Source organism: Miniopterus schreibersii, assembly GCF_964146895.1.
Source record: "Miniopterus schreibersii genome assembly, chromosome: 7".
Lineage (NCBI taxonomy): Eukaryota > Metazoa > Chordata > Mammalia > Chiroptera > Miniopteridae > Miniopterus > Miniopterus schreibersii.
In genome coordinates, this window is record NC_138108.1 from 34,674,810 (window position 1) to 34,746,898 (window position 72,089).

The 72,089-nt window shown below is 37.2% G+C and overlaps 1 protein-coding gene across 10 annotated transcripts; it reads right to left on the reverse strand.

The window, feature by feature from the left end:
* Window positions 1-7,165: 7,165 nt before the first annotated feature.
* DNAJC10 (DnaJ heat shock protein family (Hsp40) member C10) lies at window positions 7,166-44,330 on the reverse strand (the record flags this gene model as incomplete). Of its 10 annotated transcripts, none has more annotated exons than XM_081142766.1 (23): window positions 43,977-44,330; window positions 42,068-42,416; window positions 40,531-40,693; window positions 39,165-39,215; window positions 33,431-33,513; window positions 33,063-33,194; window positions 32,184-32,277; window positions 31,000-31,077; window positions 29,164-29,207; window positions 28,002-28,139; window positions 24,735-24,824; window positions 23,651-23,764; window positions 23,073-23,187; window positions 19,619-19,746; window positions 19,217-19,333; window positions 18,079-18,180; window positions 16,657-16,812; window positions 15,488-15,621; window positions 14,220-14,273; window positions 13,802-13,949; window positions 13,070-13,189; window positions 10,960-11,064; window positions 7,166-9,847 (listed from the first exon to the last, which is right to left on the reverse strand). In XM_081142766.1, the coding sequence occupies exons 2-23, from the start codon at window positions 42,269-42,271 to the stop codon at window positions 9,836-9,838; spliced, it is 2,382 nt and encodes a 793-aa protein (XP_080998892.1). In that variant the 5' UTR covers window positions 42,272-42,416; window positions 43,977-44,330. The 10 variants fall into 10 exon arrangements, with proteins under 10 accessions (XP_080998892.1, XP_080998893.1, XP_080998891.1 ...); XM_081142767.1 differs by having other exon boundaries at window positions 43,933-44,293; XM_081142765.1 differs by having other exon boundaries at window positions 43,301-44,092.
* Between the last annotated feature and the right edge of the window lie 27,759 nt (window positions 44,331-72,089).

Genomic DNA, 72,089 nt, shown 5'->3' on the forward strand with positions numbered 1-72,089 from the left:
CATCTTGGTCTTTGGCTTAGTTTAGAGCAAATCCCAGACATTATCATCATTTTGTAAACACCATTAGCACACCTACACACAATTCCCCCTCTCAAAACAATACTTGATTAATATCAAATATTCAGTTAATATTCTAAGTGATCCCAGATGTTTCATAAATATTTTTGCTGTTTGTTCAAATAAAAATCCAAATAAAGTCCACACATTGCCTTTGGCTGATATGAGTCAAACAGCCTTTCTCTTTTTTTAAAAAACATTATATATATATAAAAATTGATTTCAGAGAAAGAGAGAGAGAGAAAGAGAGAGAAACATGAATGGTGAGAGAGTCATTGATCGGCTGCCTCCTGCACGCCCCTTGCTGGGGATTGAGCCCGCAACCCGGGCATGTGCCCTGACTGGGAACCGAACCAGGATCTCCTGGATCCTAGGTTGATGCTCAACCGCTGAGCCACATCCAGCCAGGCTGCTTTATGATTTCTTAATAGCAATCCATATACACAGGTTATCTAGGAACCATTTTCTTTTCCTTTTTTTTAAAATTGATTTCAGAGAGAGGAGAGAGAGAGAATCATTAATGATGAGAGAGAATCATTGATCGGCTGCCTCCTGCATGCCCCCTACTGGGGATTGAACCCACAACCCCGGGCATGTGCCCTGATTGGGAATGGAACTGTGACCTCCTGGCTCATGGGTTGACTCTCAACCACTGAGCCACACCAGCTGGGCAAGGAACCATTTTCATGAGTGGAAATAATTCATGAGAAATCGAGCCTCAATATATATGTGTATGTTTACATGTCTACAGTAGTATATGTGCCTATATGACTTTCTTGAATTTATTCTTTCATATTATTCACATTAAAAAAAATATATATATATTTTAATTCTCACCTAAGGATATTTTTCCCATTGCTTTTCAGAGAGAGTGGGAGGGGGAGAGAGAGAGAGAGAGAGAGAGACATTGATGTGAGAGAGAGACATTGATTGGTTACCTCCCACATGCACCCTGACCGGAGGCCAGGGATCAAAACTGCAACCAAGGTATGTGCCCTTGGCGGGAATTGAACCCGTTACCCTTCAGTCTGAGGGCCAACGCTCTAACCACTGAGCCAAAACAGCTAGGGCTCATTCATACATTTGAAAATTTCTTTCTTATTTGCTGTACAGTAGATTTTAAACTTTTGGATTTATAATCAAAATACAGTGTTAGTTTCTTCACAATTTCTTGTAGTCAAATGTATGTAATGGACATTCACGATCATTTTAGTGATAAAGGCAAATTAATCTGTGAATTCTCATTCACTACTGAGGTAGAAACAGTGTTTTCTAAATTAATGAAACACCTTCTATGTCTCTGCTTATTCTTTACTGCCATCTATTGGTGCAAGATGTTATTTCTGATAAAAATTCTTTAGGGAAGTCTATCATAGCCACTTTTTATAAAAAAATTATGAAGCCATAAAAATTCTTTTGGAAAGTTCCTTTCAAAGAAATAGGTGCTTTCTTAATAGGTAAAGCTACCTTAAATGTACAATAAAAATTACTAACTTCTAAAATAAGTTTACATATTATCTACTATAATACCCCCTAAACATTATGAGTTGCTAATTAAACTTCTAGACCATCAGCTACAACTTTTAAAGCATAAAATAATTATAACTTTTAGCCAACAATTCTTATCATAATTGAATTACTGGCAAATTAATTTAATTTTATTATTATTTTTTGCCTTATTTTTTAAATCCTCACCCGAGGATATTTTTTCCCATTGCTTTTCAGAGAGAGTGGAAGGGAGAGAGAGAATCATTGATGTGAGAGAGACACACCGATTGGCTGCCTCCCCCATGCACCCCGATCTGGCCAGGGATGGAGCCTGCAACCAAGGTACTTGGCCGGAACTGAACCTGGGCCCTTCAGCCTGTGGGCTGATGCTCTAACCACTGAGCGAAACCGCTAGGGCCAAATCAATTTGACACAAATTTAACAATATAGTACAATATTTCTGGCTTAATTAGTCTCTGTTTCATTTATCACCACTGATGCTTGTTATTCCCTTCCTTCTACTGACTGGGCTTCATTTGCCCTTTTTTATCTTGTTTCTTGAGGTATATAGTTAGGTTGTTTATTTGAGGTCTTTTTTTTTCTCCTTGATGTAGGCTTTTTAACGTTATAAGCTTCCATTTTAGAACTGTTTTTGCTGCATTCCATAAGTTCTGGTACATTTCCATTTTTGTCTCATTGTTTTTTATTTGCCTTTTTATTTCTTCTTTGATCTATTGACTGTTCAGTAGCATGCTGTCGATCCCGTTTTCTAGTTTTCTTCTTGTAACTGATTTCCAATTTCATACCATCATGCTCAGGAAAGATGCTTGATAGGTTCAAACTTATTAAACTTATTAACACTTGTTTTGTGAACTAACATATGATCTAGTTCAGAAAACCTTCCCTGTGCCCTTGAGAAGAATGTGTATTCTGCTTCTGGATGGAATATTTCGTAGGTGTCGGTTAAGTCCACGTGACCGAGGATGTACTTTAAATGCAATGTTTCCTTACTGACTTTCTAAGCAGTCTGCCCACTGATGAAAGTGGGGTTGACGTACCTTACTGTTACTGCGCTGCTGTGTCTTTAAGTTTGTTAGGATTGGCTTTATACATTCAGGTGCTCCAACATTGGGTGTATAAATATTTATAAATGTTATGTCCTCTTGTAGAATTGACCCCTTTGTCACTTACTAGTTTTTGTCTGATGTAAGTGTAGCTATCCCAGCTTTCTTTTGGTTTCCACTGGCGAGAATATCTTTCTCTCCTTTCACTCTGAGCCTGTTTGTCCTTAAAGCCGATGTGGTTTTTTTGTAGGCAGCATATAGTTTAGTTATTATTATTATTATTGCTATTCCGTGTCTTTTAAGTGGAGAAGTCAATTCATTTACATTTAGGTTAATTATCGACACATAAGGTATTATTAATACAAACTCTGTTTTCTGGTGGTTTTATAGTTCCCTTGCTCTTTCCTTCCTCTCCTGCGGCTTTCCTTTTGTGTATTGATAATTTTCTGTAGTGATAGGGTTTGACTCCCTGCTCTTTACCTTTGTGAATATACTATAGGTTTTTGCTTTGGGGTTACCCTGAGGCTTATATAAACATATTTCAGATATAACAAGTCTATTTTATGCTGATAACTATTTAACTCTAGTCACCTACAAAAATTTTCCTTTACTCCCCTTTTATGTATTTGATAACACACTTTACATCATTTTGTCTTGTGTAACCTATTAAAAATTATTGTAGTTATTTTTACTACTTTTGTCTTTTTTAACTTTCATACTAGATTTACAAATGATTAACCATTTAATTATGTTGTAAAGCATAATTACATGTTGCAAGCATTACATTAGAGTATTCTGAATCTACACTATATATTGTGGATGTAAGAAGCGTCCAAATCTGTAAAGAATTTTTGTAAGATTTTATTTGAGCCAAAATAATGACATTGACAGGAAGCAGTATCTGAAATGCTGTGAGAACGACCCTTTTGCATTTTTTATACATTTAAAATTAAGGAAGGAACATAGGAAGATTACATGATGGTAGGAGAAAGCAAGGCAGGTATTGGATTCCGGGATACTCAACAAGCTTATGTGATCTCTTGAGGGTGGTTACATTTGTAACAAAGGCCTGTTATCCTAGATGCACAAGAACAAAGGGCAGGGCTAGCTTAAGGCAAAGATAAACCTTATACTAAAAAATGTATATGCCTGGGGCATGGCTGCCCACCAAGACCTGCTTAAAGATTTATTGTCAGATCTCCGTGAGGTTACTTTCTGTAGTATCCTTGTTTCATTCACAATATTAACCTTTACCAGTAATATTTATACTTTCATGTTTTCTTGTTACTAATTAACACCCTTTTGTTTCAACTTAAAGAAGTCCCTTAACATTTCTTGTAAGGCTTGTCGAATGGTCATGAATTTTAGCTTTTGCTTGTCTGGAAAATGTTGTCTCCTTCAATTCTGAAGTATTTTTGGTGCAGTTTTTCCTTTCAGTACCTGAAATGTATCATACCTGTTCCCTTCAGCTGAAAATCTACGTACAGTCTTAGGGGGTTCCCTTGTACATAACAAACAACTTGTTCTTTCTCTTGATGCATTTAAGATTCTCCCCTTGTCTTTACCTTTATCTTCCTTTTCATTGAATTCATTGGGTGACATTGGTTAACAAAATTATGCAGGTTTCAGGTGCACAATTCTACAGTGCATCGCCTGTATACTGTATTGTGTTCAGCACCCCTAGTCAAGTCTTCATCCATCACTATGTATCCCCCCATACCCTGCTCCACCTACTCCCCCCAACCCTCTGCAGTTACCACACTGTTGTCCAGAAACAGTTTTTTTTCTTAAATTCCCCCCCCCCCCCCCCGTCACCCTGCTCTCTTAGTCTGTTTTGCTTGTTAGTTCATTTTGTTCATTAAGATTCCACATATGACAGAAATCGTATTTGTCTTTCCTTGTCTTTAACTTTTGACAATTTAATTATGTCATGTTTACATAGAACCTAGTCAGTATTCAATTAAAAAAAGTTATTTTGAAATATAAAAATAAAAATGTCATGTTGTGTCTCTTGAGATGCATCTTGTTTGGAACTCCATGAGCTTCCTGGGTCTAGATGTCTGTTTCTTTTCCCAGGTTAGAGAATTTTACAGCCATTATTTTTTTCAAATAAGTTCATGCCCCTCTCTCTTCTCTTTCTGGGACCTGTAGAATGCAAATATGGTCTGCTGGATGATGTCCCAGAAGCCCTCCCCTTCCCATTCCTGTCTTCTTGCCGCTCTGATGTAATGAGTTCCATCGCCCTGAGTTGGGTAATTTTTCCCCGCTTCATCTAGCCTATTGTTGACCCCTCTACCGACTTTTCAGTTCAGTCATTGCGTTCTTCAGCCCCATGTTCAGGACATTCTTGTATTTTCTGCCTTTGTGAGAGATTTTCACCTTTTCATGCCTTGAGACCTGGTCTCAGTGAGCACATCTACGACCGTATTTTGAACTCTGTCAGGTAAATCATTTCTCTCCATTTCAAGAAGGCCTTTTTCTGAGTCTTTTTTAAAAATTTGGAACATATTCCTGTTTAATCACTTTCCTTGACTGTTGGTTTCTGTGGATTAGATAAAACAGGCACTTCCCTGTCCTGAAGGAGTGGTGTAAATGAACTTCATTGTTCAACCCTACCCTAGTTCTCGGCTCTCTCAGAACTTAGTGATGGTCCAAGCAGCCGTCTTGGTCCTAACTGGCTCCCAGTAGTTGAGGATGTGCCAAGACCCGTCCATGTCCCAAAGCGGAGGGCCTGTCAGCACCTAGCTGCAAGCTGACTGGAAGTCATGCCCTCAGGAGGTTTTAAATATACACAGTGGGAGATGGGTTTCTGTCTGCTCTTTCTCTGCTGAGCCCTGGGGGTTGGGGGTAACCAGCTAAATCTTATTTGCTACAGTCCTGTGGGAGCAGCAAATGTAAATACCACTTGGTCACCAGATGATCAAAGGATGTCCCATGTGGCAGCCACAAAACCTGGGGTGCCAGATGTGTGCAAAACCTTTCCGGGGAAGTATAACCACCTAGAGTGAGGCAGAGGGCCAACACACAGTGCTGTCCTCTGTGTTCTCTGGGAAGGACTGTAGTCAGCTCCTAGGTATGTTCAAGTTCAAGCCAGCCCCTCAGGGTGAAGCACTGAAAGCTGCACACAGGCCTACCCGCCGAGACTGGGTACACGTCAGCACACTGCCTCTGCCGGGCTGGGAGCTCAGCCGGGGAGTCCACGCAAGCCTGGTGAGGATTGTTCTTAGCTTGCCAGATAGCCTGTGGGTCTCATGGACACATGTCCTGCTGCCTTTCAAAGCGGGATGTTTTGGGGGCCTGCCTCTTGGGTCGAAGTCTTAAAAGGTGGGGCACCAGATGTGAGATCCAAACCATTTGCTCTGAGAAGTTGGAAGTCACGAGTTTTATTCCAGCTGTGTCACTGTTACCAGTGGTGGGGTTTAATGCCACATGTGTCTCAGCCTCTCCTACCCATTTCACTGTGGGCTTTTTTCTTGTTCACCCACAGTGTAGGTCACTCAGCTAGTGTCTGGATTTCTTTCAGGGAATTGCTCTGTATGTAGCCACAGATAGTGTGTGTTCACGAGAGATGAGTTCAGGAACCTCTTACGTTGCCATCCTGTACTAGAACCTATTCATTCTTTAAACTTTTTACCTCCTCAAATAAAATGTCTAGAATACCAGTTGTTTAATAAAGAGTTCTCTATCAGTAGTTAATTAACACAGCATAATTTTAAAAAAATGTTTTTTATTGATTTTTAGAGAGAGAGGGAGAGGGGGATAGAGAGATAAAAACATCATTGATTAGTTGCCTCCTGCACAACCCCTACTGAGGATCGAGCCCGACACCCGGGCATGAGCCCTGATGGTGATCTCTTGGTTCCTGGATTGATGCTCAACCACTGAGCCACACTGGCCAGGCCAGCACAGACCTTTTGAGTGATTACTAAGTATCAGAAGAGCAAGCTACTAAATAATACTGCCCTGGATTCATTATTGATATGTCGCAGTTTGTAATAAGCCTCAACCATAATTTTGGTTAGTCACCTCTCACAAAATATATCTGTCAAGAGGATTGGGCAACAGGATGAGTGCAAATCCACTGTTAAACATTTAAAAAAAAGACTCAAGCCAGCAAATCCCTAACAATTTTACATATAATCAATACATTTAGACTTAGCTTGGTAGTTGACCTCAAATTTTGTCATTACTCATTTTGAAATAAGCAGAAATATTTCCTTTTCATCTTTAGAACCAATTTTATCCTTTATGTATTAACAGAAAATTTAAAATGCACTTGGTTAATTAACCTTCGTATTATTTCACTGAATATATATGATTTAAGACCTTTACCTGAGTTTGTTGGTAGACATAAGGATTAAGACCAAACTATTATACAAAAATTATGTTAAAATTGTTTAAAAATACTACTTCCTCATTAAAAACTTTCTCATACTAACTAGCTTTGTAAATGTGTCCCACAGGAAACAATGTAATGATTCTTCTCTGATTAATGTACTGTAAAGAAAATTTCTGCTTTGAATAGTCAGAAAACAACCAATTTAAAGAAAACTTTTGCAATAAAAAGTCATTATACAATAATTATTTAATTTTATTTTTCCTTATCTTAATCACATACTTTAAGTAAAAAAGATATGAAAGATGTTAAAAGCTGGGAAACTGAGATAGGCAAGCATCATTAATACCAAAACAGAAATTCCAAATGGTTCCACTGTCACAATTTAAACGCATCTCCTTTTCAGATCCAGCCGCCTGGCAGAATGCACGCCGTTGTGCTGGAAATGGTGGTTACCCGAGGCCACTGCACACAAAAACGGTGCTGCTGAGAGAAATGGCACTTTAGAGGTGCTCTGTTGCACTAATGTGGCCATTACCTTCAATTCTGTCAGCTGTTCTTTAAATACCCAGTGACACTGATATGACTGTAGAAAACAGCCTCCTGATATATTATTACTAATAAAATACAGATTACTTCACATGGCTCCCAGGCAGCACTGGCTTTAGAGCTGATTCCACAGGTACATACTTAGGCCAAGTTACAGGATATATAGTATTTCTTATTTTATTTACTGCCTAAGATGTTTTTCAATGAAGTCTGAAATTATACTGACAGGCAGGAGTACACAGGTACCTGTAAACTTAGCTATGGATTCAGTGTCAGAACTGTGAATTACACACACTAGTACTCTCCCCAGTGTCCAGCACACCAGTATAACTGGTAGAGTAACTCGGTAAATATTTACCAGACTTCTTCAGGCATTCCATTTTGGGATTCTTATAGAAACAAACCAATTTAAAGAATTTTCTGGGCTTTGAAAATTTAGTAAATGAAAGGCACTTGCCATTACTGATCATAATTCAAAAAGGTGGTGTTAACTTAAGGCTAGAAGTAATTATTCTGTATGTGCCTACATGTGTAAAATGAAATCTAAGATACGGAGTTATGTAATACACTAAAAACAACATGGGAGAGCCTATAAAGAATAGGGTTACACTTGAAAATAAAAACTTACTTTTTCTATAAATTGGAGCTATAAAGTATTTATGAGGAAATATTGGGGAAGGAGGTAAAATGATAATTTAAAAAAACAAAGCTCTTCCAATATAATAAAGCAGAATCCTAACAGGTTTTTGGGAAAACAAGATTTTTTTTTAATTCACTGATCTATCTTTTGCTCAATTAGGATTTTTACCACACCATACACCCTGGATTATAACTTTTTAAAAAAAATTCTCACCTGAGGATATTTTTTCCATTGCTTTTTCAGCAAGAGTGGGGGGGGGGGGAGAAAAAGAGAGAGAGAGACAGAGAAACACCGATGTGAGAGAGACACATCAATTGGTTGCCTCCCACACACTCCCTGACTGGGCCCGGGGATTGAGCCTGCAACCGAGGTATGTGCCCTTCACCAGAACAGAACCCGGGACCCTTCAGTCTGCAGGCAAACGCTTTATCCACTGAGCCAAACCGGCCAGGGCAACTAACAATGTTTTGTTAAAATGCAAGGAAAAGATTTTTAGATTCTTTGAGTCTGAACAACTGAGAAATTAAAAGATCTCATTCTTAGATTTATACACTTAATTTACTTACAAAAATAACTTGTTATTGTGCCAATATTTATCTGAACATGGCAGCCTCCAACAGTAAACTAATAACTGGAATGACTACATTATCATTATAAGCTACAGTGAAACAAAACTCAAAGTTATTTTTCCTGTTTGAATAATGAAGAGAATAGACAAGAGGGAAAAACAACTACTTTGAAGAAAAACAGGCAAATGTAAATAAAAAATACATATCAAAAGAGCCCACCCAGAAGACAGAAACATAAATATTAGAAAGATGCTTCAAAAGTTAATTACTATCATAGGGAAAACTTTTATGAAAAATATTTAGAAAATAAATTAACACATATCTTTAAAATATAGAACTCTAAATGATATATTTGGGATACTCTACAGTGCCCTGTTAAGTGCTGTACATATTTTTTTCCTCAGGTATTTCTGGATGCTGTAGAAATCTATAGAATTTGTTTACTTACTGTTACAAAAAACTTTCTTAACTGTGAAAATTAAAATCAATTCTTCAACCCGTAAGAAAGGAAAGAATGAAGAATCTTTTCATTGTAATATATCATGAAAATAGGGTATCTGTTTATTTTGCCACATGGTATTTTTAAAATGAAATATATGATTAGAGAATCAATTTTGGAGAATTTTTAGAACAGGTGACTGAAAACCAAGTTCTCTCTGGTCAGGGGAGCCACAACACTTTAAGTGATAAAGTTCACTTTGTACTACTTAGACATGTACGTATATACCAGCAGAGCAGGCTCATGTTCGAGCCAGTCAGCCCAAGCATCGTTTCCATTTCCAGCAGTCTGCAATCTATGGCTCACGGATTGAATGTGGCTTGTGATCTACTTGTGGATGGCCCTCAGCTAAGAATTGTTTTGACATTTTTCAAAGGGTTGTAAACAAAACAAAACAAGCATATATGACAAAGAACTGCATATGGTCTACAAAACCTAAATTTTTACAACGTGGCCCATTATAGACAAAGCTTGCAGCCCTTCATTCATACCAATATAGAGAATTTAGTGCAATTACAAGTCCAATATAATGTTCACTTATTCCCACCATGAATGTAGTAACAGTCTAAAAAGATGTCTTCTGATGTCATTTGTCAGAATTTCTTTTCAACTTTTTCTTCATCTTCAATATCATTAAAGTTCATCCTTCAGTAACATAAAAGTAATTGAAAGAGAAAAAACCCAAGTTTACAATAGTAAAAACAAGGTAAAATAATATAAACTAACCACAATTTTACCCTCTCAAAAATAATTACTCTGTATTCTTATTTAATGGGTCCACCACATAAAAAATGAAACTTGCCTACCTAGCGATGTTAGAGAAAAGGGTATCACATAGTTCTTACCTGCCCACAACAGATACTATCAATTACAGTTTTACACATTCAAAGTCATACTTTGATGTGCTCTTTAACTTAATTTTAGGAACGATATTCTGATTTATGAGTAAAAGTGTTTTCTATTTCAAATGTTTAACTTAAAAGTTGCAATTAAAAAAAATAAAAATATCTTGAGAAAACATAGCTAAACAAACTATCAGGAAAACATTTTTTTGTTTGTCTATTTACTGAAACCAAGAAAATAAAGATTCATAACTATCTCTTCCCTATCTTTTAGATTTGGATAAAACAGAATTCTTGAAACAGGCTGTAAGACTTTCTATACTGGGGTGTGGTGTTCTAATGATTCTACAGAGCCAGATGTCTCTAGAACTCTCCAGAGGCTGTGCTGTTTTTCTGTCCTTTCATCTTAGAGGAAAAGAATCCAAGAAACCTCATATGTGATTGTATTAAATTCCATCCAGAAAGCCCTCTAGCACTCATGGACTCATGATTTAAAGATGAAAAAAACCAAGAGTTTCCAAAGGAGAGCAGGAAAAAGGTTATAACTGCTTGCTAGGTTAAAAATTCAAGGAGATGCCAAGATGCACATGGGTTCCAGTACATCCTGACTATCCCAAGAACAAAAGAATATTTACTATCCACATGTGTCAGGAGGCTCCAGTATAATTATTTATATTTGAACAAAAGTTAAATAACTTATGGCCAGTCATTACTTCTTGTTAAATGGTTTTACTTGTCCAAATTCCTAAGCATTTCAGAGTTTACAGGCTACATTCTGATTCTCATATTTCCCAAAGAATTTCCAACTACTTACTGTTTTTTGAAGCTTCATTTTACCTGTTTATTGACACGTATAAAGTGTAGGAAGAATAACTAGATAATGTTTACAAACTCGGCTCTAGATTCAGTTCTTACCTTATTTCTCATTCCATGTTTTTGGAGATTTTCCAATTTTTCATATATTAAGGTTGAAATCTCTTTTGCATCTCTGGAATCTATTTGCTCTCCCCAAATATTTCTCTAAAATTAAAAACACTTTTAAGTATGTAATCAAAACATGACATTTCCATCTAAGAAACTTGATTAAAATACTACAAAAGCACAGTTAACCCATTATTTACCTGAAATAAATACAAATGATACTGTTATAAGAACATGTAAATTAATCAACCCCCTGGGAAAAACGCACTGCTAACACCAAATGCCAACTAAATTGTATAAGAAAAGATATGCCCAGAGGACTGAAATAATTCTAATACAATCTCTGGCACAGACAAAACCATGATCAACTATGACAATGGAAAGCAATGTTTATCCCCTGGCTCTCCTCTGCCCACAGCAGGGAGGTGGCTGAAAAGCAGGGGAAGGGACAGGTCCATATACCCAACTCTGCTCACCTGGGATCTAGAGCCATCTGTCTCATTCCTCCTGGAGGGAACCCCACATTTGTATGTTAGTATTTTGTTTCTTTGTATAACTGCCTACCTGGGATTGCATTTCTGTTTAGTCCCATCATATTCTGCCTTGGCCTCACTGGACCTGGACTTCTGGGTGCCACCCGTCTTTCAGTTTGGACAGGGCTTTCCTAGGTCCTAATCTGTCCTCTGAACTCCTCTGAGCACATGGTAACATCAGCTTTTCAAAGAGCTCCCTCTATGGCCTGATCATATCTGTGACTGCTCATTTTATTGATATTTCCCCAACATCATTTCATATGAAAAGACCCCTATTTATGTCACCCATTTCTCAGCTGTTCTGAAAACTGGGAAGTAGAGCTAGTGATTCCAAAGGAATGAAGATTCAGGCTCAGGTATAAGCTCCTTTCCCCTCAAATTATGCTTAACCTATGCTGTTTGTAAGATAGAGTTAGCCTCTTGGACTACTCAAAATCCTTTACTGGTAAATCTAGGTGTTTGGCAATTCCAGATTTCTGAAATTCACCATTTAATTTCTTTATTTAGTTCTATTAGAAAATGTATTATAATTACCAATAAATAAGAGCTTAATCTGATATTCTTTGTCAAAAAGTACATATTAAAATATTTGAAATTATTTCATATTTTATCAGAAAACATGAATATTGTACAAGGCAAATATTTTATCACAGTACTATTGTAAAAAATGTCATTCTTTACTTGGGAAGATAGCAAAAGTCATAAGTACTTTCAGTGAGGAATTATACTGGCTGACAAATATGCTCTTTTTAAAAAAAATTTTGATTTTTTTTAGAGAGAGGAGGGGGAAAGGAAAAGGGGAGACACACACAAACATCTACTTGTTGTTCTACGTATTGATGCATTCACTGGTTGATTCTTGTATGTGCCCTGGCTAGAGATGGAACCTGAAAACTTGGAGTACTGAGATGATGCTCTAACCAACTGAGCTACCCGACCAGGACCAGACATATGATTTTGTATTAATAATCATAGAAGTTATCACCTGAATTTGAATTTCAAGACCCATTGGTAGATGTCTAGTTTCTTGTTGGAAAAAAAAAATATCACTGACCCAAAAAAGGAATTATAACTGAATCAAGGGACCCTAACTTTTATCTTGTAGTCTAAACCATTCATTAATAAATATTCCCCAAGAAAAATACTCAGATGCTAAGGCTCTTTCAAAAGTATTACAATAGTATACTATCCTTTCCTGGAAAAAAGAATTAATTATAAAGGTAATATATGTTAACTCTATAAAAGTAGGAAATATAAAACTTCACAGAAAGTAAATAATTACCTCGAATTTTATCACCCACAGAAAATCACTATTAGTATTTTGGTATGTCCCTTGAGTAACTTTCCTATTCATGAGTAAAAATTTTAAGGCAATGAAGATATCAACTTTGAGACAAAAAAACTTAAAAATCTCGTCATGTATATGTAAAGAGGACCTGTTTAAGTAAAATGCAATAAAATAATGACAAAGAGAGAAGAAACTAGAAAAAAGCATTATTCAGACTAAAAAAAAAATCTTTTGAGCCTGGCCTGCTAAAGGAAAGGAACACAGAGGAAAAACCGGTACATACCTTTGCTCCTTTGTAGGGATAAAATCTAACAGTTGGATAGGCTCTGATACCAGCTTTCTGGCATGTTTGAGCATTGGCCTGACAGTCCATTTTTCCAGCTTTCACTTTTCCTTTTATCATCTGGAAAAAAGACAAAAATGGTTTACCATTCTCTTTGGCATAAAGTATTTTGGCAACCACAAAGCAATGTAATACCAAACGTTTCAAATCTTTATAAACCTAAGGATTTGTTATTGAGATGCTTTACTTCTTCCTGGTACCCAGGCCTTGTCTGCCACAGCACAAACATCTCAGATTCTGTCTCCTCCCGTCTTTCTCTGGTCTCACGTGCCGAGGCAGCACTCATCTTGTGGAAGGCTGACTTCTCCAGCTACACACTCCAGTTCCCTCCCCGTCAAAACTCTTACTCTATTCAGTGTACACACACATATACGATCAAAAACGGATTCCTTCCTTAACTGCAGGGGAAGGAAATAGGGAACAAGCAGGACAAGTGAGGCTTCTGCCTGCTGCGGTTAGGTAGATGATGATGTCATCCAAGGCAGAGATGTTAGCTAAACTTTTAAATAAAGGGTGACATCTACTGCAAAGATTATAGTCATATAAAAATGAAACAGTTTTTAAAATTCAGAGGAAACTTTTAAGAAAAAAAAATTATATTTAAAATGTTTTAGCTAATTATGAAAACATGCATATGACTACAACTTATTTAAGTAGATAGACAAGACCTACCCTAGCCAAGAGCTCAAACTCTGGAGCAAAATTTTGGCAAGGTCCACACCAAGGAGCATAGAAGTCAACCACCCAATGGTTTTTCCCTTGTAAAACTTTTTCATTGAAGGTCTGAGGTGTTAGATCTATGGACGCTTGAGGCAAAAATCTGTGGCAAGGAATCAAAATTATTTTTCGTTACATAAAACCAAAGCAAACTTCTAAAATATAACACTGCAAAACTCTTTAAGTTAAAAATGACTTCAAAGAATGACAGTGTAATAAACTATAACCTTATCTTGGTAAATTATAATTCTTTACTACATGCTTAAAATGCTAGAATTTTAAACAACTTACAGTAAATTTAATTACAGACATAAGAGGAAGGTAAATAGCATTAAATCAATTGTATACAATGACATATATTTTAATTACTCACCCTAGACCCCAGAGTCTTAGGGAATAGGCATCCCTATTCCAACCATTGTAACTACTGGAAAGAAAAAAAAGTCAGTTGTAAACAGTGTTTTCCATTATTGGATATGTTCAGAACACAATCTCACTGTGCCATTTAAAAGGTAAGTTTAGTCCAGTAACTTTATCTAGCATCTCTCTTCTCAGATACACCTAGCTACAAGCACTACTCGCATGGTTTCCTAAGTATGTTTTTCACTACTCTTAATGTCTTTTTGTGCTCCACGCAGACTTGAATGTTTAGCTGCTTGCTGGACAGCTACAGACTGATGGGAATGACAAAATTCAAAATGTCTATGGCTTTAGTTTCTAAACCTTTACTCTAGTTATTACTGTCTATAATATTCCTTCCCACTTTTAAGGGCCACATCAAAAGCCACCTCACAAATGCAGTATTTCATGCTGCTTCTCATAGTTGTGATCCCTTTCTTCTTTGAGATTCATGGTTCATTTTTACTTTTTTTTTAAAATCCTAACGAAGGATATTTTTTCCATTGCTTTTCAGAGAGAGTGGAAGGGGGGGGAGAGAGAGAGAACCATTGATGTGAGAGAGATACATCGATTGGTTGCCTCCTGCACGTGCCCCGACTGGGGCCAGGGATCAAGTCTGCAACTGAGGTACGTGCCCTTGACTGAAACTGAGCCCGAGACTCTTCAGTCTGCAGGGCGATGCTCTAACCACTGAGCAAAAGCAGCTCGGGCGATTTTTACTTCTTAAGTAATATTCATTATATTCTGCCTTGCTTTTTCCAGCTTTCTACCTGAAAAACCATCTGATGGTGTGGAAACATGGGCACTAAAACAGACCTGGGTTCAAACTTCAACCTCAAACCTTAGCAGCTGTTATTTAAGTTAATCTAAGGTCTCTGAATCAGTTTACTTATCTGTAATAGTGTAGGAAGGGTAATAATTTTTGTTTTTCAGGGTATGTGTGAGGACCAGTGGAAATAATGTGAGCAAAGATCTAGTACAGTACCTGAAACTAAACAGGGTCTTAATAAATATTAGTTCTTTTCTCTCCTTATTTCTTCTTTACTAGACGGTTAGCTTCATGAACTATGGAACTGTTCAATTCTCTTTGCATCTTCTGAAGTCCTCATTAGCACTTAATCATAGTGAGCTCCCAAAAAATATTAGTTGGGTTAACTTTCATTTAGTTAGGATGACTTTTAAATTTTAACTGTATAAATAAATGATTATAATAAATACCTTCTAATTTTAGATGATACTTACTGATATTGATCAGCTTGATTTGATTTTGGGGGGAAAAATCTTATCTCAGGGTATCTTTGAACATTTTCTTGAGCACAAAAAGAATGAAACTGTTGGCAGTCTATGCTGCCCACATTGATCAGTCCAGTTAATGCCTATAAAAGAAAAAAAAAAGGAGACAAATATATCAAAACGATTAGAATAAAATTAACTCCATAACTACTTTACATATATATGCAATAGAGAAACTGTCACTATGAGACGATCATTATACTATTTATCAGTGATTTTGATCAAATAAAAATAAGGGCTTAAAAATAGAACATTTATAGGAATAAACTGGAAATCTAATTTTATAGTTAAGAACTTATAGTTATTGCGTATTAAATGATTTCATTCGCCCATTACATAGGGAAGGTAATTTATTTCTAAAATTTAAAGTGTTAGAAACCAAGAACTAATGAGGTCTTGACAATATTTTAGAGTTTCTTTTTCAATTGGAGACATAGGTTGTGGGTAGCACACTGACTCATACCTAAATTTAAAAATTTTAATGAAAAGAGCACAAAATTGTATTATCTCAAATGTTAAGATACCAGAAATCACTTTAACTCTTAGGTTTGTTCATTTATCTTAGAAATAAATATAAAATAGTTACAGCATTTTCCATTCTGGTATTTAAGTAATTTCTTTTTAATTTTTCATGATTTATGTAATACTAAGTCTATTTGTATGAAAATTTAAGAATCCAAATGTGTTGCAGATCAAGACTATTCTGTTTATTTTTTTACTTTTAAGTCCTACAATATTGTGAAGAAACTGTATATTTGAGCTCTAAAAATAAAAAGTAGATACATTTTATTAGAAAATAAAGGAGAAATTTGGTCAAATATGTATACAGTAACAAAAAAGGGTAGATGACTCTATACCATTCACATACCAGACAGAAACTGAGCTGAAATTTAAGTGAAATCAGAATTGTTAAGTTATAATCTAGAGGTGGGCTTACTCATCTGTTTCAAAATCATTGTTAAATAAACATTCTTAGTAAATGTTAAGATTTAAAATGGGCGGCTAGATGTGGGGCAGAGAGAATCAATGGGGGAAAAAAGGGGGACATCTGTAATACTTTCAACAATAAAGATTAAAAAATAAAATAAAATAAAATAACATAAACTATTTTACTATACCCGGGCCATTCTTCTCCATTCTGGCATTAAAACTTGACATGGATGACACCACGGAGAATAGAAATCAACCATCCAGACTTCATCATGTTTTCTTTGTTTAACTAGTTCATTGAAAGTGGTGGGTGACAGGGAGATCACTGAAGGATGCATAAGATCCTAAAGACAACACAGCTTTCATTAAAAGATATAGAAAAAAAAGAGTTGTTCATATATTCTTGGCAAATTGTTGGTATCTATTATTTAGAAAAAATTTTTTTTGAATATTAAAAAGATACTTAAGGGTTTTTAAAGAGAATCTATAGTGAGTTATTTTAGAAAGGAAGGAATGATCCCTAATTTACTTATGAAGTTTGAATTTTCACTATCAGTCTTCTTAAATCAAGGTATATTTTGTTCCTATTTCTATGTATTATTAAAATAAAGAGACAACTTTATTTAAGATTATGAGTAGATAAGGCAAGATTTCCAGGAGCTGCCCAGATATTTGCATAAGCCATATAGTTCTGTTCTGGAACCAGTGATTGGTTTGGAAAGGGCCTTTAATTAATAATAGAAAGCCTACTAATCTATCTTCCTGACATTCTGACTGGAGGTACTGCAGAACCTCTCTACAGATCCTGGCTCCAAATGTTGTTTTAACAAAGCTTCAGTCTATCATGATTGGGTAATATTAATGAAGATGTTAACTTCACTGGGGCAAACAAAACCAAAACAACACAAAACCAAAACAACTATTCTGGAGGAGGAGGGAGGGAACAGTAGGACAGAAAGTAGAATGGGCACTACAGAAATAATAAGCTAAAATTTTTCATTCTTAGGAAGCCCCTGTTAACTCTTTCAGTCAATTAAGACTATTAGTGAAAAAAAGGAGATGCTATAGATATATGGCACTTCTGTGCTAATAACACAGGTGTGGCATAGCTGCCCAGGTTTGAAAGGCCCTCCAGTGGGGGCTGGGTTAAGCTACCCTGACCCACCCACACACTTCCTGGGTAATAGTGAGCTTACCCCTGTCTCATCTATATGGGACCTAAAAGAAGTAAGCTGTGGTGGTTCTATCCAAGAAAACATGGACAGGGGGTGGCAAACCTTTATGTGAAAGTATAATTTCATGTATTTAATAAACAGTTGTGCCTACTAAGTACAAGGCACTGAGCTAGGTAATAAACAAAACACGGACTTATTCTTAGAGTTTATAGTAAGTATATAATATGAGTAAAGCATTAGAAAAACTGTAAGAAATTCATTTTCTTGTTAGAAAATAATGTTTTAGCATGAGAAGAATAAATCCTGTTATTAAACATGATTAAATATTTATATAAAGTGTACACATACACAGAAGGATTTATAGCCATGAACTTAAAATAACTTAGATTACTTCTATAATTTATAATACTATTGAGTTAAATTAATTTAAATAACCTCTATGAATTCCAAGATCTGTTCGGCAGAGTGATGTCCTTCATATTCGTGGACGTTGGACTGGTTGAACACCACTGTTGTTGGATAAGCCTGAATGTTATACTGTTCAGAATGAGAAAACAAATTAAACATGATTTTATATATTTAACCTATTTGTTTCAAATTTATAACCAGCTTCCCTTTATTTAAGTAACAACAAGGTTTAAAAATCCATCACTAAATTGCTGGTGACTAAAAATTTTTGGCCAGGACAAATTTTGCAAAGGAAATGGATTCACAGTTGTAGTGACAAATACCTAACCCTTATTTATAGGTACTCCATTAGACATAAAATCCATAGACATGAAATGCAGAGAAGAGAGCATGAGAAATTATAAGCTTGGTCCCTTTTTACTCTCCCAAACTAAGATGCATGAGGCTGTAAAGAGCAGGCTAATCTCTAGCTTAAGTCTTTTTTTGAAACTATGATAAATATTCCAATTTGTCTAGAAGTAGAAGAAAATAAAGAAAATAGAATAGCAAGAATAAAGAAATACATTAATAATTAATGTGGACACAACCATATTTTAGGTTTAAGAATGATGAATCATGCCCTAAGAATGTGGTCATTATTTATTCTTTATATTCAAGATACCTTTTATGGTACAAAATACAATTTCCTCCTCAGAATTAACATGAACACTAGCTCAGGAAGCATTTCTCTAAAGTTTTAATTTTTACTTATTCTTTTAAAAGTTATAAAGAGATCTGCGGATTTGTTGTAGCTGAATTTTGCACCTTTAAAGTTGACAAGCACTTATTAGTAAATTGGAATCTTTGACTAGGGTTCAAAAATAATTTTAGAGCTCTGGATGGTGTGGCTCAGTGGCTGAGCATCAACGCATGCACCAAGAGGTCACTGGTTTGATTCCCCATCAGGACACATGCCCAGGTTGGAGGCTCAATCCCCAGTAGGGGGCATGCAGGAGACAGCTGATCGACGTTGACTCTCTCCCATTGATGTTTCTATCTCTCCCTCTCCGTCCCCCCCCTCTAAAATAAATAAAAACATGCTTTTTAAAATGTAGATGTCCATTTGAAAAGTTATTTTATTTTAATATTAGATTAATGAGAATACATTTTTAATATTTTGCCTTACCATGTTACAGAGTCCCTCATGAACTGTACAATCTAGTGTACCAAACTTAAGCTGACCATAAAGATGCTTTGATGCTTTTCGTAATTCTGGCAATAAAGCTCGACATGGTGGACACCACTACAAAAGAAAAAATATGCATAAGCACTGAGCCAAGTAAAATGAAAAAACAAAAACCCACATCATTTTTTTAACAAGCAGTATGCTAAGTAAGAAAAACACACTTAGTTGTGAATCTTATGCTTATATATGTACTTAATCCTTAGAGGGAAGCACATCAGTGCTCTCTTAGATGTACTATGTGGCCAAAACTGTACCCATGCTTCAAGGTTACTTAGAAAATCTCTTCACTGTAACAAGAGAAAATCTGACAATATTGAATTCTGACAGATGAAAATAACTTACAGGGGCAAAAAAATCAACAAGCCATGGTTCTTTGTCATTGGCAGGAAAATTCTGAGGTCCCAGTGTGGTGACATGAGAATGAACACTTTCTTTGGCAAAGGCAAGTATATCATATACAATCTTCTTTCCTTTGAAATTAAGAGAAAAGTTAAAACCCACATTCTGCCTTTTATCCATAAAAACACTTCAAAGTTTTTATACTTAAAATGTTAAAGAAAGATAAACATATGAACAAATGGATTTTGGTGAGGTTTTAATGTTCTGTAAGCTATATGTACACAGGTTCACTCTGCTGGGAGCACCCAGTTAAAATGTCAAGATCTCTTTGAAAGTGTCTGTTTATCCTCAGAGGCAGAATTTTAATGTCCTCGCAGTGTTCTTAGAGTTCTTTATGCTTACCTGAGCTATTACTATGGCCTAACTCCTAAATCTGTTACTTTAACCTAGACTTCTATTATGAATGCAAAAACCTGTACTGCCAGCTAGCTACTGAAAAACTAACCTGGATGTCATACAAACATTTCAAACATAATACTATGTCCAAATTGAAGTTCTTTCCCCCCAAACTTGCTTCTTCTCTCCTACCCTACCTAGGCAATGGCGGAACATCATCTAGGTGCCTAAAGATTGCCCAGAGGGATTCTTGCCTTCTTTCTTTGGCCCTGTATCACAACTCCATCCCTTTTATCTCTTGCCATCTCCAACCCCAACTTAGGCTACTGCATAAGCTGTTTGGCCTACTGCAATAACCAAGCTGGTCTTTCTGCTTTTTCTTATCTAGTCCATTTACTACATTGCTTCTATAAAAAACATTAACCTAGTCATGCTGTCCCCTCGCCTGAAGACCCTTGGCGATTTGCCGCTGCCTAAAATTCACGTACTTCTCGGCTTGGCAAATAAGAGCTTTCTCAACCAGCATGCTCCCTTTTCCCATGTGCCCTTTGGCTTACTCACTCAATAGTCAATACTAAGTCAAGCACCTATTATGGGTCAGGCCCTGCTTTAAATGCTGCAGGGCATGCATCATAAGACACAGGCTTCTCTTTCAGGAGCTCACAGTCCAGTGGGAGAGTTCCACACATACTTGGATGGAGTGAAGACACCACTCTCTCCCGCTCTCTTCCTCCCCCTCCAGCTGCTGCTGCTGGGGTTCTTTAAAGAATCTTCTCTTTGTCCCTTGAAAGTGATCCTTAGGGCTCTGATCTTGTCTGTTTACCCAGACAAGCTCATCCTCTCAAGGTTGAATTCACTAATGCGACGATTATGTACCTTTTTAGCTGCGACATTCAGCTGTGGAGGGGGTGTACTCCCCACCCACTCCTCCTCTGGGAATGACACAGTCACTCACTCAACCAAGCTACTGAGGCAGAAACTTGGGCCCCCTCTTCCTACTCTCTCGCAGGTAAACAATCATCACGTTATACTGATTTTGTATTCTTGGCATTTGAAAAAACCTGCCTACTTCTTTCATCCACACCGCCACTGTTTAGATAAGCAGCCATCTTCTCCGACATGAATGTGTTGGGCTTCTATCTGCTCCCTCTTCCTCCAGTCTTGCCTCTATCCAGTCTCAGCACCCAGTCACCTTTCTCAAATGTAAAACTAGCTAAATTATATCTCTGCTTAAATCCAGGAATGCCTCTGTTGCTCTGTCCTCAGTACAGAGTCCACATTCTTTTACCTGTCAGAGGAAACACATAGTTTGAATCCCTGGTACACTCTCTAGCCTCAAGTCTCATTCTTTTCCAACACTCAACATTCTAACTATCCTGAAATTCTTGCTTTCTAAGAATAAGTGAGGCTCTCCTAGAGTCCATGAATACAATTGCTGGTTCCTTTGCTTGGAATGTGTTTGCTACCTCTTTATTTAGGTAACTGTTACTTACACTTTAGGTCTCAATGAAGAGATCGCTTTCTTTAACCTCAGAAAATTATTCCTCCTAACTGTTCCTCCTAAGTGTAACCTATGCTTATCTCTTGTGGTAGCCAGTCTCTAAACCAACCCCCCAGTAATCTCTACCTCATGTACTCTTACCATTGTACTAGGGTTGGTGTGGGATCAGATTATGAAAGATATTGTTGCTTATATGTACGTGTGTGTGTCTCTCTCTAAGCCTTCATTCTGAGAGAAGCCGGCTGCCATGCTGTGAGCAGCCCTATAGAGAAACCCATGTAGTAAGAAACTGAGGACTTCTGACTATTGTGAAAACTTGGTCATTTCTAACATGTTAAGTAGGTAGTATTTAGTGAGCTGGAAGCCTAGGCTTTGGAGTTAGACATATCTGGATACAAAACCTACACGACCCGGTTGCTGGTGGTTGTCCTGGGCTCACAAGCTACTTAGCCTCTTTCGGAGTCTCAGTGCTTGCCTGTGGGCTGCTGTGAGGATAACACAGAAATGCAGAAGTGCACAAAGCCTTGAGGGAAACGTTTGCCGTAGAGAAAGTACAGAATGAACAGTCATCATTACCAGGATTACCTGCCATACGAGCCTCTGTTCACATAGATCCTATGGCCTAAGAGACTCACTTTTTGTACTTCTATGTTTGCTTTGGGAAACTGAGCATTCAGCTCCTGACTGATACTTTGCAAGTCTCTTTATTTGACTTTATTAATTTATATGTAATGGCCACTACACTGGTTTTCATATTTGCTTATAGATCCCCTTCCTCTTATCTGCACTGAATGATATTTTAAGCATCTTCAGAGCAAAGTTGTATCTTACAACTTTGCATTCCTAACACCTAAAACAAAGCTTGTCACATAAAGGGCACGTCACTATCTGTTATCTGATTAATTGTGTGACAGTTGGTAGTCTGCTTGCCTTTTGCTGTATTTCACCTTTTCAGGACAGGAACTATGAAGGATCCCAAACCCTAGGAACTGGAATATTGCCACATGAATGCAAAGCTGCGGTCCCAAACAAACTGAAATGTATAAATGCGATCATAAATTCAAGAAAGATGACAATGGAGATGTCTGGTGGTCTAGTGGAGGAAACAATCTGAAGGAATGCCTGAAAATTACTCATACGGCCAAGATACTATATTTGGCAAACTGGAATGAAAAATGCAGATGTTACTTTGTGAACAAGCAAGACCCTCAAACTCCTCCCTAGCCTAACATGTCACCACAGTTCTTGCTGAAACACTGATCAAGAGTAGAGTATAAACTAACCATACACAGTTAAAAATGTCTTTCCCTGCAAGAAACAAATTTACTAATAAATGAGAGCAAAATTATTAAAAATTAGTCATGCCTTGTTTTATTGTGCTTTGCTTTATTGAGCATCACAGATGTTGCATTTTTTACAAATAGAAGGCAAGACCCTCCACTAGCAAAAAGATATGACTCACTTTATTGTGGTGGTCTGGAACTGAACCCACAGTATCTCCAAGCTATGCCTGTACTATCTGAAAATTAAGATAATTTTTATAATTTTTTCCCTTCTTACCATGATGAATTTCATACTCTTTGGTTCCTTGTCCTTTAAAAACTGCTAGACATGGCTGAGAGACATAGAGATTGCTACAGATGTCTGGTGCAGAGGAACAGTCAAACTTGCCAACCTAAAGCAGAAAGAGAAGGTTCAATATGATGAAAATGAAATCTTACCCATTCAATTAAATATTCATAAAGAGAATCCCAAACTGACACTGCTCTAACAACAATTTCTAAACAGAAGTTAATGGTCTATAAATATAACAGACAGAAATAATTAATTTACATTTAACACTAACACTAAAACTCAATATAGTAAAAAAAAGCAGAGTTCAAAAGCCTGAGAAGATATTTCCAAGATAATATAAAGTTGTTTAAGAAAGCCACCCTTCTAAAAATGTAGAGAATATTTATATAATCTTGGAGTGGGGGAGAAAGAAACCTTTTCATGTGAGGCCCTAGAAGCAGATAATAAAGGAAAAGGCTGACATTTTCATACATTGTGGAAGAAAACCAGTAATTTAAAATATAACTATGTATTAATAAGAAAGCACACTAGCAGAAAGCTGGGCAGGATACATTTTTTCTTACTTGAATATGTTCATTTTTTAGTAGACCCTTTAGTTTCTTCAACTCAGGATCATTTGAATTTCCATTTTTTCCAAAATGAAAAAATAAGAGCCACCGGTGATGAGCCAAACGATCCTTAAAAGTGATGGAAAAAGTTGAAAAGAAATGTTAAAGATAGGAAATTCTAAGAGTTCTAATCTTCCTTTTTTATTCTCTTATAGTTAATTTTAATAATCCTACCCATTACTTCAAAATAATGTCAAAAAATTGGAGACATCCATATTCTTATTCTGTAGTTCATTTGGAATAATACTATGTAAATCAATTATGTAAAATTACAGAAGGGTAAGAATCACATTATAAAATGTTATAGTAAACAACTGTGCCAAAAAAAAAAAAGTATATATAATATGGTTTTAAGCCCGGCTGGCATGGCTCAGCAGTTGAGCACTGACCTATGGTCCAGGAGATTATGGTTCGATTCCCGGTCAGGGCACATGCTGGAGTTGCAGGCTTGATCCCCAGCAGGGGGCATGCAGGAGGCAGCCGATCGATGACTCTCTCATCATTGATGTTTCTATCTCTCTCTCCCCCTTTCCCTTCCTCTCTCTGAAATCAATAAAAATATATTTTTTAAAAAAAAGGTTTTAAAATCATCTGGCTAAAATGTTGAGAAGTAGGGGAAGTCAGCTTTTTCAGGTTTATCAATAAGTTCGATAGTATTATTTTTAGAAAGCTCTGGGATCAATAAGTAGAAAAAAAATAATGGATTCTACTGTAAGTATTTCTAAAGCTGCTTAATTCTTAGTGAAGTAACATAAACAGTTCTGAAAGCAAGAATATAAAGTTCCAAATCAGATCCAAAGTGGCCTTTTGATGAAAATGGTGCCTTTTTTGATACTCCTTTAGAACTGGTTAGGTTTTATAAAACTACAGATCCTCCCTGTACCACCAGCAGCTCCAGCAATTAGAATTTAACCTAGAATTGACTGAGATATAATCCTTTGAAACTCTTACTTTCTTATAGTGATGAATAAACCAAAAGCTGACTTTAAAATATTAAGACTTAAAATGTTAACATTATTTATTATTATAAAAATATTACCTCTAGTGTGTCTGCTGATAGTTGTTCAAAATCTGGAAGATTATGCATTATTTCCAAATATATTTCTTTAGCATCCAGTGAATTAAGAAACTAGAATAAGAGAATCGTATTATAATCTTTTTAATCAACATCCATTTATTTTAGTATCTTTTTTGTTGTTTTTTCCACAGAAGAGCTTTTAAGAAAAAAAGTCACAGAAGTTAAACAGTTTTCAAGCTATTTATTATAAATGTTGCCTTAAAAAAAACGTATCATATTTTGGCAATTATTAAAAATTGTATAACTGGGCTGTTTCTTAAAAAAGGGATGTAAAACAAATTCCATTATTAGGTGTTTTAATACCTGGAATTTTCTATTAACTGTTCTGTGCTCTAAAATAATCCTCACAATAACCTGAGTGACTCTGAATCAAGAGGAAAGAGCTATATTATGTTGTTCAATTTTATGCTAACCGTGGTTTATAGAATGCCAACGCTTTAAATTCTTTAAGAATTGTTAAAACACTTGAATATTTGAAGATCCAACATACTTCATTCCCAACCAACACTAAATAGGAACTGAGATAAGAACTTATAACTGGAAAATGAGAATGCAACTTGTTATAGAGATTTTCAGAAACAATGTCCAAAAAACTAAACTACCTATGAGTTTTGCAGAGTAAACTATATGGATAAAGATCTTATTTTAGATATGTTTTAGACCTAAGTATCTTATTTAAAACACAAACAACTGAAGAAGGCACACCTCCCTTCCAACACATCTCCTTTACTTCTGTTCATATTGTATCCCCAGCATATTTTTCTCACAAAACCTCTCTGTTGGTCTATTTCTCAGTGAAGCAGCTGTTACTACAAAGAATGCAGCAGCAGTTATATCAAGAAAATACATATGGGTTGACAAAACAGTTTAATATATATCTGTAAATTACATACCATCCATGTTTGACAATTCAAATATTACTTGAAAGATCTAAAACTCCACCGAACACTTGAAGGACCTACCACTGTATTCACAGCTTAATTGTGCCCAATATGAAAATAACCATATGGATAGAAACAATGGGAATCAGGACAGAAAACTCAGTTTTTCCCCTGAAAACTTGTTTTTGTTTTTTTAATAAAAATCTACAGCATAAATATTCTTAAAGCTCTATATGAAATGTTTTCTGTTACCAAAGCCCTTAAGAGGCCAAAAAAGAATTCTTTCATGCCTCAGTACTAGAGCTCATTCACTTTAGTGGCATTCATTATGAAGATTTCACTAAAAATACTCCTACAGCAGCTTGTAAATATGTGATGAATCCACTAGACCCTCATTATACACCTATTTGTCTTAGTGTAAAACTTGGTAGTTATATCTATAAAGGACATTGTCCTGTCTTCACATTTCACCTTCCAGACATATTTAGCTGGCACAGTGTCTTCCATTTTTTTAATCTTGAATGCTTTTAGGAGGGACAACTTTAATTTATCACTCCTGGTTATTACATTTCCAGTGTCACTCATTTATGTTTTCTAAGATCGCATCTGAGCTTGCAGTTTATATCAAAAAAGTCCAAAGATCTCACTAAAATATGAGGTTGTATGTTACTGAAGGTAAGACCTTATATTAACTGTGGGCCAGTGTACAGGCGAACCTCATGACCTAATGGCACAGGGTAAACGTGACCTTCTGTACAGCAGTCTGGGAACAAGACCTGAATTTAACATTGCCACAGCTATTTCATTCTAAACAGATAACTGAAGTGCAAAAAGGAGAACAAGATTCTTCATTACACTGCTTATAATCATAAAAAGTAGAAACAACTTAAATTTCTATTAAGGGAGGACTGATTAAACTAAGTATGTCACCTTTAGTCAATGAATTACTATTCAGGGACTATTGATAACTATTATATATACACAGGGGTGAGCAAAAGTAGGTTTACAGTTGTAATACAAATAAATAATACAATAAATAATAAATAATACAAGAATAAATTGTTTTGTGTACTCACAACTGCAAACCTACTTTTGCCCAACCCATGTGTGTGTGTATGTATATATGGCACATAAGTACTCTGTGTGTGTGTGTGTGTGTAGAAACATATATATTTCATCAACTGAGGTGGGGAAAGCTGTGGGTAGAGCAGATTTATTAGGGACTGTCAGGAGTATAGTTACAGACGTCCAAGTTTGCGACATCACTTAATACCCCAGGAGATGTTGAACAGGCAGTAGGAGAGAGGACATGCCTGGAGTGGAGGGCAGAGACCTATGCCACAGATAAAGCTGGAGAGTCATCAGCACCAAGTCATAACTGTAGGTACACCTAAGTAGAGATCTGGAAGGATATTTACCAAAATTTGATAGTGCTGGTCTGTTGGAGATTTGGTTTTAGTGAATTTTGCATCTTTCTTTACCATATATGAATTTCTGTAATAAATATGTAGGTTTATCAACATCAAAAAAGGAATTAAAATACAGAAAAGAAAACTAACAGAAGTTTGTTCTTTATTCAAGCCTTTTCTTTTCTTTTGGGGTTTTCTAGGAACCTGCCCGATACCCCATTATTTATCCCACCTCCTTGACAACTAGTTTGACCCTCAGTTTCCTCATTCATAAAATTAGGAAGGTGAACCACACCAGTAGCTCTCTAAACTGAGTTTACCAGAATCTAACAGGCTGCTTAAAAAAAAAGATACTATTTTTTGGGTAGGTTTGGGTTCCAGCCAAACCTACTAATGATCTGTATTTTAACATCAGAAAATATACAAATAAATGGAAACCAATGAAAATTCATTTAACCTAAGAATGTATTCCGTACTTTTGGGGTTTGAAAGTATAATAGTTTATGCCAGTTAAAAAGAATTCTTATAGCCCGGCTGGCGTGGCTCAGCAGTTGAGCATCAACCTATGATCCAGGAGACTGAGGTTCAATTACTGGGGAGGGCACATGCCTGGGTTGTAGGCTTGATCCCCAGCAGAGGGGGCGCAGGAGGCAGCAGATCAATGAATCTGTCCTTCCCATCGATGTTTTTTTCTCTCTCCCTCTCCCTCTCCCTTCCTCTCTCTGAAATCAATAAATAATCTCTTAAAAAAAATAATTCTTACAGCAAATTTTACAAACGGAAGTACGTATTAAACAGAATCCCAGTAATTAAATTTGTTCTAAATTATTAAATGTTCCATGTTCAGATGGTATAAATGGATTCATTTTCTTGCTCATTGTTTACAACAAATAATGTATTCAAATGTGTGCATTTAAAGAAATTAAAATGATTCATACCAAAACATTGCTTTTCTCTTTGTCATCTAGAGTGGCTCCTGAAGGAAAATAGGCAGTAGTACTTGTTGTAATATCCAAACTTAAACAAAGGTTGGCCTGGGTGTCACAGTCCATCCATCCTACATTAACAAGACCATCCTAAAATGGAAAAACAACAACACAAAAAATAGGTTGTGTCACCCTGGCTGGTTTGTCCCAGCGGTTAGAGTGTTGGCCCACAGAGAGCAGGGTCATGGGTTAAATTACTGGTCAAGGGCACTGTACCTTGGTTGCAGGCTTGATCCCCTGCCTGGTCAGGGCATGTGCAGGAGGCAACCAATTGATATGTCTCTCTCCCACAGATATTTCTCTCTCTTTCCTTTCCCTCCCTCCCTCCCTCCCTCCCTCCCTCCCTCCCTCCCTCCCTCCCTCCCTCCCTCCCTCCCTCCCTCCCTCCCTTTCACTCTCTCTAAAAATCAATGGAAAAAATATCCTCAGGTAAGGATTAAAAAAAAATAGGTTGTGTTGCAAGTGGAAGAAAAAGTTAAAGGAATTTGGCTTTATTTAGCAAAAAACCCATTTCTATTGTAAATTAAACCGTTCTTTAAAAACACTAAAAAATGCAGATTTGAATAACATGATTAATATTACTAATAACAGGGTACTTTAAAATTAATATTACTAACAAGTAAAATTTGATCTAGTAGATATTAAAATAACATTAAGCTTACATAGAAAACATTATTTCAAGTACACATAGAACTTTCGTAATTTTCCTAACTGGCAAAGTCCCAACCCACAAAGGGAGCTTTCAACAACAAAGTATCAAAACTATCAACAACAAAGACTACTCCAAGACTATAATATAATGAGAGCTAAATAAACAACAAAACAAACAGTAAAGCTTGGATATGATAAAAACACTAATACATAACTCCTTGGTTAAAGAGGACTTCATAATTAAATTACAGACTACTAAGTGGTCAAATGAACCACATGTCAAAATGTATTGAACCCAGCTAATCATTAGAAACCTGTAACTATGAATACATTTACCAGAAAACAAGAAAGATTACCAATAAGTAAGTGTTCAAGAAACTACCAAAAACAGTATCTGGAATTTGTTTTTAAATTTTTTTTTTTAAACATGGCTATCCAGTTTTACAAAATAATTGATGCTTACCAACATGCCACTAAGCCTGAGACGTGTCTGTGAAGTCAAACAATCTAGAGGGGGAAAATAGTAAGCAATTTCAGCTTTATTAAGTGTACAGTTTCATTTGCCTTTTCACAAAACTATCATTTTGATTTTAAGGCAATTAATTGAGCTCTACTGGTATTGAAACCTTTATTTACTAGGTAAATACTCTGGAAAAAGTCTCATTTTACACACAGAACACATCTCTCTCTCACTCATTCTCTTGTTTCTTCCCCCTAGCTTCCCAGGATTTCTACTAGAGAGAAAAGGGGCAATTTTCTCTCAAGCATTCCTTCAGGATCTTACTCTCAAATCTCTCCTCCTATCAATAATCCTCTTTATCTAAGACATCTCATAATTTGGGGGAAATAACATGTAATGAACCTATTTGATAAAAATATGCAAAAAAATCCTTAAAATAAAACAGCTTCTTCACTATTTTTATAAAAGTTCTGTAAATATAAATAGTAGGACTAAATGAGATAAATTCAGAAGGGAGTTGTAGCATCACAGAGCCTATAGAGATAGGTAAAATCTCTAGTTTTAAAAGTTTTCTTCATGTGTAGAATGGACAAAAATCTCCTCAAGGGTAGACTAAATTTAAGAGTAATTTTATTTTCAATGCAATACCTCTTCAACATAGCAGCATAAAACCTGAGAGGTGAAGTGTCAGAAAAAGATCTGTGTTGGGAACAAACGTATGAAAATGTATTAATGAATTAGGATACTTTATAATACTGGGACCAATTTTTAACCAACTGCATTGCTTGAATACAGCTTACAGTTTGTGGTTTGGTTATGTAGAATATTGAATTTTCAACTTAATCTACTGGGGGAAAAGTTCCTAGAAACAGAAAGTTGTCACCTTCAAATATATTTTATGAGGTAAACATGTATACTTTTTTTTTTTTAATATACCTTTACTGATTTCAGAGAGAGGAAGGGAGGGGGGAGAGAGTTGAAACACCAATGATGAGAGAGCCATCATTGATCGGCTGCCTCCTGCATGCCCCCGATCGGGGATCGAGCCCGCAACCTGGGCATATGCTCTGACTGGGCAAATTAAACCTCGATCTCCTGGATCCTAGGTCGATGCTCAACCGCTGAGCCACGCTCGGTCAGGCAACATGTACACATTTTGATATGCATAAGTATGAGGCAAAGTCAATAACTCCAAAAAATTATTTTGGGAAGATTGTATCTGTAAATGACTATTTTTGCAAAATGCCAAATATGTACATCTGTGGCTATCTGAACATACCATTTATTGTGAATATAATTAGGCTGAAAAACTTGCCCACCAAATAGAAACCTTAAATGATACTTCGAGAAATTAATAATTTTAAAACCTCTGTGTAAAATAAAAAGATAAATATTTATTAAATAAAAAATTATAACCTTGGATATAAATGATAGTTTGAAGTACTGAACATCATTTATAGTAGTATACTTAAGATGGTCACCTAGTCTAAGGGTTCACACAGTTATATGATTAACAAGTCCTGGGGATCTAATGTACAGCATATAGTGATTACTAATAATCACTATATAATAGTATATTATATGCTTAAAAGTTGCTGAGAGAGATCTTAAATGTTCTCACTAAAAAAAAGAAATGGCCATTATTTGACAGGATGGAGGTGTTAGCTAATGCTATGGTGGTAATCATTTTGTAAGTGTATCAAATCAACACGTTGTACACCTTAAAGTTACACAATACTATTCAATTATATCTCAATAAAGCTGAAAAAGTAAAAAAAGACTGTCATTTAAAAATTATATGTCACGGTCTCTTCATAACAAAATATTGAATAAATTTACCTCCTCCTTTGGAGCAAAAAGTTATCAGCCAGCCAATACCAGCAGCAAAAGCAGTTTGTATGGCGTTAACGAAATTTCCTTAAAAGAAAATAAAGCAAATTTCTGATCACTTATTACTTGATAATGAAAACAGTTTTCTAAATGCTTTTTCCTTCTAATTTCACCCTCTTCCACTATACCAGTATTGGAATTCAGGATTTCCTAAAAATCCTCTTGAGCATGTCAAATTCATTCTCTGGCTCTCCAGTTTTTTCATCACATAAAATCTAAATTCATTATTTCATCAAAAAACTCAAATTGGTAAGGCCTGTTGTGATCTACCCATTCAGCCAGCCATATTTTCCCTGTGCCACTCCACAGCTTTATTCATCCTTTTGTTAGAGTCATGAAGTATTGCCAGTTCCCAAACACACAGTGAGCCTTTAAGGCTTCCTCCTCACTTTCATGATAGGTTGGGTCTGACATCATTCCAGAAGCAGTTTTTAACCTTTCCTGTTTTCCCCACCTGAGTTTTCATATCCTTCAAGCTTCCCTAAGCTTACCTTTAATATAATAGTGACTATGTTGAATTTTAATGGTTTACTAGTGTCTTCCTAGCTAAAATAATGAGGTCCCTCAAGGCAGGGATTATGTATTTTATTATTATAGCCCTAGTATTTAACATAGTTTCAGAGACATAACTGATATTCAATGAATACCCTTTAGATGTGAATACCATCATTTCATGGGTAATACAGAGTAGTTAAATAACCCACCTCGAGTCACTCAATGAATTAAAAGCCTAATATTAGAAGAGTTTTTAAACTTTAAAATTAAAATGAATAGGCATGAATTTACTGTCTGATACAGCACTCTTATGAAAGCAATAAAACACCTGGTTAAAAAAATAAAAAACCTGGTTTAGTAAACATTTAGTTGCACTTTGTATTTGCCTTTTCACCCATCCCCACCTCATATCTATTTCCCGTATCTTAATTGTTTTAGTTTCTGTACATATATAATTCATTTGTTAAATGCCTACTACTTAGTAGAGGTCAGAACAAATGACAATTCCCTCCCTAAAAAGCATGGAAAAAAAAAAAAGTCAATATTATGACCAAAATATTAACACTGCCACTGAAAAACTTAAATTATCAATTTCAAAGTAGCCTTAAAAATCAAGCAAATTAAGAAAATAAAATTACCTGCCCACAATTCCGTCACTGTGCTTCTGACATGCTGCATGGCGAAACTCACTAAACTCTCCTTTGATCTGTCACCATGGTATTTCACTGCAGCCTAGGTTGTTTTTTTAATAAAAAGAGAAACATTTTTTACTTTTTCTTTTTAAAACCCACTAAAAATACCAAATACTTCTCATGCTACATTATTTTGAAAAATACAGTAAGACCTGTCTCTCAAATGTAGTGTATTTTCAAATGATATGCTGAGAATCTTGAGTATACAGATTTCATCAAGACATTTTAACAATACTATTTATAATAATTTCAGTTTCAGTTTTATACTTAAAACTGGGAAAAAAAGGGATACCAGAATTTTATATTCAATGAGATAATACCTGAAAATACTTCGTAAGCTTTGTATAATTTTTATTCTATAAAGTAGAATATGCATATTGGTTATATTATGTTCTTTAAGACAGAAACTGAAATTGGCAAACCTTTAGTTTTGAAAGTACAGCTGACCATTGAACATGTGGGTTTGAACTGCACAGGTCCACTTATACTCAGAAGTTCTTCAATTGTCTCACTTGGTTTAACTGTCTGCAGTTCAAACCCCTGTTGTTGAAGGGTCAACTGGAGGTTGGGAATCTGTGAATGTGGAGTGCTCACTTGAGTTATATACATTTTTTTATAGGCACCACTATTCAGGGGTCAACTGTAATGGCACCTAAATGTATTTATAATATCCAAACTGTTTTATTATGACTAGAGCCTAGTTAGGTGGCACCTAAAATAAGACTTAAATATCAAAACATTCTACAAATTCTCACATTGTTTTCTCTAGTATTTTCCTTGTTATAAAGTTTCCCAAATTTTAAAAATGCTAACTTTCTCCCTTACCATTCCAGACCTAAAAATGAAGAGGCTGGGATAACTGTTTACTCCTTTCATTCGGCAAAGCATTCTATCATCACCACAGTTAACGGCTCCGATTCGAAGTAATCCATCCACTTCTTTAGCAAAGTCTCTCCACTATGAGAAAAAAGAAAGCATTAAGTATTTCTCTGAACACCTCCCTTGAACAGTCTTCAAGCTATACATTCTTAAAGAATATTTTTAGCAAATAAAACCACAAATATGTGAAAATATATAATTATTTCTGATAGTTATAATTCCGATTAATAGAAAAATCCCAATATATTAAAAAACTCAAACAAATAGATTAGAAATAATAAAACTTTAATAATCATGATGTAAAAAGTACATACTGTGGGAGCTAAATCATGGCAGTGTGAACATCCTGGAGAGTAAAAGTTCACAAACCACAGTTCTCCAGAATTGACAGCAGCATCTAAAAGTATATGAAACCAAAACAACTTAGAACTATTTATTAAAGTTTTTGTAAATTTTGGTTAAAAATTTTTTGTTAAGATCGGAAAGAAAAAAAGTTAGTCATATATCTTTCATACTGCCTTTATCAATCATTTTCTGTACAATTTTTTCTAAAAGAAAACAAATTTCAACTGTCGAATACCTTTTTCTTAAAAAAAACTCTTTGAAGCCCATACATGTGTAAGAAGCTGCCTTGAAATGTACAATACTATGCCACCATGAAGCTGTAAAAAGGGAACAGCCGCCAAACCTCATAGAAGTGTTTGTGCAGATGAGAAAAATGAAGAGAAACAGTGAGAAAGAGTGAGATTTAAGCTCTTCTTATGTCTGCAGCATAGGTGAAACATGGGGTTAATCAATTCTGACAGCTATTTCAAATTCTGAAAGAATGAAATAAGGGACCTACACGAAAGGACTCTGGGATTCAATTTAATCTTTGCCCTTAAAACATCTGCTTTGGAAAACTGTTATTTGAAAAGTATCAAGATTTTTAATAATTCAAAACATACATACTTACTTTGTAAAATAATAGATCTGAACACCACATAATGTCTAGCCAACAATATAGTATATATTATAATGTATAACATTATGCAAGTAAACAAAATTTATTCATTTAAAATTTTAACACTGTAAGGAAGTGCTCTAACATTTAAGATAAAAAAGTGAAGACAATTTGCTTTTAAAGTTTCCATATAATTCCACATCAAAATTGGTGAATTTTTAAATGAAAATTTTCATAGGTTGTAGTATGTATACTAACACATGAAAACATGCATACTATTTTAAGTATGTGTAACTGCTTCAGGTTAATTAGTAACATGCGTAGGACTCAATGTTCACCTCCATTTCAATTACAAACCACATAAGCTTATGGGAAGAACAGTTAACCCTTATATTATAGACAAGGTGTATAATTTAGTTATTTTATTAGCTGTTCTTTGGCAATGCTTAGAAACTGTGACAAATAAGAACACTATCTAGGTGGTGAAAATAATTGCCATGTTGACTTAGACCACCAATTGGTACTAATTTAGGTAAAATCTTAACAGTGCAAACTTAAATAGAAATAGGATATTTCATTATCTATAAACAAGTAATAAGGTGGTTATTTACATATAAAAAAAACAATAATTAAATAAGGTATTATTGTTTGTAAGTCTTAAAAATATGATGCACAACAAATCTAAATGGTATCTAATTTGACAAAAAACCTTCCTTGCAGTAAATATGTCTCCTATCTTGGTACTTGGATTGTATAGAGACCTTAAAATATTTACCCAGTTCCCACTGTTGTTGAGATCCAGTGACCCAGAATACAAATGTATTTCAAAATGGTATTTTTGGGTTTCAAAACTATACAACTATACATATAAGTGAAATTATATGGTATTTGTCTTTCTCTGACCTGTTTCACTTAGCACAGTACCCTCTAAGTCTGTCCATGTTATGGAAAATGATAAGATTTCATTCTTTTTTCTATGGCCAAGTAATATTCCATTGTATGTATGTCCATCTTTATAAATTTGTCTTTTGACTGGAGCATTTAATCCATTTACATTTAAAGTAATTATCTATAGGTATGTAGTTATTGCCATCTTATTGTTTTCTGATTGTTTTTGTAGTTCTTCTCTGTTCCTTTCTTATTTTCTTGCTCTCTTCCCTTGTAGTGTTCTGTTTGGATTCCCTTCTTTATTTTTTATCTCTTGTAGATTTCTGGTTTGTGGTTACCATGTGCTTCATATATACCAAGCTAGATTTATAGCAGTCTATTTTAAGTTGGTTGTTGCTTAAGTTCAAACACGTTCTATACTCATTACCATTTTTACTCAACCCTTCCACGTTAATGTTGTCATTATTTACTTCTGTGTGTATCCCTTAATTTACACTGTAATTACACATGATTTTCCTACCTTTGCCTTTTAACCATTTGTACTAGCTTTAGTATTGGTTTGATCCACTGCTTTTATTATGTGTTTGCCTTTGTCAGTGAGAATTTTTTTCCTTTGTGTTATTTTCTTATGCATAGATTTCCCCCCCCCTATTTCTTAAAGAAGTCCTTTTAACATTTCTTGTAAAACTGGTTTGGTAGTGATGAACTGCAGCTTTTCCTTGTCTGGGAAACTATTTCTCCTTCCATTCTAAATATTAGCTTTGCTGAATAATCTTGGTTGTAGGTCCTTGCTTTTCATCACTGCGTATTTTATGCCAGTTCCTTCTGAACTGCAAAGTTTCTGTTGAGAAATCAGCTGACAGTCTTAGGGAGCTCCCTTGCTTTCTCCTGATGCTTTTAAGACTCTTGTCTTTAACCTTTGGCATCTTAATTATGTATCAGTGTGGGTCTCTTTGGGTTCATCTTGTTTCGGACTCTCTGCTTCCTGGACTTTTATGTCTATTTCCTTTGCCTGGTTAAGGAAATTTCTAGTCATTATTTCTTCAAATAGGTTTTCAATCCCTTGCTTTCTTTTCCTTCTGTTACCCCTATGATGAGAATGTTGTTATGCTTGATGATGTCCCAGAGGTCCCATAAATTATCTTCATTAAAAAAAAACTTTTCTTTACTATCCTGATTGGGTGTTTTCTGCTATCTTCTCTTCCAAATTGCTGATTCAGTCCTCTGCTTCACCTCATCTGCTGTTGACTCCATATAATGTATTCTTTTCAGTTAGTGTATTTTTCATTGCTTTTTAAAAAAATGTTCCCTATCTCCTTTTTAATGTTTCCCTGTTCTCAGGGACATCACCTATTCTGCCCCTAAGTTCATTGGGCTTCTTTATAATCAGTGTTTTGAACTTCGTACCTGGTAGATTGCTTACCTACATTTTGTTTAGTTCTTTTTCTGGAGTTTTGTCCTGTTGTTTCATTTGGGACATGTTTCTTTGGCTCCTCACTTTTGCTGTCTCCCTGTATTTGTTTCTGGGTAGATCTGCTAGGTCTTCCAGTCTTGGCAGAGTGGGCTTACATAGTAGGTGTCTTGGGGGGCCCGAGAGTGCAGTCTCCCTGTTCACAGCCAGGTGCTCCAGGGGTATCCCTGGTTGTGTGTATGGTCCTGTTGTAGTTGAGCCTTGATTACTGGTGACACGCCAGTGGGTAGGATGGAACCTCAGGCTGACAGTCTGTAAGTACTGGCTGTGACTATAGCAGACAAGCTGTTGTGTGGGCACTGACCCCACTGAGTGGGATTTGCTTTAGCAGGGCTCTGGTTCCTGTCAAGTTCACCCTTTAAGTGTGTATTTTATGGTACTAATTGGGTGATGCCCTGGTGTGGTTTGAAGCTAGCCACCAGATGAGTTGGCTGTGAGGCCTCTGGGGAGGGGCTTGGATCAGGCCAAGGTCAGCCACTGCCTGAGTTCAGCATGGGATCACTTGGTAGGAGTTATAAAGTGATTTGCAGATGGTAACTCCCTGTGCTGGGCTTAGAGGTGCCTGGGTATGGTTATGCTGTGAACCAAGGCTGGCTGCCACTAATGTCAGGCTTGAGGCCACTCAGCAAGATGTACATGGCACGTGCCAAGGCCAGCCACTGCTTATTTGGGGTTTGGACCTTTGATAGACTTTAGGAAAGTCTGCAGTGTAGGCCCAGGTTTGCCATTTGTGTGGATTGGCCTGTGAGAGAGGTTCGGGCCTGGCACGTAAACCGAGTGGGGCAGGATTTCAGAGAATCACCAGGGTAGGGTGATGGTATTAGGCACGGTAAGGAAGATTTATACTTGGTGCTTGCCTGTGCCTGCACGATGTGCAGGAGGAGGGCTCAAAAAAGGAACAATAGTGCCTACTGGCACTTTAGTCTAGGAGAGAGCTGACCCTCTAGCCTTCTCCCTGATGCCAGACAATTCAGTTCTTCCCTGTTTGTCCATAATTGCTGCCCTTTCTCTAGAGCTTCAGCTGAGTGTTTGTGAGGAAGTGAGTCTGTGCTTGGGCCATTTAAGAGTATGCCTAGGTCCAACGTGGCCCTTTGCCTTACCAGATGTAATCCCTGATTTTCACACCCGGCTGTTGTGGGGACTCCTCTTCTTGGCACTGGAGCCCTGAGCTGGGGAGCCCAATGTGAGGCTGGGACCCACTGCATCTCACTGGGGACCTTTGCATCCAAGATATTCCTCCCAATTCTTAATCACCACATGTGGGCATAGAACTAGCCTGTTTCATGTCTCCACCCCTCCTACCAGTCTCAACATGGCTTCTTTATATCCTTAGTTACAGGGCTTTTGTTCAGCTCATCTTCAGGTGTTTCTCAAGTGTAGTTGTTCTATAACTTAGTTATAATTTTGAACGGTTGAAGGAGGAGGCGAACACAGCCTTTACCTACTCCACCATCTTGGTTGGAAGTCCGATGAGAACATTTTAAAGCTTTCAAAGTCGAGTTTATTAATCACATTTTTTCCTTCTATACTATAGTTAAACATACTAGAGTTCGACTCCTGATAAAAACAAACTATGTAATTTAGACTAACTTTCCCACTACAACTACAGAACTGAATGAAATAGAAAAGATTTATGTTGAAAACATCCAACTTACCAGTGTGGTGAAGAATTAGGAAGACAATATATGGGAGGAGGTAGAAATCAGAGGATGAGTGCTTGCCACCTCTAGAAGAGGTAGCTGATAGGTAAAAAACAGAATTTTCAATAGATTCATGAGGATAAAGGGAGAAAAATGGAGTTCAGGGTACATGTAAGGAAGGATCTTAAAAATAAAAACAAATTGGAAATGACCAGTCGTCTTAAAATCCAAAGCTCAGCTTCTAAATTATTTCAGTCTCTGATCTGAGATTATTAGTGACCCTAGCCAGAAAAAAGCATAACTCTTTTCTGGAGAAAGAGTACATGACTTTAAAATAATGTAAATTTATATAACTTAAACAAAAGACAAGACTAAGCAACTCAAACCAACAGGAATAACTAGTAATGGAAAAGGACCCCACAACCAACTAGGCTAATGTGATATTTATGTAAGTACAAACTGGTAATGCTATCTATGGTTGCTATTTTCCCTTGGCTTCTTCAACTAAAACTTCAGCCTCAGCTTATCTTAGCAGGGCAATATGAAGAACAGTCTTAGACATCAGATGTAACAGTGGCAGCTTTGTTGTGTCCAGCTTTTATCCTCTGTGCAGATGTATGTATACCTTTTGCATGATCTGTATTATACTGCATATACAATTTTATTTTAGTGATAAAAATCACTAAACATACTCTAGGATGTTGTAAAAACCTACTTATATAGAAAAAAGAATGATATTGGTTCATTATAATTTCAAATGTGCCAATCATACACAAACACACATGCATAGAATGTTGAGGATATTGCTTAGTTAGCCCTTCCAAGATTTCATTTCCTCACACGTAAAATGTGAGGAATAACTGTAGCTACTGCATAAGGAAGTCATTAAAGTTCATTAAGACAATGGAAGCAAAGTTGATGACAATAAAAAAATTATGTAAAAATCTTAATTATGATTACAGAACATTGTTTAATATATAATGTATACCATATAACCCAGCAAAAATCCAAAAAATTCTAAATTCTAAATACATTTGTCCTCAAGAGTTTTAGATAAGTGATTGGACTTGGACTAGTTTTAGAAAATTGTATGCCCATAAACTTACCAAATTCTCTTCTATCCAATGTTATGATTTCAGGATCATCATCATAAATACCTAATTTTAAAAGTATATAAAAATTATAAAATTAAAACTTCATCACAGAAGTAAATCACATTAAAAATAGGTTACCTATTACTCTTGTCTTAATCATAAAAAATCAGATTACTATACTAAATCTCAAAGTTGAAATATATGCAACAAACTAAGAGAAAAGGCACGAGTACACAAAACCACTGGTGGTTCATTTAAAGAGTGATCAAGATGTTAGTTTTCTGATATGGATTGTCATAGGTAGGGGTGTTTGTGGGGTTCCTAATATTCACATAATTTCATCTCCACAGAAAATCTCTATTATGTTTTTTAAACTTTTTATTTTGAAATAGTTATAGACTTACAGGAAGTTGTCAAAATAGTACAGACTCTCATGTACCTTTTACTCAGCTTCCCCTAATGGTGCCATGTTATATAGTTTTAGTACAATATCCAAACCAGGAAATTGGCATTGGTACCTTACTGTTAACTAGTCTACAGACCTCATTTATTTTCTAATGATATGTTTTTAATATGTGGTATCATTTAAAATTACATTCTATGGCCGAAAATCTTATGATTAAAACCAATGTGACAAAATTTCTCATTACTATTATGAAGTACCCAAATAGTATTAGTGATGGCTATGGACCAAGTGTTAGCAAACTTTCTGTAGAGGCCAGTTAGTAAATATTTCAGGCTTTGTGGGATGTATAGTTTTTGTCACAACTACTCAACCCAGCCCTGGAAGTGTGAAAGAAGCCGTAGACAATATGTAAATAAATAGACATAACTGTATGGCCATAACTCAGAAATATTTTGGGTTTGGTTCTAGACCACCCCAATAAAGCCAGTATCAAAGGGAGCTGTAATCTTATTGCTGGAGGGTTTTGCCTTCAATCTGTAAAAAACACAAGACCTGTGAATACCAATAAAATGAGATATGCCTATATCCAACACTGTAAACCATATTAAAGATGGCATTTCTACTGAAGTGACCACTATTAAACTTAGAAGAAACTTTAGCCTTTCTTGGAAAACATGATGCTCTAAAAATAGTGAAAGGCTTCAATATTTAACTTCTAATGCAAATATTTTTAAATTAAATAGCAATCCTTATTTTAAAAGTATTTAACAAGATTATAACCCAAACACCTTCATATCTGTGCAGGTAATAGCTACCTCCCAACTTTCTGTTTGAATTACCCATCAATGTTACATTAAAAAGAGTCAAGGTAACACACATTAATTACATAATTAAGTGGTGGAACAAAATTAATTTTCTAAATTATCCCAAATAAAAAACAAGAATTTCATAAGGAATATCATATCATCTTACCAAAATCATAACGATAATAATTCCAGCTTTCATACTGGCCTCCTTGATTATCTTCAAGTCCCTTTTCTCCGTATTTGTCATACTTTTTCCGCAGGTCTTCATCTTTGAGTACTTCATATGCTCTATTTATTTTTAAAAAATCACTATGTGCGTTTGGGTTATTCTATTAAAAAATATTAGATATAACATTTATTTCAGATACACATCAAGTTTCTTCAGAACCTATATCTAGATTTTATTTAATCCTGAGATTTCTGGGAGAATAGATATCAAAGTAAGGAGTAGTCAATATTAAGTGGGTTATCATGGGTTGAAATAAAAAAGAATTTTCAAAAAACTACAATCTTAAAAAAATAAGAAAAAGAAAAATGAGAACTGATGCCTCAAAAGACTGACAGATGTGATTACACAACATAAGTCATTCCTTCTAAGAAATGCAACTGAGAAAAAACTGACTAATGAACCCTTGGAAATCCTTAGTATTGTTAAGTATTATTTGTTACCCCTAAAACAATTACAAAGAAATTTGTAGGTTATTCTTCTATTTGAGGCAAAACTAACATATTAAATAAAAAAAAAGTGCCCCAATCCATCAGATAATTAAGTAAAAACCAGTATCAGATTAACAACTTAAAACCAGATTGGAAATATTCCTTATTTGTTCCCGTTTCAGAGAATTGGTTTTTGAAGAATACTTTCATCTACAGTTGTTTAGGTCTACCACCTTTCATATGGAAACTTAAAAAAAAAAATCACATTCTAAAATTTTAAAAATAAAAAAATAAAAGCCCTAAAAATAGTAGAATATAGATTCCAGGGAAAGATTACCAAGTAATGACAGTTTTAGAAAAAGACTGATTCTAGTGCTCAGCTTTACGCAATCAAAATAAAAGTCCCTTTAAAAAAATTCTATCTAGAAAATAGAAAATTATAACCACATCTTTCTCCTTGATGAGTGTCAAATTGCAATAAAAAAGGTGAATTATAAAAATACCCTAAGAATTAAAACTAATTTAGTTTTGAAAGATTACATTGTTGGATACATAATCAAATGTTTATGATTGGAATTAAATGGATTTGGCTGTACTCAAGTTTTATTTATAATACTTCCTGACTCTGGTCTTAGACTTGTGCATGGGAGAAAATAGTGAAATAGTAGTATCATGCTATTAATAGCTATTACTGCCATTTTTAGCAAGACATACTCTCTAAGTTCTAAGGAAATAATTTTTTTTACTGCTCTAAAATACTTGACCTTAACCTACTTTACTAAGAAAACTACTTCACAGACTTATTGTCTGCTTTTGGATTAACATCTGTAATGCAACTGTTAGAAATTTAGTTTTTAAATTAAGAGGGAATTGCATTTTTGGTACTAACATTCTGTTACACTGCTCTACATGAACATTTTGCTTCTTCTGTTTTTAGTATATAAGTTGAATTAAAATTTTTGACATGTGACTGTGTAATTTAAGTAGATACCCAAAGTTACCAAAATACATTACTCAAATATGTTTAAAGAGAAATTTTTACCTACCGGGTTTTTATCAGGATGAAGCTTCAATGCCAACTTCTTGAAAGCTTGTCTTATTTCTCTACTGCTCGCAGTTTTGGATACTCCAAGTAAACTGTAAAAATCCTGATCTGTGTCCACTGAAACGGCCATATACACTATTAGAAAACAGAGAATGACCCTTTTCAAGTCTCTGACATTGTCATCTTTATTTAACCAGACTCCCATTGTTTTTCTTATACAAGTTCTGATTTAAGTGAACATTAAGATACACCACTGGTTCCGGTTGATGTAATATGCAAGGTTGAGAACTTCTGTCCACATTACTCCAAGGGTGACTCAATCACGATAAAACTGTCTCCCAAATGTTAATCTAAAGAGAGGAAACCAAGTAGTTAAAATACATTTAAAAAATCCAAAACCCAGCAATAACACTATTTATTAAAATAACATGGTTAGCAATACAATCTCCATTAAATAGCCAATCAGAGTGAGTGCCCCAGACTCTATTTTTGGGAGGCCCCTTTCCCTGGGTATCCAGATTTGTGAAATCACCCAAGATGGCAGGTAAAAAGGTAAAGCTAGTGTGTGGCTGTAGCTAGCTAGAACATCTACAAAACAAACTGAGCAATTTTTTTCTGATCAGCACCAGAACACAAGGGGGGGGGCGGCTAGGGCAGTTTCCTTCCTTTTTCTACCCAGCTTTAAGCATTGCCCTTTGTAGTATCACTTCCTTGTTGGCTACTTGTTCACCCCTTTAATACTATCGTTTTCATTTTAATCAGATTTTACTTGTAGCAAATATCCTTTTGGGGGGGGGGGGTAACTACAAGGAAGCACAGGTGCCTTCCAGAGGGTATTTTCCACGTAACCCTTCCAAAAATGGCAGTAAATTGTTATTGTTATAATAGACAACTTGCATAGGAGGCTGTTCCCCCCCCCAAATTTTCTCAGAAGGTGCTTACATTACATGTAAATGGAGAGTATTTTATAAAAATAGAAGAATAAAACCTACAAGTTAACAGTGTGACTTTATTGCAAAGTTTACATTTAGCAGAAATACTAATAGAAAAAGAGAAAAGAAGGGAATCAGTTATTTAGACATGGGCACCTGTGTAGGGGAAAAATAAGATCAGATCACATTTAAACTTGTATACTTCCAAAGATCTCATAAAGCTTAGGAAACGCTAACCTTCCTAGCATCCTCAAGCTTTCTTCATTTAATCCTAAATGTCCATTTACAACTTTTGTCCTTACCTGTGTGTGGTCATTGGCTCATTTCTAATCCCTCCTTTTCATGCCACCAAAAACTACCTTTGGAAAATACAGCGATGGATAGGAACAGATATCCAGACTAGAAAACGAGGACTGATTAAAACAGGGAACTTCTCAAAGCCTACTTTGGGTGAAGCGGTGCTCCCCGCCTCGCCGTCCTCAGCGTGGGCGTGACGCCTTGCCCGCGCCACGCTGCGGGACGGTGAGCGCTGCGGGGACGGTGAGCGCTGCGGGCCAATGCAACGCCAACGCCTGGCAGCGACCCCTCCAGAAGGCGACGCGCGGGGGGAGGAGACGGAGACAATGGGTCCCGGGGCCGCGCGGGCTGCTGCCGCTGCGTGACGGCTCAGGCCAGAAAAGGGAGAAAGATGCCCGAGTGACTGAAGCTCAAGCGGGAAACTGGAGCACGGAGCGGGGAACCGCTGACGGGCCGGGGGCGTGGGTACCAGGAAGACGACCGGGAGGAGACCAGCCAGCCGGCCGCCGAGCGGAGCGGGCTCAGGCTCCCGGGACGCCGCCGGCTCCGGCGCAGCCCCGGCCCGTGCCCACCTCGGTGCTGCGGGGCCGCCTCCAGCAGCTACTCCCCCATCCTCAGCCCCCGCGGCTGACCCTACCGGCCGAGCGCAGCCGTGCGTGCGCGCGTGCGGGAGACACGCACCCTCCGACCGCCGGGCGCCGCGCGGGATGGGGGAGCTGGGGCCGCGGCGGCAGCAGCGAGCGCGGCCACCTCCGGTCGGTTCCTCGCGCCGGTGTCCTGGCCGAGCCGGGCGGGGCGGGGCGCGGCGCGGGGCACTGTGGGAAAGGCGTGGACCGCAGGCCTGGGCGGGCGGCCGCGGCCCCGAGCGCGCGGCAGCGGAGGGGTGCGGAGGGCGGCGCAGCTTTAGGTTGACGTGGCGGTCGCTGCGGAGTCCGGCTCCGGTTCCCACCCGGAGCTGAGGGACACGCCGTGACCGCAAAGTCGCGCCCCCCGCACTCATGGGACTGGCGCGAGCGGCGGGCCGGATGCCGGACCGGGGAGCCCGCCCCTTCCTGCTCCCGTTGCTAGGCGACGGGGAAACCCGGAGGGCGGGTTTGGGCTCGGGAGCCGCCGGCGATTCCGTTCTTAAAGGCAGGGCAGGCTGGGCAGGCTGCGGAGATTTTTCTGGTGGGTGGGTGGGGCGGAATGGGGACATTTTCCAAGAAAGCGAAAGCTTGGGCCCCGGTTGCCCAGCTGGTTAGGTCGTTGCCCCTTCATACACCAAGGTTGCAAGTTCAGTCCGCGGTCAGGGCAAATGGGGGAGTCAGCCAATGAATGCACAAATACGGGAACAGCAAACTGATTTCTCTCTCTCTCTAAAAAAGGGAAAGCTTGACCGAAGTGACACTGATTTTAGTGTCAGACTAGAGGGCTTTTCCCTCCTGAGTCGTGATTCCAGCCACTTCTATAAGCAGCCCCGGTTCTTTTGCAGATGATACTTAGAAAGCAAGAGCTGGGTGCTGGGCATGCTCCATGCTTTTGGGATGATGTGGCTGCTCAGTAGACAGAGGTACGGAACATATGTACATGTACACTCACACCCTCACACACACACACCCTCGCACACACAGCTTCATCTCACATGTATATGAGGCTATGAGTTTACACCAAAACGTTCAATTCCAAAATAATGCCACAGGAGCCATTCCTTTCATTCTAGTTTTCTCCTTTCCACATGTGCAGCTGCTTTCCCTGATAATGAGAAACCCGGTTCCCATTGTCCTTGCTACCCATGTGCTTAACCTCCAGCCCCCCCCCCCCCCCCCCCCCCCCCCGTGTCAGCAATCTCCCCGGGCTGATGCTAGCCCCTGTCCTGGGCAGCTGCCCTCCTCATCCCGCTCGGATCCCCACCCTTCATACTGGACGGCTCTGCTGAGCAGATGCTCAGCTGCTTCGCTCAGGTGCCAACCTGTGCCAGGCTGCCCTTCCACAGGGACACCCTGAAAGGGCTCCAGTAGTCACACACCGCCGCTCCTCCCCCCAATTCCTTTACCTCTGCCCAACGTGGAGCACTCTTCGCCTTGGTTGGACTCTGACACTGAGCCTGCCCACCTAATGGCTTTTGGCCTGAATTATTCAGGATGGGGAAGGGCCATGATTATTTTCTAATAATCATTTAAGCTGTAGTTTGAAGAATGTATTGTAGGAGGGCAGTAGCAAATATAGGAAAATTGGCTATGAGACTATTGGAATGGACTAGGTGGTGATGATGGCTTGGACTAGGGTGGAGTTAGTTCATATATAGAGAAATGAACAGATTCAAGAAAAAAGGTAATATGTATAGGATTTGGTGATGAATTGGTCATGGTGGGGAAGAGAAAGATATTTGAAGGCACATCTTTGCTTCAGATACTTGACATCAGGGATGTGCACTTGCTTCAAGGAAAACAAAGCCTTGCCAACTTCAGTATAATAAATCAAAACTTACTACAACTGCTCCATCATACATACATTAGATATGTTACAACAAAGGGACTGCTTTGTTTCATTTTTAGTTCCAGCTGGGGAATTGCTACTCTTCTTACAAGACCCAGTTCATGTTTCTTCTGAAATACAACTTGCTGGAAGCCATTCGAGCATGTTGATCACTCTATCTTTTATTATTGCATTTATCAAACCATAATGCAATTACATTTCATTGGTTTTTCTATAATGAATTCTTTGAGATCAGATTTTTTTCTCTCTTTGCAATACACTAAATACTGGATGCATCAAATATCTGCTTCAAAGTACAATGGTACAATGAGACCATCTTTTCTGTAATTACAATTTGGGGCATTTCAAACACATTCCTTTGAAGACTTCTGGTCAAGATGTTGGTGTAGGTAAACATGGTACTTGTCTCCTTCCACAACCACATCAAAATTACAACTAAACAGCAGAACAACTATCATTCAGAACCACCTGAAACCTAGCTGAACGGAAGTCCTGTAACTAGGGAATTAAAGAAGAAGCCACATCAGGGCTGGTAGGAGGGGCAGAGATTTGGAACATGCTGGTCCCACACCCACATGTGGTAGATAAAAATCAGGAGGGATATCTTAGCTGCAGAGGTACCCCCTAAAGAGCAAGGGGTCTCAGCCTCCTGCCAGCCCCCCATCTCAGGATTCCAGTGCCAAGAAGAGAAGTCCCTGTAACTTCTGGCTGTAAAAACCAGCGGGGATTGAGGCTGAGGGAAACAGAGGGCTGCTGGAATCCCAGGCAATATCTCTTATTCGGACCCACTCCCTCTGAGCTCCAGCACTGGGGCAGCAGCTTTAAAAGCACCAGAGACATATGGGGAGGAACTGAATTGTCCAGAAACGGGGAGAGACCTGGGGGGCTGAGGAGGAGGGAGGGGGAGCTTTATCCCAGACAGGTGTGCTGGCAGAGGCTATTGTTCCTTTGATGAAACACATTTTATTTACTTTTCCCTCAGTGCCTAGTTAGAACAGTGCTTGGCGGCTATTCAATGCATGCATTACAATGGACTCAAGACTCAATATTTATTATGTGCAGAGAGTAAATAAAGAATAACCCTTTGTTCCTAAAGTCCTTATTGTCTGGCCTCAGGAGGAGAAGCGTGAAGAACACACACATTCACACGTAGACATATACAGTAATATCAATGTTGAATGAGTGATTTAAACAATATGTTCTATAGGGAATCGATTTTGAGCTTACTAAATAAAAACAGAATTCCTTTACAGACTTGGAATTTTAGAATCAGGTAGAAAGTTTGAAGTCCCTTAAATTCTTAAGGGAGGAAACTGAGGCCCAGGAAGGTTGATGAGTGTGACTTGTCTAAAGACACTCAAATGTAAATGGTTGAAATGGATATAACCTGTTTTTTGTTTTCTTAGCCAGTGTGAAGTGATAATGATAATCATAATAACTAAAACTTACATATGCTTTATACTCTCAGGTACTATGTAAAGCATGTTATTTATAGTAACATATTTAATTGTCATAACAACTCTATGAAGTAAGTGCATTTATTATGTCAATTTTAGAGATGAGAAAACTGAGGCTAAGAGAGGTTAAGCTACTAGGCCAACATTGCACAGTAACGGTAGAATTTTGGATTCCAACCTGGGCAGTCTAGATATGGAATCCAGAAGGAACACCACAATCAGTTCCTTAAAAAATATATGTATTTTTTAAATATATCTTTTTTGATTTCAGAGAGAGGAAAGGAGAGGGAAAGAGAGAGAGAGAAACATTAATGATGAGTCATTGATCAGCTGCCTCCTGCATGCCCCCTCCTGGGGATCGAGCCTGCAACTTGGGCATGTGCCCTGACCAGGAATCAAACTGTGATCTCCTGGGTCATAGGTCAATGCTCAGCAGCTGAGCCACGCTGGCCAGGCTCATTAAAATATTTTTGACAGCATTTATTTAAGCTAAGTAAGGTGTTATTTTCATAGAGTTTTTAAAATATAGTAACATAATAACCTATCATGCAAACTTTATTTTGGGGGTAAATTGTAATGTTTTATTAGATCAGACCTAATTCATAAAGACAAGTTGAGTTGATGTCTTAAATCACCTACAGCACTTACTAGTGGACTTGACATTCAACATATGTGTTGAATTCCATTGAATTTGCACTTGTTCATATTTCTATGATAATTGTAATTTTATATTTTTATCTCAATAAAACAGGTCTGCCTCTAGCCATACTGACCTTTCTTTTGTGCTTCTTTTCTTACATTCCAATTATTTTGACACTACATTTCATTAAAAATGTTATGGGGTAATTAGACTCATTAGCTTTTCTTGGCACTAATTCATAAATAAATATGAATTGATAGCAAACAAAAAGCGAGTATGGTTTGGCAGTCCTACTGAAATACTTTTTCTTTCCATTTTACTTGACAAACAACAAAAGGCTAGGAGATCAGATTATAAATTGATAAAATGTGCCTGCAAGTATACCCACATCCCAAATCTTTAGAGAGGAATTTATTTTAAAGTAGTCCTCTTTGTCTACAGTATCACTTTCCATGGGTTCAGTGACCTACGGTCAACTTCAGTCTGAAGATATTAAATAAATTCCACCTCACTTCATCTCATGACATGGGCAAGATATCATCACAGAAGTGTGGGTATAGTACAATAAGATATTTTGAGAGAGAGAGATCATACAGGAAAAAAAATGTATTGAGTTGAGTACTTTCTGAGGTTTCAGGCATCCATTGGGGGTCTTGGAATGTATCCCCCACAGATAAGGGGGAATTACTATATACCTAAAGGAATTCCTTTACTAAATGTTGTTGCCAGGGATTATTTCTTTCCTCCCCTTACATTTAAAAACATCAAACAAAACAATGTGCTTTTTGCCCAAATAAATATATTCAAATCTAAGATTAAATGAAAATGTGAAAATTTCAGTTGTGTAGTAATATGCAGAGAACCGTCCTCAGTGTTGAATGGCTATGCTAACTAGGACTAGCATTTTCCAACCCTAAGTGAGGGAATAGGATTTCAGAGAAGGGAAGAGACCCTGAAAGTCTCTGAGATTTTTAAAACACTGAAGCACTATTCCTGTCTGTCTAGATATAGTGCCTGACCTGGGGATGGCACCTTTTGGACTTGTCATGTCTAATAGCCAGCCTCTCACATTTTGATATAAGATTTTATCTTGTTCTCCATCGAAAGGCTTTAATTTCTATAATAGTAAGACTTTTCAAAAAAAAAAAAAAAAAGCTTAATATTAGACTGAAAAATTCTGTTAGCAAAAATGGCCAAAAAATCTGATATGTTCCCTCTCAATAGCAGTGGATATTTTAATACAGTTATTCCATGTTTAGGAAAGTTTCATAGCATAATAATGAAATCAGCAATTTTCTGCAGTCAAATATAACTTTAATTCAATTGTCATACATTTTCATTTGGAGACATAATCCTTTTTAAGACTAATCTATATCCCAAAGCCCTAATCTACTCCTGGTAAAAATGTTCTCTTTGATGTCTTTTTTATTATTAACTAGCAATGTTATTAGTCAAATAACTTTTTTATTTACAAAGCTACAGGGCAGACGGCCACCAAGTTGATGGCAGCAAACATACTGTTATTAAGCCTGTCTCCTCCTACTTTATTATTGTTTTTGTTCAACTTGTAAAAATGCCACTGAGCTAGCAAAAGGTGCCACCCACTATTAATTACACAAGATGAGCTGTCAAAATATATTGGGACAGAAATAGTTTTTCTAGTGAGAAAGCGTTCACTTCCTCTAGAATTTTTGTTTGAAAAATTATCACACATGGTATTTGGTCCTTCAGGATACTTGGAGGTTTTCAAGTTTTTCTATATTCTTTAAGCACTACCACTTTTATCTGATTTTGTTTCTATTTATTAATTTGGCGTTGCAAAAGCAAACTATAGGTTGCAGTTTGCCACGTTCTCCAGGACATACCTGAGAAATTAAAAAGAAAATCTTTTAAATCCTTCAATCAATCATTAGAACATGAAGTATGATCTAGGGACTCTTGGGGGCCCCTAAACTCTTTCCAGCTATCCATGATGTAAAAACTATTTTCATACTAATAGTGAGATGCTAATTGTTTTATAAACTATTTTCACAACAATAAGATATTATTTTGTCCACTCTCATTCTTTCTCAAGTGTACAGTGAAGTTTTCCAGAGAGTGCATGATGTGTCATATCACAGTAGGTTAAATGCAGAAATAAACTAAGAAAATCTAGCCCTCTTTTGTAAAGCTAGACATTAAATAAATTTGCATAAATGTAAAATCCTGCTGTCATTAATTTTTGGGAAAAATTTCATAAACATGTATGCTATTATGTAATGGAATTATTATTTTATAAAATAAATTAATATTTAAAATCTCTCAGTTTAATTTCTAATATGATATACATCAGCACTTTGAAGTCCTCAATAATTTTAATAATGTAAAAGGATCCTGAGACAGAGTTAGAAAACCACTGATCAATCTAATTGCCAAGAAAACTTCCTACTTTTACCATTTTATCCCAAGAATTGTGTACTTGAATTTTTACCTAACATTACCTTATTTATTTTAATGACCTCAACTCCATTTTTAGTTCACGTATCCTATGCCTTCCCTGCCCTTTGCACTGCCACCTCCCTCAACCCCAGCTATAGATTCTGTCACATCAATTACCTTGGATCCTGAATTTTACAGAGTCCTGAACAACTGCAGCAACTTGGTGACTTGGGAGGCAAAACTGCTTGGAGAGGTATGAGGAGATAGGAGTAGGAACAATAAGTTTCAAAGAACTGGGGTTTTATAACTGAGAGTATTTTTTCCTATAACCCCTATTATTCAGATAACCAGGCAACAAGAACTGACCAGAGCTAGAATCTTATCATCAATTATGATCTATAATATGTCAGACATTCCATTAGCTACTTTATGTTCTTTAATTTTTTAAATTCTCACACTTTCTTTGGAGGTATGCATAATTGACTCCTTTTATGGATGAGGAAACCAAGGTTCAAAGAAGTGAAGTGATTTGGTTGAGGCCACACAGCTGGTTGGCAGAGTTGGGACCTCCAGCCTGGCTTGATTAGCTCGTAGGCCACATGAGCAAGAGGCGCCTTTCAATTCCTACTGTAGTATTTCTTCTTTGGGGGAGGTCAGGACCATAATAGATGTTTAATAAATACATATATAGAATGGAGGCATAAATTTGACCCAACCCAAGAGCTCAGTGCTGCTGAGCTGTTCCAGGACTCTTTTTCTTTTCTCTCAGGTCATTCCAACTCCCTGATTAGAATCAGAATTTCTAACTGTTCCTTCTGTTCATAAAAGCTTTATAATCAGATATCTTTTAGCATGGAGAGTCACTGACTTTGCAAGGGCTATGAAAATTAATGAGTGAAGATAGGGCTGTTTTATCCAGAATGTAAATTGGAATTAATATAAGAGGAACTTAAAATTAAATTGCCACTGGGGACTGAAGAATTATTAGAAATAAAGATCAATCCTAAGTAGAATTTTTAACCTAACATGAAACATACATCTTGAGATACTTACCCACACCCCCTCCAGAAAAGATATTCTATCTTGCTTTCATTAGTCTCTCTAGACCAATTTGGTTGGTTCAAATATACTTTAGCAATCAACTTAAAGTACATGAACAGTTTCATATCATTAACTTTCATCTCTACTTGCAATTATAACTTTAAATTTTAAAAAGTAATGGTTATCCCTTTAGAAAGTACTTTCTGTGATTTTTCTATCTGAAGGATCACAAGGAAGAAAGAGAATAATTCACACAAATCTGAATTGTTATATTTTAACTATCACTCTTTTACTCATTTTATTGCTAACAGGAAAAACTTGAATTTCTACCAGTCACATCAATGGTGGTGAGGGAGCTACACCAGCCACTTTGCTAATATAGAGTTAGATTGACTCCAGGCAAAAATTATTAATATGGCATATAAGTTAAGAGAGATCTAAATAATTAAGAAAATTGCTTTTAAAAGTATAATTCTAATTTAATATTACTTACATATTTTTCTTATTCAAAAATATCTTTTAAAAATAGTTTTTATAATTATGAAAAATAAAATGGTGTGTCTCTGTTTTCTCTGATCCCATCTGTTAATTCATTGCACATACTTTATGAGGTGCATCACCTAACAATCTTGTGTGCATGTCTCTTCTCCCTCACTTGAGTGCAAAGTTGTAAGGACAGAGAATCTAATTTTCATCTCTGTATCCTTCACTAACAGCAGCACAGTGCTTTGCATATTGTGTGTATCCATTAAATATTTATATGCATAAATTATTACTTATCACAAGTGCTAAGGTTTCTCTCACAATTTTAATTTCAATACTATATTGGTTTCTCTAGAGGAACCTAGAATCTAGAGCACCAAATTAGCTGAGTCTTCCTTAGATTATTTATTTACTTATATTCTTTAAACCTTTGCGGTCGTTTGTCTACTCTCAGCCACCAAAGCTTTTTTACCGTTCTGGTAGTATGTCTGCTGTCAGCCACCACAGCAAGGAACCGTACGAATCTTAACTCTATTCATTCATGTATCAGTTCATAATTTCTCTGAAAGCTCTTAATTCCGACCAGTACGACACCCATGTCCAAATTTAATACGACCGCAAAGGGTTAAAAGTGTGTTAACATAAAATGCAGGAATTTTCTAAACCAGGGGTGGGGAAACTTTTTTCTGCCTAGGGCCATTTGGATATTTATAACATTATTTACGGGCCATACATAATTATTGTTGATATGAAAAAAGTTCCTAGATTTATTGAATTTTGAGTCCCACCTGTGGTTGCATTGGCAGGGCCAGACCAAATGATTTCGAGGGCCTTATACTGCCCTAGGGATGGATGTTCCCCACCACTGATCAAAACAATGATAAAATTGGTCTCGTTAGCATTGTCTCAACCGGTTACTTTTGCTGGAATAGATGTTCTGTTCTTGGATCACACTCCAGAGATCACAGCTCCTCTGTCATGTCTTTGAAGACTGGCCTAGAATCACAAGAGGGTAAAAGCCAATAGGTAGTTTTGGACAAATCTATCACTCTTAGTCATTTGGACACAGGTTTAAAAAGTAAACAGGCATTAAGATTTAGGATGAAAAGAAAATATAACTAAACAGGGCAGGAAGTGAACAAAGTATTCATGTCAGGAAAGTGGTGTCTTCTTTAATGAAAACCAATAAGAATATGTATTCCAAAGATTACATTTTTTTAATGGGGAAATCCCCAGAACTAATTTGCCATATGTTGTATTTTGGAGACAGTTAAGCACAAGAGTAAAGTGTACTCGCAATGCAGCCAACCCTAGAGTAGGCCACTAATTTTTACTCTTGGGAAATGTGACCTGCTATGAAAGTACTTGTGTTGTCAAGAAGATATAATGACAGAGGCAAAGAGAAAGTGGTTTTCCTCATGAGAAGGGCAAGTTGGAGAATAAGGTCTTGTCTATTTATGTTGGTTTTTTTTTTTTTAAGGAGAAAAACAGGGCTGGATGACCAGCAATGTGAGCAGCAGCCTGAAAACCACCATCAAGAGCAGGGGTTACAGGAGACTGAGGTGGACTTGGGTTGGAATCCCACTATGCCATTTTAGACCTGGACAAATCAATTAACCTTTCTTATTTTCTGTAGAAGAGTCATAATGATGATCTCATAGGATTGTTTTAAAAATTAAAAAAGACGATGTTTTAAAAAAGCTTGGCACATAATAAGCATTGACAAATAGTAACATAAGACAAACAAAAAACACACTGGTTCTTTCTACAGAAATATTCTTACAGCAGAGAATCGTATTTCATCATGTTATTTTAGCTTGGTGAAAATATTTCTTAAGAACCTGCAACCGCCATCTAAAATTCTACATACTCTAAGTAACCTCCTCTATTTTACTTTAATTTTTTGAAGAGGAGTTAAATCAGATGATTGATACCTTGCAAGGTAAAAATCATACATCTGTATTCTTGATTTTAAATTAGTTCCTTGTAAAATAGATTGTGTATCAAAATCACCAATGCTATATTACCCCCCCCCCCCAGGAACTGATAAAAATCAATTTTCAGAAACTAAAAAGCAAGAAAAATATGTTCCTGAAATTTGGTATATCTACCAAAATGCAGCACCCATCAGCCTAAAACAATCAGTAGATTGATTATACCTATTTCATTGCCAGGAAAAGAAATAGAGTGAATTGCCTCCTCATAGCAGACAGTGAGCTATTTAGCACAGAGATTTATCCAGAAGCATTAGTTATCCTGATGAGTATAATTCCTAGCCTGGTTTCCTTTGTGAAGGTTCAGGGCAAGGGTGGAGGTTTGAGTCAAACAGGGATCAAGAAGCCAAACTATTACTCATAAAGGGCTATGTCAGGGATAGACATGCAGCCTGCCTTCAATACTTGAGCATATCAGATTTCTGCCGGATCCTCCTGTTAGTTGACAAGTGCTGCCAACTGTCTGTAGACATTCCTTGGGACCTAGAGGTCTCAGGTCCAAATACACTGTGTTCTCATAACCTCCCACATGAGTATATTTAGAGATGAAATCAGCTTGAAATGAACATTAAGAATAGTCTTAAAGGGGAAATGAAGTCATAACCAGGAAGTTTTATCTTTTTGACTTTGTAATAAGGTATGTTATGTGCTCACTGTATTCAAATGTTTCTGACTTTAAAAAGAAATATATTTTTTCATGGTAAGAACAGGTATAAAAAGGAGGAGAAAAAGAAAAAAACCCTCATATATGTACCACTCCAATATAATTACTATTAACACTGTTCTGTGTGTCATTCAGTTTTTACAAATCTGTAAAAATATTGAAAAATATTTTTTATTCTGCTCTTCCTTTTTGAAATTACAAATATTTTCAATGTTTTAAACATTTTGTAAACATATTTAATAATAGTATAGTGTATAATATTTCACTAAATGGATTTAGCACAATTTAACTAGTCACCCTATAGTTATTTCCAGTTTTTTAAGTTCTTTCCAGCTTACCCTTTGTGGATATAAATAATGCTGATGTATCATTCTGCATAAAACCTTTGCTGTTTTAGATTCCTTAGTTTAAGATAGATTCTCAAGAGTTGAATTTTAGGGTCCAAGGTATACAGGGCTGGGAAAAAGTAGGCTTACAGTTTTAAGTATGTGAAACACGAGGTTAATAAAACTATTGTAATAAAACCTGTATGTATTTTTCCATGTGAACAACTGTAAACCTTCTTTGGCCCACCCTGTATTTAGGGTGTAAGGCATGTTCTCTCAAGACATTTTTAGTAGGAGACAAAGAACCACTTTCTCCTGATAAACACCTAACCAGTGCTCTAAAATCTGGTGTCTGAAGATTGTCCTGAGGAGTTATATTTTAGGAATCACAGTGGGGCATATGAGACCTATATATGGGAGTTGCATCTATCACAGATAAAAACCATTTAGCGGCTGGAACCAGGAAAAAATGCTGACCTTCTTTGCTGCTCTTCTGATGTATAAGAGAAGTTCAACAGAAAACTGAGCATATTTTCAAATTGATAAACTTCTCAAGGAAAGGGACAGGAACTAGCATTTGCTGGGTGCCTACTTGGCTTCAGGTACAGTGATGGAGTTACATAGTAGGATTGTTGCCTCAATTGTACCACTCATGTCTTCTTCCCTCCAGGATTCTGGTCAATAAAATACAGCAGTAGAGGCCTGAGTTTAACAGGGCTCAAAATTTTAGCCATATTACCGGTAAAGTTGAACTGAGGATGTGAAATGTCTTCTAATTTCTTCCAAGCCTAGATTTTAGAATCCATCTGTCATTTGTCTACCTGCTTACATGTAATAAGCCAGAGTTGAGTAAACAGGCCCCCTTTAATCCTTATTATATAAGGATTAAAAACACAGGTGTTCACTGTGTAAGAGAGCAGACAGGCCCCAAGGGACATGAGGGGGTCTCCCTCCACATGACCATGCAGTGCTTGCCTTCTGGTCAACACAGGCCAGTGGAGAACTGCCTCTCTGTGAACCCAATCAGGCTAGCCATTCCTCCCCTGGGGAGTGTGTAGAGAAGATGGGCCCTCATGGAAACATGAGAAGGGAAATACTTCCCCAAGTTATCACAAATAGTCTTGAAAAGAATATTATGAAGATTAGAATCATATTTGGTGATAAGGAACCTGAGGTTCACATATCTTACGCAACTTCTTAAGGTCACATAACTAAGCTGCCAGTGACTCAATAAACATTCAAATTCAGATGTGTCAGGCCCCAGGTGTTATTGGTGGAAGTGGAGTTCTTGGGGTGCTGTGAGGAAAAGTTTCCTGAGGCCTCCACAGGAGAATGGGGTTTCATGGAAAGTTTTATTGATGTAAAATTAAGGGGGATCCCACCCCAAGGTCCCACCTCTGTCTGTCTTGCCGTGGAAGAAGACCAATCTTGTCTTCAGCAGGGCCAGAATAAAGATTGCTGCCCAGAGTTTCTGCTCCATATTAAAGTGCAGTCCAGTCCAGCATCCTTCTTCTATCTGCTTCATATTGAGTCACAGGCTTCAATCCTTCCTATATGAATTTACACAAGCAATCTTCGGGTCATTTTCAAGGTTAAGTGCCAATTTTATTATATTAAGTATTTCTTAACCATTTAGTATGTATAAAACTGTGCTATATTTTTAAAAATTAGATTTCCATTGTTAATGTGTTATTGATGAAGTTTTTGAGTTTTAAACCCTAGCCTATTTTTCCTATAAGCCCTGTGATTTTTATTGGGCAATTTTACTTTAATGGGGTGATTTTTAGAAGCATAAATTTTCTGTTATAGTAGAAATAACTATATATATATTTTTTCTGGTGATTTGAAATACTGCTTTTATTTTTTAAATTAAATTTTGATATGGGACTTCCCTATTTCTGGACATTCAATTTTGTTTCATAAAGTAACTATAAGTCTGACTACTCATATGCCAAGGCCACATAATTTTAATTATTAAGGTTTGATACTATTTTAACATCTAACAGAGCTAGCTAATTCTCTCCCTTCTGCTCATCTCCCTCTACCCATAGTTCTGATATTTCAGGGTTTTCCTGCCCTATTTTTGCTTTCTTATTTTTCTATGTGAACTTTAGAATCAATTTTATGAGCTCTAGGAAGAAATGTGTTAATGATTTAAATGAAATTGCATTAAATTAATGAATTAATACAGAGAGAATGGACATCTTAGTAATATTGAGAGTTCTTTCATGAAATACCTTCAGAGGATGCTTCTCATTTGCTCAAGGCTATCTTTGTGTTATTCAGAAGGGTTTTAATGTTTTTTTTCCTCATAAAAATTTTTACATTTCTATTAAGTACATTTTAAGCATTTTGTATATTTTTTGTTGCTATGGTGAATGAGATCTTAGTTTGCATCATATCATTTAAATGGTCATTGTTTTGATAAAGTCTATGATTTCTATATCCTGCTACCTGAGGTATTGTTTGTGGTTGTTTTTCCATTGATTTTCTTGCGATTTCCGAGTATACATCATATCAGATGATATAATTTTTATGTTATTAAGCAAGAGAAATCTTTTAGGGCATTTTCCAATTCACATGCTCTAAAGGCTTTTTCTTTCTTTATGGCATTAAACCTAATGCTTCCAATACATATGAAATAGTAGTGACAGTGATTATCCTGTGGTCATTCTTACCTTTAAAAAGAACGGTGCTAAGGGCACGTGCCCGGGTTGGAGGCTTGATCCCCAGCGAAGGCCGGGCAGGAGGCAGCTGATCAATGACTCTCTCATCATTGATTTTTAAAAAATATATCTTTATTGATTTCAGAGAGAGGAAAGGAGAGGGAGAGAGAGAGAGAGAAACATCAATGATGACAGAGTCATTGATTGGCTGCCTAGCCTGCAACCCAGGCATGTGCCCTGACCAGGAATCGAACCCGGATCACCTGGATCCTAGGTTGATGCTAAACCGTTGCGCCGTGCCTGGCCGGGCTCATCATTGATGTTTCTATCTCTCTCTCTCCCTGTCCCTTCCTCTCTCTGAAATCAATAAAGACATATTAAAAAAAAAATAAAAAGAGTGGTTCTAATATTTTTCCATTACATGAACTCCTGGCTTTTAGGTTGTAATATATTAAGCGAGTTTCTATCGACTACCATTTTAATGAGTAATCAAACCTTTATTAGTAATCCTTTAGGAAGGAGAAGAGAATTCCTGGTCTAACTGAGCACTGTTTGATGAAATAGGCTGTCAAGGATGTCAGAAGGAAATACAGTAAGTAGAAAGCAGGCTTCTTGAGGTTTTGTTTTTAATTTATCTTTATTGGTGAAAGTATCATAGGTGTCCCATTTTTCCCCCTAATTGACCCCTTCCACTTTGCTCCCACCCCCTCCCCAGGCCTTCACCCTGTTATTGACTGTGTCCATGGGTTATGCATATATGCATATAACTTCTTTGGTTAATCTCTTCCTACCCTCCACCCCCCTTCTCTCTTCCCTCTGAAATATGATAGTCTGTTGCATGTGTCAATGTCTCTGGATCTATTTAGTTCGTCAGATTCTTTTGTTCATTAGCTTCTTCTTAAAGAAGACCCTTCAACATTTCCTGTAGTGCTGGTCCGGTGGTGATGAACTCCTTTAGCTTTTTCTTATCTGCGAAGCTCTTTATTTGACCTTCAATTCTAAATGATAGCTTTGCTGGGTAGAGTAATCTTGGTTGTAATCCCATGTTTTCCATCACTTTGAATATTTCTTGCCACTCCCTTCTGGCCTGCAAGGTTTCTGTTGAGAAATCAGCTGACAGTGTGGGTGCTCCCTTGTAGGTAACTAACTGCTTTTCTCTTGCTGCTTTTAAGAGCCTCTCTTGTCTTTAACCTTTGGCATTTTAATTATGATGTGTCTTGCTGTGGGCCTCTTTGGGTTCCTCTTGTTTGGGACCCTCTGTGCTTCCTGGACTTGTAAGTTTATTTCTTCCCCCAGGTAGGGGAAGTTTTCTGTCATTATTTTTTCAAATAGGTTTGCAATTTCTTGCTCTCTTTCCTCTCCTTCTGGCACCCCAATAATACGAATGTTGGGCCTCTTGAAATTATCCCAGAGGCTCCTTATACTATCTTCATATTTCTGGATTCTTTTTTCTTTTTGCTCTTCTGGTTGGGTGTTTTTTGTTTCCTCATGTTCCAAATTGCTGATTTGGTTCTCAGTGTCCTCTACTCTACTGTTGATTTCCTGTAAGTTATTCTTCATTTCAGTTGGTGTAGTCTTCAATTCAAATTGTTACTTTATTATGTCATCAATTTTCTCAATTATTTTCGTAATAATATGCTTGAGCATCCTTATAAACAAAATTCTGAACTCTGTATCTGTTAACTTGCTTGGATCTATTTCATTTAGTTCCCCTTCTAGAGATTTCTTCTGTTCTTGCCTTTGTGACATGTTTCTTTGCCTCCCCGCATTTTGGCTGCTTCCAGGTGTTTGTTTCTATGTATTAGGTAGAGCTGCTGTGTCTCTTGGAATTTATAGAGTGGCTTTGTGTAGTAGGTGTCCTGCAGGGTCCAGTGGCTCAGCTTCCCCAGTCACCTGAGCTGAGCCTTGTAGGTGCTCCCCTGTGTGGGCTGTGTGCACTGTCCTGTTGTAGAGCCTTGGTTGCTGTTGGCATCACTGGGAGAAACACCCCTGGCCAATCAGCTGTGAGGACCAGCTGCAACTAAACCCAAAGAGGTGCTATGCTGGAGATACCCCTATGGAGCAGGATTTACTTCAGTGGGGCTTTGGTGTTCACCAAGTGCGCCCCTTGAGTGTGTCACTCGTGGATGTGGTAGGGTTGTAATCCAGGGTGGTCGAGTCTGACCACCAGGTGCACTGTTTCTGGGGCCTCCCGGGAGGTACAAAGTCAGCCTGTGCTAGTGCCTTGCCCAGGGCCACCCAGCATGAGCTACACAGCAAACCGTAGTTGGCTGCTACTTGTGCTGGGCTTGGCAGTGCCCAGGAGAGGCCAAGCTATGAGCCAATGCAGCTGCCGCTAGTGCCAGGCCTGGGGCTGCTTATCAAGCCGTCTGGGGCCCGCTGCTGCCTGTCTGAGAGATTTTAGGAAAGTCCTAAGCATGAGGCTCGAGAGGCCACTTGCACAGAAAAGCCCCTGGAAATGGCCTGGATGAGCTGCAGGTGGGGAGGGGCGGGGCCTCCGGGAATCACGGGGCAGGGCCAAAGGTGTGAGTCAGGTGCTGGAGATTCAAACATGGCGCCTGCCTGCCGGCTGTGTGCGGGGAGGACTCGCCACCGGAGCCATGGCCTCCGCCAGCCCTTCTGCCCGGGAGGAAGCCGCCCCTCCACCTCTCACCCGGATCTCAGGCAGGTTAGTTCCCCCCGAGTGTCCCAGGTCCTTTCAGGCTGCTGCCCGGCGCTGGGCTCAGAGGGAGCGTCCGAGTGAGTCTGTGCCGGGCCCTTTAGAGGAGCTGCTGGGGCTCCGGCAGCCTCTGCGACCCTCAGGGACAGTCCCCGCTGGTTTCACAGCCCGGAGTTGTGGGGACGTCTCTTCCCGGCCCTGGAGCCCTGGGCTGGGGGCCCCTGGGGCTGGGACCCCTCACTCCTCCCTCCTCTGGGAAACCTCCATCGCCGAGATTCCCTCCCGGGTTTAACCCGCGGCACCGGGTGTGGGCCCGCGGGCCATGTCTCCGGGATTCAGCCCCGACCCGCCCGCGTCTCCGCCCCTCCTCCCGGTCTCGATGCTCCTTCAGCTCCCTGGTTGTGGGGCTTCTGTGCAGCCGGATCTCAGGAGGCTCTGAGTGCTGGTGGTTCTGTGTTTTAGTTGTAATTTTGATGTGGTTGCGGGAGGCGGCGGGTGCAGCTGTTACCTACGCCGCCATCTTCCTTCTTGAGTTTTTTTATAAATTGTTGTGAAAATAGAACTTCTTTGAATCCACCGCTGAATTAGTTTCCGGTTTCACCATGATGAGAGGTGGTAATTCTGAATAGATTATAGACAAGTTTAGGTGTGGAACTAGGGTGGGTGGGGGATACAGAATGGGCAAAGGTTGGTTTACAGTTGTGAGTACTTGAAACAGATTATTCCTGTATGATTAGTTATTAATTATTGTATCATTTTCCATATGAACAACTCTAAACATACTTTTGCCCACCCCTTATACGTGTTTATGAATGGAACTTTGTAATTAATAAATGTGATTAAATCCAGAATTGAGTGTCAATTTTTATTTTGTCCTAAGCTCTGCATTCAAGAGTTTATATTAAAAGAGATGATACCAGCATTTTATTTGCCAATTCTACATACACAGATACCAGATTATTATAATTTTAAAGTAAGAGCCCAGATAAAAGAAATACGAATTTAAAGGGGGTAATTAGGAGAAGGTATACTGGGGGCTGGGGCTCTGCTTCGTTGTGTTTGTCTGAAGTTCTTAGCAGCAGGCACTGTGAACACTCTGCTAAATATTTGTGTAAAGAAATGAATTTGGAGGCAAGTTTAAAAACAATGCAGCTGCCGTCGTGTTGCATAGTGGTTTAGTGTACAGTGCAGGTTAGTGTTTTAGTACGTAGCTTTTGGTGGCAGACTTCTTGTGTTTAATCCTAGCTATACCATTTATTGACTCTATGATTATGGTCAAACTCTATACATCTTTTGTGCCTTAATTTTCTCATTCATAAAAACAGGGATGAGCCCGACCGGGCGTGGCTCAGCGGATGAGCGTTGACCTAGGATCCAGGAGATCGTAGTTCGATTCCCGGTCAGGGCACATGCCTGGGTTGTGGCCTCGACCAATGACTCTCATCATTGATGTTTCTATCTCTCTCTCCCTCTCCCTTCCTCTCTCTGAAATCAATAAAGATATATTTAAAAAAATAAATAAATAAAAACAGGGATGAGATGCCTACTTCATAGGTTCTTATTAGGTTTGTATCAGTTTTTATATCTAAGAGTTTAAAATATTACCTAGCACATAGTAAGTACTCTTTAAGCATTCATATTTTTATTGGATAGAAAGTTCTATCTAGATTTATGGCTGGATTCTATTTGGGACCAATTTAGAGTGATTATGTCTGGAAAACAGGTGATTTGTCTTATTAAGTAAGAAATTAGGATGTTTATCTTATAATTAAGGTATCATATTATAATATTCTTGGCTTTTATTATATCAGAGACTGTATCCTAGGAGTTTGGGTTGAATAAGCAACATATTTAAAGAAATGCTATCTAAAGAAGTCTATGATTATTTGTCATATATAAAAAGTACATAAAACCAAATTAAAAACTAAATCTCAAAATTACATTTCAATATAGTCTCAAATTATTTATTTAAAACAATAACATATTGAAATGTTGCCCAATTGTGTTATTAAGATATAATCGATACTTCCTAAAGATAAAATAGTTTTTGTGACACATTTTCTGAAATACTATTCTCTTATGTTTTTTTATTGTTTAAAATTTTTAGCATGTTATAGTGTGAATCTAGATATGTAGAAGGTAGACAAGAAGTGGCGTCATGTTACTTACCTCTTTGGGCTTCATGACCTCATAAAAGTAGAAATTTGTGCGCTAGATCTCTTACATATCCCTTCCAATTCTGAAATTTCTTATAAAGGGGATTTTAACCTATCTTTAAAGTAAATGGATACAGAAATGGAATAAAATTTATTGATCTTTTTAAGGTAGGGTACGTAAATAAATAATATGATTGATAGAAAATGTTCTCTTGAATACTCCCATAACCATGGAAATGTTTTTATTAGGTATTAAATTTCAGTTTATATTACATAGAAACTATATGTGTTTTGTCTGCTCTTAGACTTGACAATTAAAGTTTGCTATCAAAGTACTTTGGGAAAAGCCTTCTTTCATTACAATGACATATTTGGTAGCAACTGGTGTAACTTCCCTTTCTAGAAAAATGTAGATTAGTTATTGTAAACTTTAGGAATCAATATAGCAACTTCAGCAGTCTAGCTTATTTCTTATTCTCAAGAAATTTTAAGGGTCTGAAATTGGGCCCTATTTATAAACTAACAATTTAGTCTCATGAATGCAATAAGAAGACAGACTTTTAGGTCAGAGATAAAGGACAATTTTTTAAATCATACTAATAGTGGTAGCTAGAATATCAGCACTTTTGTATGGCTTCCCTGAGTTTCTATTCCCATAATACAGTGTGACTGAGGCTAGATAATACATGCATACATAGTGGGTTGGGTTATAGGAGAGAAACCCTGAATCTTTTATAATGGACAATAAGGATACCGATACCTGCCCTTTGCTCCATATGATACATTATCTCTGTTTACGAAAGCTGTTCACTGTACAAATATCCTTGAAAAGATAGTCTACAACAACAGACAGCAAGTGCCTCTGCTCACAAGAAGTGTGGAAACATTAGAGGCCCACAGAGAGTTGTCTCTCAATACCTCTTGATACTAATTTTATATATTCTGATTAATCTTTAATAACTCTTACATGTTTAAATGAAGACATGTCAAAACTTGAAATTTTAAGCTTAGCCTAACACATTTACAAAGTCATACATCTGGAATAATCAGAATTATAGAAGTTTCCGTATTGGGTTAGACAGTGATATGTCTAAAATGGCATGTGACTAATTATAAAATGGTATATCTTTATTAACATTTGGTAGCAATTGGATTCTGATAATATTATATGAGTTGTTATGATTCTTTTTCTGTCCTACTGTCATTCTTTCCACTCTGGGGAAATTACTCTGATGTTTTCTAAAAGTCATTCCTGGAGCGATGTGAGTAGCAGGATGCTACTTTACGAGTCAGTTGATAACTACCAGAAATACACATTAGAAGATGAAATGGACAATGCTTTAGAATGGGGATTCCCAATCTGGGGGTAGCAAGACTTGAGGGGACATAAAATCATTATTACAAATTAGAATGAAGATCGAGTTGCCTGTGGAAATGAGAAATTTTGAGGGGGCAAATGGTGCAAGTTTAGTTTTATTAAAGTGAATGTGTTAACAGAAAGGCTCTGGCAGACGTCACACAGAGGCAGCCTGTTAAGAATGCTGCTCAGCTAAACTCCTAAGGTTTCTCATTGAATCCAGAAGAAGCTAAAATAGTTTTTACTAACAAATAGTCAACTTGTTCTAGGGCAGACTGCCAATGGCCTCCAGCCAATCATCTTCCATAAAGAAAGTGACACAAATGCAGATCTGATGACTATTCATCTTTCAGTCACTTTAGCAGAGAATGATGAATTTCTCTCTAGCTTCTAGACCTAACTCATTTCACAGACCTAGAATCCCTTGATTGAAGGGGGGCCAGGTCCGCTTGAGAAAGGATGCTGCACACAGCCACTGAGTAGATCTTGTAAATCTTCCTCCATGCCTTTCCCATCTCACCATATTCACAGGTTCTGCCTGCACTTGAGGGGAGAGGATTATACAAGGAGAGGGGTCAATGGAGATCATTTTAGGTTCTGACTATCACAGCTACTATATACTCATATGTAGAGTGTCATTTTCCTTCTTCCATTTTCTCAGAGATACATTTTCTTTCTTGTTTCATGGCATCATTGTATGAAGGTATCAGTACATCTCTTTTCAAATATTTGCACTTGCTTAAACTGCCACATGTCGTAAATTGATAGTTTGGTTTTTAGCCTTATTTTTTAGGTAAGCCTGGGGCCATTTTTTTCCTGTGCCTCTTAATAGTTGGATAATTAATTTTAATCCAAGAGATTCTGGATTTCATTAGCTTTAAGCTACTTTTTCAGCTATATTCAAAGCCACATAGAGACATGCACATACACCCCACATACACAGCCATATTCAGAATTTCTGGTAGTTTGTCCCAGAGTTTTAATATTGTCTTGCTGTTAGTTAGTAATAGGCCCCAATATGATTTTATTCTCTCCCAGTTTGAATATATAGAATGTTTAAAAAGTTATGAGAGCCTTATAGAATCCTAAAGTGACAAGAAAAAAAAAGATTTTCATGGCATTTTGTTTTCCCTTTGGGAATGTGTACTTTATCATTCATACTGACATTTTTGTTGCTTTTCACAGTTTACAAAGTGTCATGCCACATATGTCATTATTGCTTCTCAGCCCTGTGATGGGGAGGAAATTGGGGCCTACATTGGTGATTTCCCAAATCACTCACGTAGAATTGGATAGAACTGGGAATTTAACCCAGTACTTTCAACTTCAAGTGTAGAGCTTTTTAACATAACTGCTTCTCTACCACACAAGTAAAAAGACTTTGTTATTCCTCTTATATTTGCATGAAGTAATAGAGATAGAGCTTTCTGGAACTGAAGGGGTGCTTTTTTGTGTAGTCCTATTTTGTGCAACTCTGAATTGGTTTCAAAGTGTGAATCTGTTCTTCAATGTCCTATGTGTAATTCTTTTTGAATTGGTTTTAGTTTATGTTATTGTTTATACTTTGGTGTATGTTTCTTGAATGCTTTATGTTCTTGTATTCTTATGAGTCTTATTTAAAAGAAGGAACACATGGAAAAATGCCAGTTAATAGATTTATTCAGGGATTTCACAGCTCTCCACACTTACACTGTTCCTTATTACCCACATTTCATTGTCTGGTGGCACATTTTCCAACAAAAGATTGACATTATATTCAAAATGGAACTATTCAGGATGTCCAGAGATTTATGAGCACATTCTACAATGCAAGTGGCTTTTGTTGAGTAGATGGAGCTTACAAATATGATGACAGATGATGTAAGCTGGTAGATATCAGGTGACTTTTAAAACTAAATTATTTTAAGTAATATAGAGAAAGATGCATGATCAATTTGAAAAGATCACAAGAATGTGTAGTGAGAAGTGAGTTTTTTCTCCTGCCCCTGTTGGTTGTTTGGTGACTTGCAGTGAGTACTTGGAGAGGTTTCTTTGGTCTTCAAAACAGGAAAAAGGATTTGCTAATGTTGGAAAGTATAGCAGAATTTAAGAATGAGTGGGAAAAGGCAGTAAAATGTATTCATATGCATATGGGAGAAAATTTCTGGGTATCTAATTTACAAAAGAATATTGCCCTTAAACAGGCACAGAGTTCAGTGACTGAGAGGACATGGCACTATTTTCGGTATGCTTGCTGGGTTCAGCACAACATGATGAACAATTTATCACTTATTGAGCTCCTTCTACTATGTTCTTGCTCAACTCGTGACTAGAGTGTCATTCCTTCTGTTATCTTCACTTGGGTTGATCTCTCACTTATGGTATGGAAGAAACTTATGTTATTATAGAATCAGCAGGCATTGTGGGTTGAACTGTGTACCTCAAAAGATACGTTGAAGTTCTAACCTCTGTCTGGTACCCATGAATGTTGCCTTATTTGGAAATAAGGCCTTTGCAGATATAATCAAGTTAAAATGAGATTATATTGGATTAAGCTCTAAATTCAATGATGAGTATCCTTATTAGAAAGCCATATGAAGACACAGACACACAGGGAGAATGTTATGTGTTGGTGGAGGCAGAGACTGGAGTGATGGCAGCTGCAAGCTAAGGAATGGCAAGAATTGCTGTTAATCACCAGAATCTAGGAGAGAAGCATGGGACAAGTTCTCCTTTAGAACCTCCAGAAGAAAACCAACCTTGCTGAGACTGATTTTGAACTTGTAGTCTACAGAAGTGTGAGAGAATACATTTCTGTTTTCTAAAAAGTTATTAGTTTTATTTTTTTCAACTACAATTAACATTCAATATTATTTTATTTTAGTTTCAGGTTTACAGCATAGTGGTTAGACAAAAATTTCTATTGTTTTAAGCCACCCAGTTTGTGGTACTTTGTTATGGCAGCTCTAGGAAACCAACACAGGAGGAAAGGCAGAAAGAACTTTTTCTTCACTGAGAAGCTACTTGCATGCTAGGCACCATCCAATACACACATTATCTCATTACTGCTCTTTTCTCATAAGAGCCTTGCAAGGTAGATTCATCCCCATTTTACAGATGCAAAAATTCAGGCTCAGAAGTCTTACATAACTTTTCCAAGGTTACATAGTAAATGGTCTGGATCTGAAAAAGAAGATGCTACACCACACTGTTATTGCTGATCGCCCATTTTCAAAGGGACGGCTAAACATGGAAATGGTTTTATCCATCTGAGTCAGCCCCACATAGTCTAATTATAGCAGCATTAGAAGCATCTCCTACTGATGCCTGAAATTTTACTATTTTTCATAATTAATATTTCTTTAAAAAATATAGATATCCTGGAAGAATTAACATACTATACCCATGAAAATATTAATGTGCCAGAGAGTTTTTTCCTGTCCCGATGTCATAGAGGATCTGTCAGCTCGAGCACATTGTTTACGTGGTGATAAAGATGAGTGTCGCAGGAAGAGGAAATAGGATAGGAGCATAAAATAAATCCTGTGCACTTCAGGGTTTTGCTGAGTTCTGGAAAATATTTCTTAGATTTTTTTTCATCCTTAATCAGTTCTGTTGTTAGGGCTGATGCTGTCTTCACTGGAGATTTATATTTATAATGGTGTGAAATATGAGGACTAAGTGGAAATATTTGGTAGGTATGGGATAGACTATATAGGTGATACGTTACCTGTATTAAGGAACTTTTTGACATTCTAAATCTGGTTGCAAAAATTTCTGTAATATAACTTGTTTTTACTACATAGAATACATTTTCATTGTGAAAAATTTAAAAAATATAATATTGAATATAAACTGTAATTGAAAAAAAGCAACATAGATAAGAGAAAAGAAAATGAAAATTAACTGTAATCATACTACCCTAAGTCTAACAAGGTTATCTTTTGGTGTGTCTTTCTGGGATTTAGTGTATAAATACTTAAAAATTAAATGGGATAATACAGATATATGTTTTTAAACTGTTCAGCAATTTTTAAATAAAATGAAAATATTTAATTTAGAAACAGATGCAGAAAACTATATTTGGCAAGCCTAATAGGCTTTTTATGTTTTAGGTGCAGCTACACATTGAAGACTAAGTAAAGTGACATTTTAAAGATTCATTTTCATTTTCTACAGAAGTTAAAATCTCATCCTAGGGCCCATAAAGGAGAAGAGCCTGACTTACTTCATTTGTTGTCAATATAACCCTGATACAGGCTGCACCCAGAATTCATAAATGATGATTTTCTTGTGTTTTTCCCAGTTCAATCCCAGTGAAATAGTTTCAATAGTTTCAAAGTTAAATGATCATAGACTGTGCCTTATAGATAAACCACAAGCTAGCTGCCTGACAAAAGTAAAATAAAGTCCAATCATTTAGATTTCCAGAGGTTTTGATTGTAATGAATGTTGCTTGTTAAATAGATATCATTTCTAGCTCTATAATTCTTGTGTCTCAGAGGGTTTTTTTGGTGTGTTTTATTTTGTTTTTTTGAGAAGAAAAGTGATGATGTTAAGTGGAATGGTGATAACTCCTGGGGTGATATGGTGCCGTGGTTAAGAGTCTTACCTGTGGTGGGTTGGATGTGCAACAGGTAGAAGGTGAAATACTGGGCAGTTTAGGAATTGAATAATGTGGCGGGAATAAGGACTGTATAATTGCCTGGCTTTTGTTAAGTGCTTTGGAATCCTTTGAAGAAGGAGAACCACAGGCTCTGATCAGCCAGTTGTCCACCTAGGACACAGCAGTGTTTAAAGTGACTCATCTCTTGCAGCTGGAGACCAGGCTGGAACTGTAGTTGAATTGTGAGGGTGGTCAAAATGCAGAGGAGATGGAGAGAGAACCCTTGTCAGGCCTTTTATGTTACAGCTAGTGCTCTGATAGTGGAAACTTGAGAAATAGGATGAGAAAATTGGGTGGATGTGCCAGAGAATTTTGAACCCTCAATTGCCCTAGGCTGGCAGAAGTGACCCCCACCCAAGAGCTAGAGAAGAACATCCTCCTCTTGCCTGGGATGAAAGACACTACATGAAAAACATCAAAAGGGCCAAATGCCTTGCAAAATGATACTTGTCTTCCTTAAGAAATGCTCCTTCCTTCCCTCATTGCCTAGAGACAAGAAACAAGAGTCAAATCTGAGTACAGCTTGAGAAGAAAAGCCTGGGGGAAAAAGTTAAGGCAAAGTAGTGCAGGGTCTGGATATGATGTACCACCTGGAACTGGGAAACATGTGTGGGAGTAGATCTTGAGGTCACTGGCCTTGGGCTAGTGCAGAATATAAGGCTAGAAAGTGGAGGGTTTATTGATCTGGGTTCACATTCTCATGACTCAAACTTAATGTACTGGCAAGGACACCTGGATCCCATCCTAATGCCCTACTGTGATAGCTCTTTGAACCTAGGTAAAGCCAGAACTTCCTTAACAGAATATTGAGAAATGGAGTTAGAGGCTCAAGCAGGTGGGCATGTTAGAAAGGATTTATTGTGTGAAACTAGTGAACCCATCCGTGTCTCTGTTTCCTGGGAGAGACCAGATAACAGAGTTTAGTGAACATTCATTCACTAAAGCAGCACCAAATGCACGGTTGAAGGAGACATTGGCATCTTTGAAAAGTCCTGATGTAGTGGTTGTCCTCTCTGTTCTAGCTCTGACAGCTGGAGATTGCCATCTGTGCCTAGAGAAAATGGGAATGACAGGATTCCAGAATATCTGAGGCCAAATGGTGGCTTCTTGGACATAATTACTGTGATGGGCAACAAGGCCAGAGTGGCAACCAGGAAATCTTGATGTTGTGGGATCTGTGGCGAGGGTTCATACACCATGGTGCTCCTGAGAGAAGAGGGAGAAATCTCATCAGGGTGTAGCTTGTGAATTTCAATTAATGGAAAAATATGAGGTGCGAAGAAAAGGCTGATGTTAGAGGAGACAAAGGAAAATAGATTCCAGATCAGAGCTAGTTATCAGAGAGATATGAGCTAGTTCACAGATGCAGAGCCCATAGATTGAAGGAGGATTGGGTTCTCTTGAGAAAGAACACTGAGAGGTTACTTTAAGTACATGCAATCAATATTCTCCAATCCTTACCCAGAAGGATGTATAGCCACTTAGCAGATTCTGACACATTGGGTAAAGACCTTTCAAGGAATTTTGGATAAATAATCTGAGCTAGTACTTATGATAGGGGACCAGAAATATTATCATGAGCCTTGGTTAGGGTGAATCATTGGAAGGGCAGGTTCTAAATGGAGTCCTGGTGTAAATCTGTCTTAGAGTGAGTCCAACTCCCTGCATCAAGAAAAAAAATCAGAAATAAAATTGAAACTGGGAGAAATTGTAGAGGTTAGTGTCATCCTCAAAGACTTAAAGGACACAGAGTTGTTCCCAACATAGTTCCTTTCAATTCACCTGTTTGACCCATGCAACAAGCATGTGGATTTTGGGAGATGATGGTAGACTATGACAAACTTTATCAAGTAGTTGGCCCTGATGCAGCTGCGCCAAATTTTTTATCTCTGCTAGAACAGATCAATATAGCCTCTTGTACTTGGTATTGATCTAGCAAATGCATTCAAGAGTTTCAAAGTCGATTTACTTTTTGTTGATAGACAGTGGTACACATTTACTGTCTTGCCCCAGGGCAACATTAATGTTCCTACTCACTATAAAAATAAGGTCTTCAGGGACTTTGATTATCTTAATATTTCAAAGGTCATTACGCTGGTCCACTGTACTGATGTCACTGTGCTAACTGGATCTGATGTGCAAGAAGAAGAAAGTACCCTGGTTGCCCTAGTAACAACATTCATGTCAGATGGTGGAAGAAAAATTTCAGAGAGCAACTTTCTTGTCAACATTTTTAGACATTCAATGACCTTGGACATTCCAGGATATTCTCTCCATGGTATAGGACAAGTTATTGCACTTTGCACCCAGTACAGCCAAGAAAACAGGCAGAGTGCTTAGTAGGCCTGTTTGGATTTTAAGATAGCATACCTGGCACTTAACAATGCTTCTTTTACCCATTTATGGGATGACTTTGATGGTTGCCAGTTTCAAGTGGGACCTGTAGCAAAAGAGGGCTCTGTAGCCCTATTGGTATTAGACTTACTTTAAATATATATTTATGTGTAGGCCATAGAAAGAAAGTAAAATAAAAATGTAATACATATTAAATACAAGTCTTCAGTTTTTTGGTTTTGTGTAGATAAGTAATGTTCAAAGATATTCTTTTGGGGGAAAAAGAGTTATACTAAATTCTGTAGATGCATACATTTTTGCAGCAGCAACAGACAAGTTTTGCCATGTTTCTAAATTATAATGGGCATAACCAGAAATGAAAAAAGTGAACCCCTGATTTGTCATTAGATGTATCATAGAATTGTACACTTGAAACCTGTATAATTTTATTAACCAATGTCTCTCCAATAAATTTAATTGAAAAAAAAAGTAAATAAAAAAACCCATAGAAGACCCTAGAGGGCACTCTACGCCTGTTGTTTTTCAAGAGGTGGTGAAATTCCTTCTCAATGCAGCGACGATTGCAGATACTTAAAATTTATCTTGACTACTTCCCAGAAGATTAGAATTCTTATTCAAGATCTTAAAATCAGTACAAATTAATGGGATTTGGCATTTTATGTTACATGTTTACACTTGGGATAGTTTTTGCTTTTTAATGCCTAGGGTATAATTAAGTGCTTAAGAGAATATACATTTAAAAGGTTAAATGTTCTAATATGTGTAGGTCTAATTGTTTTCTCTGCATTGCTTAATTATGTTTTATTTAATTTCTTTACTTGATTACTATTGCTAGTTCCATCATTATTATTACTGTAAGTATTAAATTCCTTTAGTCAGAGTTTGGCTGTGTTTTCTGGAGTGCGATTGTCAAGTTACTTTGATTCTTCTATAATTACATGCACATTATGTATATATGGGAAGGCCACATCCAGTGTCTGCATTATAGTAGGTGCTAAATAAATGTTCCTTAGATCTGAATCTGAAGATAAAAAACACCCTCCTAATAGTAATGAAAATGCCACACAGTGTGTATCTGTGTCTTCGTCCCTGGGCCACTTATGGGTTAGGTGATGGTAAGAACCTGGTCCCTAGGGATTTAATTTAGCCCAGAGACCATTTTGTTTGGAGGTAGGTTTTCAAAAATCTGAATTTGACTGCATTTAAACTTGCATTCTAAATTCTAACAGTGCTCACATTTCCCACTGTTGTACATCACCTGCCTCACCTGAAATGCTATGTGTGTTTAAACCCCTGAACAGACCTAGGACCTTTTGCTGGTAGCAGATGTCTCTTTGGAACACCATTTTGTGGTTGAATAAGTGTTACCTCATCAGTTTGGTTTACTGGCCCTTGAATAAAACTTCCTTAGCTTTCTGAGTCTCTCCACTCTTTATAACGGATATTTATTTCCATTCT